The sequence below is a fragment of the Peromyscus californicus genome, unplaced genomic scaffold, assembly GCF_007827085.1.
Source record: "Peromyscus californicus insignis strain IS unplaced genomic scaffold, ASM782708v3 Scaffold_5__1_contigs__length_169319896, whole genome shotgun sequence".
Lineage (NCBI taxonomy): Eukaryota > Metazoa > Chordata > Mammalia > Rodentia > Cricetidae > Peromyscus > Peromyscus californicus.
Window position 1 is genome coordinate 7,529,985 of NW_026294573.1, and position 72,089 is coordinate 7,602,073.

The 72,089-nt window shown below is 40.7% G+C and overlaps 2 protein-coding genes and 1 pseudogene across 2 annotated transcripts in view; all 3 read right to left on the minus strand.

Moving 5' to 3' along the window:
* Positions 1–2,254, minus strand: part of LOC128097897 (arylacetamide deacetylase-like 4) — a 12,265-nt gene extending 10,011 nt beyond the window's left edge. Inside the window, exon 1 of the mRNA XM_052718765.1 lies at positions 2,087–2,254. Within this exon, the coding sequence (XP_052574725.1) occupies positions 2,087–2,254 (168 nt within the window). The remainder of the gene's footprint in view (positions 1–2,086) is intronic.
* A 12,455-nt stretch (positions 2,255–14,709) lies between these two features.
* LOC128096157 (arylacetamide deacetylase-like 4) lies at positions 14,710–34,533 on the minus strand (annotated as a pseudogene).
* A 33,319-nt stretch (positions 34,534–67,852) lies between these two features.
* LOC128097894 (arylacetamide deacetylase-like 4) overlaps positions 67,853–72,089 on the minus strand; it is an 8,354-nt gene continuing 4,117 nt past the window's right edge. The window contains exons 2-4 of the mRNA XM_052718756.1: positions 71,290–71,506; positions 70,530–70,593; positions 67,853–68,627 (exon numbers count right to left, since the gene is read on the minus strand). Of these exons, the coding sequence (XP_052574716.1) occupies positions 67,853–68,627; positions 70,530–70,593; positions 71,290–71,506 (1,056 nt within the window). The remainder of the gene's footprint in view (positions 68,628–70,529; positions 70,594–71,289; positions 71,507–72,089) is intronic.

A 72,089-nucleotide genomic window follows, 5' to 3' on the forward strand; every position in this document is an offset into this window, starting at 1 on the left:
GAGATCTCATGCCTTTGCTGCCAGTGTTTGAGAAGCACACACACCATTAATCCCAGCACTAGGAAGAAAGTGAAATGGCTGGGTGGAGAAAGGCATATAAGGCATGAGGAGACAGGAACTAGAATCCTTTTCAGTGGAGGACTCAGAGGCTTTCAGTCAGAAGATTTGTGGAGATAGGATCTCACCTTCGATTTGGCCTGAAGATTCAGTATTGGTGAGAAGTTTCTCCAGTGACTTGTTCCTTTGTCTCTCTGATCTTTCAGCATTTACCCCAATATCTGGCTCCAGGTTTCTTTTTATTATAAGACAATTTAATATTCAAGCAACAATTACCTGTAGCTCTTCATCTAAGGTTGAGGCCTTGTGAAATTTCCCTCATCCACATTGGCATGGCAACTAGTATTGTCACTATGCAGGTCTTTTTTAGGGAGTCATATCTCAGCCATAGCTGAGATTTCATGGGTGCAGCTTCCCCATTGTGTCTAGAAGACACTATCTTGCAACAAGCAACCTGTCCTCTGGCTCTTACAATATCATCAAAATTCAGAGAATTGGGGCCTATTGTTAAAGAGAAACACTAATGGTTAGAAAGATCCAGGTGTCTGGGGGTATTTGGAGGTCCAAGGTCCTCATTTGCGGTGCTGGGACTCTAGCCTGCTGTGGGATAATGCCCTTGTACATTGGTTTAATAAAATGCTGATTGGCCAGTAGCCAGGCAGGAAGTATAGGTGGGGCCAGCAGAAGAGGAGAATGCTGGGAAAAGGACAGCAGAGTCAGGAGTCACCAGCGAGACACAGAGGAAGCAAGATGTGAAGGCAGAACTGAGAAAAGGTACCAAGCCACATGGCTAAATATAGATAAGAATTATGGGTTAATTTAAGTGTAAGAGCTAGTCAGTAATAAGCCTAAGCTAATGGCCATACAGTTCATAATTAATATAAGCCTCTGTGTGTTTACTTGGGTCTGAGAGACTACGGGTCTGGTGGGTGAGAGATTTGTCCTGACCGCCAGCCAGGCAGGACACAGGAAAGCTTTAGCTATAGTAGCCTAGCCTGAAATTCTTAGTCTTGCTTATTTCTCCAATGCTCCATTTTTCCTCAAAAAAAAAAATCCCAACAGCACAGGAACATACATTTTTACCACTTACCAGAGCCTCTAAAGACATATGGCCTGAAATCTAATGCTTTCACCTACCTGATGAGAAAGATGCCATTGTCCCATGAGGATTCTGAGACACAGGTTAAACAAGAGGCCCTCCCAGCCCGTGAAAGCAGAGCAGAAATGCTCATCAGACAGTCTGGTGGAGTGCTTCTCACCCCTTTCCTCCCCACCTCTTCCCTCTTAACAGTCCCCTGGGCTAATAACCATTAACTGGCCACTATCAAGTAACCTCCCAATATAGGAGCATCAGGGCTTTTTCAAATTGCCTGATTCCCATATTCTTTTCATATGTGATACACTCATTGACAGGTGCTAACCCCTGACCCCAATCTCGAGCCCTAAACCTGGCACAGAGCTCAGCTGTCCAGGGCAGCCGGGCTGAAAGGCTGAGGGACTATCGCACGCATGATTTGGTCTGCAAACAATACCTGCCCTGTGCTCAGGACAGAGTTGAACAAGTTAATCTCAGGCCTCAGGATTTCTCACATTAATGCCAAAAGCACCTAGAGACAGGCACATGGGAAGAACAGAAGGAGGGAGTTGTGACTGACGGTTGTTGGTAGAACCTCTCAGACGATGAGCCCTTGGTGGGCAGCAGCTCCATATGAATTCATTTGCAACGCCCAGAAAAGAGCCCAGTAGACAAGTGTGGTGGCACAGCCTGTAATTCCAGCCCTTGGGAGGCAGAAGCAGTGGGCTCAAGGCCATGCTGGACTTATCTCAAAGGGAAAAGAAAAATGAGGAGGGAAAGAAAGGGGAAATGAGTGAGAAGAAATAAAGGAGGGGCGGGGAAGAAAGAGGAAACATAGGAGGTTCCTCAGATTCTGTCTAGTGGGAATCTAGGAAGAGGAGAGGGAAATGAAAAAAGAAAGAGTAAGATACAAACAGCATCCCCAATCCATGGTGCCCCCAAGAGCAAACTCACCAAGGCCATTATGAAGAGCATCAGACAATGCAAAAACCTGAACTTGATTGGATGCTGTAAGGAGGAAGGAACTTTTGCTGTGAGAATATGCTTAACCACAGCCCATATAAAGAGTCCCAGTAAGAACGTGGGCAGCCCCACTAGCAGCAGCAGCCACAGGACAGCCATGGTCCCGAGATCCTTAGGAGCTGCTGTCCTGATAAACTAACTTCAAAAGCTGTGAGAGAAACAGCTAACCTGGTCTTATACACTGCGTCTTCCAGGTCACTGCTTCAAGGATGCTTGTGAAGTGACCTGTAACCTGGATAGCCACATAAACAAGTCAAAGAGAACAGAGGAACTTATTTACTGAGGAACAAGAAAAACAGGAAATCACATCTGGTCCACCAAGGTAGATGTGAGAGGTAGATTTCCCATAGCATTGTGAGACTCTTATGTATCTCAGCAACAGAGGATACCAGGAAGAGGTCTGGTATGTCTTAATGTCCTAACCCTTCAACTGTATCACGTGAGAAGTGTCCTCTTCCACACCAGAGCCTATCTAGGATGGGCAACGCACATCTTATTCCCAACTCCTTGGTGTACTACCTTCCCACTATTCAATACTCCAACCTAGGATGCAGAGGTTTGCAGACAATTTTCTGGTTAAAAACCATCCACTTAGGATTGATGAGAAGGTTTAACAGGGAAAGGCACTTGAGGTGAAGGCTGACAACCTGAGTTCAGTCCCCTAGACTCATATGATGAAAAGAGAGACTCAAGTCCTGAAACTTGTCCTCTGACTTTCATACGTGCATTGCAGCATGCACACACATGCACGTGTAAATAAAAGTAATTTTAAAAAATTATCCAGGATGGTGAAGTGACTTCAGCAGGTAAGACGATAGTTACACAAGCCTATAAACCTGAGAGCAATCCCTGGTACCAAATAAAGAAGCCAAATACAGTGGCACGCATGTGAAAAACTGTCACTCCTATCATGAAATCAGAAGCAGAGAAAGTCATCCAGAAGCTCATGGGCCAACTCTCCTGGAGTACTCAGCATGGCAGAAACAAGAGAGACCCTGTCTCAACAAGACAACAAGACCCAATTCCTGAAAGTCATCTTCTGATGTCCACAAGCACACTGTGGCATCTACACGTCACACTCAGAGACACATCATAAACACACAATATAGTAACTGATTTTTAAAGAGAAAAACATAGAATCGGTCTATTTGATCCCTCAAGAAAAACACACCTAGCCATAGAAAATAAACAAATATCTTAGGGTGGTATGATGGAAAAATTATTCCAAGCAAATGGAACTAAGAAACAAGAAGGCTTCACTACCACTACACTATGACAAAATGTACTGGAACCCAAACTGGCCATAAGACATAATGGTCACTTCTTCCTGACTAAGAGAACAACTCATGAATAGGATATTACAATTCTAAACATACTCACTAAGCACAGCTACCCCCAACTTCATAAAACAAATATTACTAAATGTAAAGTTACATATTAACCCCAATATATAAACAGTGGGTAACTTCAATATTCCATCTCAACAATAGAAATGTCACCTTTCTCCCAAAAATTGGTATATATAATTTGACTGTGTGTGTTTTTATCAAGTTTTGTCATCAGAATAATACTAACTTCATAAAAAGAGTTCGGAAGTTGTAGTGTTTTGAATGAGAATGCACCCATCTGCAGGCTTGGGTATGTGAACACTTGGTCCCCAGTTGGTGGAACTCTTGAGGAGGTTTAGAAGGTACAGCCTTGTTGAAGGAGGTATGTCACTGGAAGCAAGCTTTGAGAGTTTAAAGACTTGCACCATTTCCAGTTTGCTCTTTCTACTTCCTGACTACAGTTCAAGATGTGGGCCCTCAGCATCCTGCCTCTGCCACCATGCCAGCTGCCTGCTGCCACTCCTCCCCACCATGACTGACCCTCTGGAACCATAAGTCTAGATAAATTCTTTCTTTAATAAGTTGCCTTGGTCATGTTGTTTCATCACAGCAACAGAGAAGTAACTAATAAGCTGTATTTTTTCCTTTCTTAGTTTATGAAGTAGTTTGAAAGGCGTTGATGTTAGTTCTCCTTTGACGGGTTGGTAGATTTGCACAGTGAATCCACCTGGGCCAGAACTGTTTCTATTGGGAAATATTTTTCTTTCTGCATCAGTCTCGATGCTTATCATAGATTTAAATTGTTTATCTTTTTTGTTTAATTTTGATAAATAATATGCCTATAGAATTCATCAATTTATCTTATCATTTCCAATTTAGTGGGATATGGTATTTTAAGGACAGCACTAATGATTTTCTGAATTTTTTAAAAATATCTGTCATGATGGCTCTCTTTTGGTTTTAAGCGTTATTGATTTCTGTTCTCTTTCCCTGGATTAGTTTGATAAGGGTTAATCAACCCTATTTATCTTTACAAAAGAAAATCCACATTTTGTTTTATTGATTTTTTTGTATTTTATTTGTTGCTATTTCATTAATTTCTCTTCTGGTCTTAATACTTTTATTTTTATCTACTAAATTTGGGGTTGCTCTACTCTGGTTTGTCGAGAGCCTTAAGGCAGAGCACAAAATTATCTATTTGGAATTTCTTTGACTTTTAATGTAGGCACTTAGTGCTATAATTTCCTTTTTTTGAATGCTTTGAACGTATTCCTTGGTTTGATATACTGTATTTTCATTTTTATTTATTTCCAGGAATTTTTTGATTTCCTTTTTGATTTTGTCATTTATTCATTCAATATTCAATGACATGCAATTTGATCTCATGAACATGTAAATGTTCTATAGTTCTTCTCAGTGTTGAGCTGTAATTTTACTCCATTATAATCAGATAGAACACAAAGAATTACTTCAATTTTCCCATATTTGTTAATACTTGCTTTGTGTTCTAGTATATGGTCTGATTTTTGAGAAAATTCCATGGGCTTCTGAAAAAAGGAGTATTATCATGTTGGATGGGATGTTCTACAGATAAATAAATAAATAAATCTGTGATGTCATTTATTTCAGATGTTTCTCTAATTTTTTTGGTCTGGATGATTAATTGGCTGGTGAGAGTAGGGTACTAGAGTCTCCCACTGTTACTGTGCTGGTATAATCTGTTACTTTTGCCTTTTAGTAATACTTATTTTATGAAATTAGGTGTGCCATGTTTTGTGTGTATATGTTTAGAACCAAATGTACTCTTGGTGAATTCATACTGATTAAGGAAAGATTTGGCTTAAAATCAGTTTTGTCAGCTATTAGAACAACTTCTGTCTGTCTTCTAGATTCATTTGCTTGTAGTACATTTTCCCATCCCTTTGTCATAAGATACTGTCTGTCCTATATGGTGAGGTACATTTGTTACAGACAAGAAATGTATAGATCAAGCCCTTTAACATAATCTACTATTCTGTGTCATTTAGTTAGAAAATTGAGACTATAAACATTTAGAACAAAATGTGTGCATTATTTCCTATCATTTTGTTGGTTGTACAATCTTTGATGTTTTCCTGTTCCTCCCTCTTGCTTAAATATTTTTCAATTGTGGTTTATTCTTCCCTGTGACCATATGAATGTATTTAAGTATCTTCTGTAGAGCTGGCTTGGTGGTTGTGAATACTTTAGTCTATTTTCATCAAGGAATTTTTCTTTTTTTCTTCAACTATGACTGATGGTTTTGAAGGGTATAGTAGTCATAGATAGACTGAGTCCTATAGCAAACAGGATCTACTATAATGGAACGTGAACATGTAATGACCTTTGTCACATTCATTAAGAAGTAATAAAGAAGATTGGCTCACACAAATAAATTACACAAAGGTGTGAACAAGAGTGAGTATCATAGAGTCACCTTATGACCTTCTCTACACAAGGGGTCATCCCTGGAGGTGATGGGAAGGACACCTCAGATGACTTGTCTGCCCATACAACTTTGTCAGAATGAACTACAAAAATGAGCTTCCTTTTTGCAGCTGTTGAAAGCTGGTTCCTTCCTTTCTTCTTCTCCTTCTCCACCTCTGATTTTCTTCTTTTACCACAGCACTGCAATCTGGTTATGCCATCCTTTCCTTGAGTCTCTTCCCAGCCTTCTTTCTGTTATGGCTGCCAATAGATTGCTCTTTACTTAAGAAAATGTGCATAAAAGAGGGTAGAGACTATGTTCAAAGAACAGAGAGCAAGCAAAAACACTACAACGTGCTCCTATCCACACCCCTTCTCCACAAAAATATTAACAAAACCTCTACAATGTATAAAACCTCATTGTAGGGATCAAGCCTCTGAGAAACAGAATGACAGTGACAGGAAGAGGAAAAACAAATCTGATTCATTGAAAAGATAGTAGATCCAAAATTACATGATGGGAATAAGACATCCCAAGGTGTCTCTCATGCACGAAAGGAAGCAATTGATATTGCATCCATACAGATGGTTTTACATCCTGAATTCCCACTTACTGTGTTTATCAATTTCTTTTCTGTAGTTGTGATGAAATATCACTACCAAAAGCTACTTAAAGGAGAAAAGCTTCATTGTGGATTACAGTTCCAGGGATCTAGAGTCTTTAATGATGGGGAAGCTATGGCAACAAGCGGCAGGAACAGGAAGCTGACTGATCACATTCTATCCACACATAGGAAGCAGAGAAGTGGAGTCATGCTATAAAAGGTAAAAACCTGCCCCCAGTGACATACTTTTTCCAGCAAGGTTCCACCTCCTCAAAGTTCCATAACCTCCTACAAACACCTCCACAAACGGGAAACAAGTGTTAAGAGGAACCTGCAGTGGACATTTCTCATTCAGACCTCCAAACCGTGTGACCTTGGTGAGGCACTTGACCTCTTGTATTTTGTCTCTCACTTCTGCAAAATGAGTGTGATCACAGAACCACAGGTATCATGGGGGGTAAATTTATCAAAATAATGAACCACTGAAAGTAGTGCTGTAACATCAATTTTAAAAGATCTTGTTAATAAAAAAAAAACCAAAGCCAAATATTGGGGTGAAAGCTGAAAGATCAGAGAAGCAGAACAAGCCAGCCACAAGCTCTTACCTCTAGGAAATTCTCAGTCTCAAGAGAGAGCTACTTCCTGTATACTCACGCCTATATACTTTTCTGTGCCCTGCCATCTTGCTTTCTTTCTCCGCCCAGCTACACCACTTCCTTTCTCTGCCCAGCTCTGTCTGTCTATACAGACCTCCAGACCTCTATGGTTAACTAGTGCTGAGATTAAAGGTGTGTGCCACTATGCCTGGCTCTGTTCCCAGTGTGGCCTTGAACTCACAGAGATCCAGATGAATCTCTGCCTCCCCAGTGCTAGGATTAAAGGCATGTGCTACCACTGCCTGACCTCTGTATTTAATATTGTGGCTGGATTTTTCCTTTAATCCCCAGGCAAGCTTTATTCATTAGAGCACAAATAAAATATCTCCACAAGTGTCCTGCACACAGCAAGAACTACATGGCCTGCAATCATAACAGAGAAAGTCAGTTCAAATGATAATGAATAACAGCTGGTGCCTTAATTACTTTTGCATTGATGTGACAAAACCTGATGCAACAGCTTAAGGAAGGAAACATTTATTTTGTCTCCTGGTTTCAGAAAGATTCCATTCTGTCATTGTATGGAAGGGATAGTGCAGTTCACAGTGGTGGGAATATGTAATGGAGAGTCTTGACATTATGGTAGGCCAAGAAGCAAAGAAAGTAGGCTACAACCTATGGTGAGTATAACCATCAAAGGCCTTCTCCTAGTGATCTACTTCTACCCATAAGCCAGTACTTCCTAAATTCTCCTTACCCTTGAAATATGGCCATGGTCTTTATCTGGTTTTGGCATCAAAGTAATAGTGTACTTGCAAAAAGAATTTAGGAGTATCCCTTCACTTCTATTTTGTGAGATAATTAGAGAAGGATTATTATTAGTTCTGTTTTTTAAAGATCTGGTAAAATTTAGCAGTGAGTCCATTTTGGCCTGGACATTTTTTTAATTTGGGGGGAGTTATTTTTATTATTATTATTACTTCAATCTCACTGTATGTTACAATTAGGTTTAAATCATTTATGTAATTTGTTTAACTTTAGTTTGTCATATGTATCAAAAAAAATCTATCCATTTACTGCTGTGGATATCGCTCTGTATAAATAAAATGCTGGTTGGCCAGTAGCCAGGCAGGAACTATAGGCGGGACAAACAGAGAAGAGAATTGTGGGAAGTAGAAGGCTGAGTCAGGAGATGCTGCCAGCCACCACCATGAGAAGTGAGATGTAAAGTACCAGTAAGCCACGAGCCATGTGGCAACTTACAGATTAATAGAAATGGGTTAATTTAAGATATAAGAACTAGATAGCAGGAAGCCTGCCACAGCCATACAGTTTATAAGTAATATAAGTCTCTGTGTGTTTACTTGGCTGTGGGACTGGTGGGTAAGAGAGATTTGTCCTGATCATGGGCCAGTCAGGACCAGGAAAACTTCAGCTCCAATTTACTATAAATTTAACAATATAATGAAATATAAGGGTTTTTTTTAACTTTTTTTAAGAAAATTTTTTCATTCATTTTACATAATAAAGATCCCCCTCTTCCCTCCTCCCACCCTCCCCCCAGCCTCCCTCTCCCACTCTCACCCACAAGAAGGCAAGGCCTCCCATGGGGAGGCACATTCAGTAGAGGCAAGCCCAGCCCCTTCCCCCTGCCTTAAGGCTTCATGAGGTGTCTTATCATAGGTAGTGGGCTCCACAAAGCCCTCTCATGCACCAGAGATGGATTCTAATCCTACCGCCAAGGGGCCTCCCAACAGATCAAGGTACACAACTGTTTTGCCATACAAAGGGCCTAGTCCAGTCCCATGTAGGCTCCACAGCCATCGATCCAACTTTCATGAGTTCCCTCTAGTTTGGTTTGGTCGTGCCTGCATGTTTCCCCATCATGTTTCTGATACACTTCCTTATAGAATCCCTCTTTATTTGACTAGACTCCTGGAGCTCTGTGTAGTGATTGGCTGTGGATCTCTGCATCTGCTTCCATCAGTCATTGGAGAAAAGTTCAATGATGACTGTTAGGGTATTCACCAGTCTGATCTCTGGGGCAAGCCAGTTCATTTCAGGCACCCTCTCCACTATTGCTAGGAGCCCAGGCTGAGGTCATCCTTGGGAAATCCTGGCAACTTCCCTAGCACCGGGTTTCTCTATGTCCATGATGTCTCTCTCTGTCATGGTATCTCTTTCATTGCTTTCCCTGTCCATCCCTGTTCCAACTCAACCATCCCATTCCTTTATGTTCTTATCCCCTATCCCCTACCCTCCATTGCCCAACCCTCATCCCCAGTTTACTCATGGAGATCTCATCTATTTTCCCTTCCCAGGGTGGTCCATGTGTCCCTCTTTGGGTCTTCCTTGTTAGGTAGCTTCTCTGGAGTTGTAGGTTGTTGCCTGATTAGCCTTTGCTTTATGTCTAGTATCCAGTTATGAGTGGGTACATACCATGTTTGTCCTTCTGAGTCTGGGTTACCTCACTCAGGATATTTCCTAGTTCCATCCATTTGCCTACAAATTTCATGATGTTGTTGTTTTTCTCTGCTGAGTAGTACTCCATTGTGTATATGTACCTGCTGTGGATATCGCGCTGTATGAATAAAATGCTGATTGGCCAGTAGCCAGGCAGGAAGTATAGGTGGGACAAGCAGAGAAGAGAATTCTGGGAACAGGAAGGCTGAGTCAGAGAGACGCTGCCAGCCACCACTGTGACAAGTGAGATATAAGGTACAGGTAAGCCATGAGCCACATGGCAACTTATAGACTAATACAAATGGGTTAAAAGAACTAGATAACAAGAAGCCTGCTGTGGCCATACAGTTTGTAAGCAATATAAGTCTCTGTGTGTTTACTCAATTGGGTCTAAGCGGCTGTGGGACTGATGGATGAGAGAGATTTGTCCTGACTGTGGGCCAGGCAGGACCAGAAAAACTCTAGCTACAAATGGCACCCAATGGTTTGGCAAGAGTTTCCACTTAAAACCTGAGAAAAAAAGATTCTAAAACGGAGCTTAAAACAGCTTCCTAATTGTCTCTCTAAAGTTAGCGGCAGCCTGTGGTTTAAGCTACTATGGCAGGTTCCTGGGTGTGTGCTTCACCTGCAGTATGGTGGGAATGAGGCGTCTGCAAGTGGCACATTACGCTGAGTGGTGGATTTAGCCTTATCTAGTACAAAAAAAAAAAAAAGAGGTTTCTGGGCTACACGCTGCTTTGATAGAAGCATAGAACCACTGTTTCTGAGAGTTGATGGTTCCCAGAACTTGCAGTAAACATACCACTGCCATGTTGGAAAGCTGAGGTGGGCAGAACCAGTAGCCACAGCTTTGTTCCAGTCTTAGAATGCTGCAGTTTAAAGCAATAGGTTCACAATAAGACAGATTCAGATGGAACAAGACTTTAAATGGTTCACGATGTGTGTAAAAATGTACATAGGCTTGAAAGAGAGAAAGGAATATATGCAGTTATATAAACAAATAGATAGTTTTTAAAAATGAAGTCTTTAAAGAGACAGTAAAGGTAGTATAAAAATAAGTCACATAAAGATGGATATTACACAGAGAATCTGGATTGTGTTGTCCTTGGGATTCTTTTTTTTTTTTTTTTTTTTTGTTTTTCAAGACAGGGTTTCTCTGTAGTTTTGCACCTTTCCTGGAACTCACTTTGTAGACCAGGCTGGCCTCGAACTCACAGAGATCCGCCTGCCTCTGCCTCCTGAGTGCTGGGATTAAAGACGTGCGCCACCACCGCCCGGCGTCCGTGGGATTCTTAACTGCAGAAAAATATTTGATTGTAAAAGCTGTTGAGTTAAGCCAATATGTATATTTTAAAAATACCTTGACTTCAAAATTTTGATCTAAGGATATGTTGCTTTGGAAAGGAGGCTCTGCTTTTGTTTCCACAGAAAGCCAGATTATGGATTTGTTCCAGATTAAGATACATCAGGTTTGACCAGCCAAGACCCCCTGAAAGGTCTCTGATGACACCATGGCCTAGATGGTCCAACATCCAGAATGGTTTCAAGGCAACTGGCTCAGACAATACACCCTCAAGGACTACTCCATAATCCTAAAATTTTCTTTGTGTCCCCATAAGATATAGCGCCTCCCTCAAGCAGAAAGTAGTAAGAGAAGCTACGCCCAAATTCTCAAATATACCAAGCTGGCTTTGGAGATGGAATTGGCTCACTCCTTCTCTAAACCCAAACATATTGCTAAAAAAAAAAAAGTTGAGAGATTCTTTTGTCCCATATCAGAAGAGTCCTCTGGTGTGGGACGGAGAAAAACCAATATTTTTAGTTAAAACAGGTTGATTATAAATACAATCTCTTTCTAAAGAAAAAAAGGGGATATGATATAGATATGATATGATGAAAGGGTAGATTAATGAACCTACTTTTAAAGAGCAACAACTTGTTTGAAATGTTTTACATTGCTATGGATTTTAGTTTATTGATACAAATTTAAAGTTACTTTTGTTATACTATATATATATATATATATATATACTCATTTGAGGTATTATGTTTATATATCTCATTTAGATTGTAATGGACAATCAAGAAACACAGATTAATAATCAGTCTTCTATGATAGTCAAACTTATAGTCATGTTAAATTTTCTAGGTATACATAGATATAATTCAATTAGGTAGATAATCTTCAAATACTTCAAAGACCTACAGAATATGGCATTTAAAATGTTTTAAAAATTTAGACTTTCTGGACAGTGAGACATGTCTGCTCCTGGCAGCACTAATTTACTTAAGAGAGGAGGATGGGCATCAAAGACACTCCATATGAAGTTTATCTTCACCTTGGCAAAAATAGCCATTTGGGCAAGAAACTGTTCTTGCCTGGACTGCTTGATCAACTGGACATGCAGGACCCACGGGAAGGTGACCACTGAACTTTGCTTGGCAAAATGGTCCTTCAGGTTCCTGCTTCACAGAGGAAACTGCCAGACATTCTACAGGACACAGAGAAAAGTGACTGAGAGACTCTAGGCCTGTGGGCTGAAGACAGATGCCTCAACTTTACAAAAGAACTTTGGATGACTGTACAGGCTGCCAGCTGTCTCTGTCCACTCTCACAAGACTCTCAAAAGTTGCTTCCATCCTTCTCCCATTTCTCAGGTAGTACTATATCCTTCTGAGGTCTTTGTTGAAGTTGAAGATTAGATAGTTATAATTTCCTTAGTTACGATAAAAGATAAGTTAGATATGAAACCTTAGACTCACAAATATAAGATAGATAGGATATCTTCTTTAATTTTGCCAAATACAAATAGACTAGATATCATAACTGTAATTCTTGCTTGATAACTGTTTTGTTATATGTAATTTTACTATGTGAAAGTTAAAACCGTCCTTTTTGAAAAAGAAAAGGGGAAGTGCTGTGGATATCGCTCTGTATAAATAAAATGCTGATTGGCCAGTAGCCAGGCAGGAAGTATAGGTGGGACAAGCAGAGAAGAGAATTCTGGGAACAGGAAGGCTGAGTCAAAGAGACGCTTCCAGCCGCCACTATGACAAGTGAGGTATAAGGTACCGGTAAGCCACAAGCCACATGGCAACTTATAGACTAATACAAATGGGTTAAAAGAACTAGATAACAAGAAGCCTGCTGTGGCCATACAGTTTGTAAGCAATATAAGTCTCTGTGTGTTTACTCAGTTGGGTCTAAGCGGCTGTGGGACTGGCGGGTGAGAGAGATTTGTCCTGACTGTGGGCCAGGCAGGACCAGGAAAACTCTAGCTACATGTACCACATTTTCTTTATCCATTCTTCAGCTGAGGGGCATCTAGGTAGCTTCCAGGTTCTGGCTATTACAAATAATGCTGCTATGAACATAGTTGAGCATGTGTCCTTGTGGTATGATTGAGCATTCCTTGGGTATAGGCCCAAGAGTGGTATAGCTGGGTCTTGAGGAAGAATGATTCCCAATTTTCTGAGAAAGCACCATACTGATTTCCACAGTGGCTGTACCAGTTTGCATTTCCACCAACAGTGGAAATTCTCCTTGCTACACATCCTCTCCAACATAAGCTGTCTGCAGTGCTTTTGGCCTTAGCCATTCTGACAGGTGTAAGATGGTATCTCAGAGTTGTTTTGATTTGCCTCTCCTTGATAATTAAGGTCAACATGCAGAAGATTGCAAATAGATCCATATCTATTGCCATGCATAAAACTCAAGTCCAAGTGAATCAAAGACCTCAATATAAAACCAGTTACACTGAACTTGATAGAAGAGAAAATAGGAAATAGTTTTGAACACATTGGCACAGGAGACCACTTCCTAAATATAACACCAGTAGCACACTGGTGAACAACAATTAATAAATGGGACCTTCTGAAACTTAGAAGCTTCTGTAAGGCAAAGGACACAGTAAATAAGACAAAATGACAGCTTACAGAATGGGAAAAGATTTTCATCAACCCCACATTTGACAGAGGGCTGATCTCCAAAATATGTAAAGAATTCATGAAACTAGACATCAAAATACTGAACAATCCAATTTAAAAATGGGCTATAGAGCTAAACAGAGAATTCTCAAAGGAAGAATTTCAAATGGCCGAAAGACATTTAAGGAATATAAGTTTTTAAGATACGTCCTTATGTTTTATGAATTTCAGTAATATCTGTTGTAACGTCTCTTTTCACATATAACTTTATTGATTTTGGTCTTCTGTCACCACTCTACATGCAGTGGGACCTGGGAAAATGGAGCCCATAAATGAGGTGGACTAAAGTCTCATGCAATATTCCACTTTATTCAGAGCATCAGACAGTTTATACTCTGAGGATTAAAGAAGGTTACATGAGTAAAGTTCTCATGAGTTCAAGCTATATACAATCACGAGGACAAGCCACATGTGGCAAAAACATGGTTTTCCTTAGAGGCATATAAAAGATAGTTTAAACATTTAATTAAATAACAACAGCAAGCAATAACGAGTAATCTGAAGTCAACTCATTCCTATTTGCTATATCTAGGAGGAGCATGCAAACACATTCCAAGAACAATTTCATGGTTTTGAAGAAACTGAGATCAAAAGATTCTTGTCTTGCTTTCTTGGAGTTTTCTCACAAGCACTCAGAATTCTCCTCACATGACTCTGTTCTCAAATCGTGTTCTACCAGTCTTCTTTTACTCCTTTGCTAAATTTGTCAATCTTTTTATCTTTAAAGGAAGTATCCCATTGATTCTGTGTATTGTTCTCTTGTTGTTTCTATTTTATTAATTTCTACCTTGTTCTCAATTATGTACTTTATAAACTGCCTTTGAGGTTGGATTGTTTTGTTTTCCTGGGCACTAAAGTGCATCATTAGTGTATTGACTTCAGATTCCTCTTAGGATTAAGGGGAATTAGAACAATGAACTTCCCGCTGAGGATTGGTTTCTTTAAAGCCTATAGGTTTCACTGTATTTTATTTTCTTTCAGTTCCCTCTCAATTTCTTCAAAAACCTCATCAGTATTGCATCACAGCATGTTGTTTAATCTCCAATGAGTTTTTATTTCCTATAATTTTCCTTGCTATTGATTCTAGCCCTCCAAGTTAGCTTTAACTCTCAACTTGACACAGCATAAAATCACCTGAAAAGAGAGTTACAACTGTCCTTATCAGGTTGGTCCGTGGGCATGACTCGAAAGATTGTGTTGATTACTAATTGATGCAGGAGGGCCCTAGTCACTTGCAGACACTACCATCCCTAGGCGGGTGATCCTGGGATGGTACAAAAAGCTAGATGTCTTAATTAGGATTTCTATTGCATTGGTGAAACACCATGACCAAAAGCAAGTTGGAAAGAAAGAGTTTATTTGGCTTATACTTTCAGATCATAGTACATAACTGGAAGAAGTCAGGATAGGAACTCAAGCAGGGCTGGAACCTGGAGGCAGGAGCTAATTCAGAGGCCATGGAGGGGTGCTGCTTACTGGCTTTCTCCCCATGGCTTGCTCAGCCTGCTTTCTTATAGAACCCAGGACTACCAGTTCAGGGATGGGCCCACCCACAATGGGCTGGGCCCTCCTCCATCAATCACTAATTAAGAAAATGCCCTACACTCAGGTCTTATAGAAGCATTTTTCTCAAGTAAGGTTCCCTCCTTTCAGATAACTCTAGCTTGTTGGAGTTTGAATGAAAATGGCCCCCATAGGCTCATAGGGAATGGCACTATTTGGAGGTATGGCCTTGTTGGAGTATATGTGGCCTACTCCATCTTGTTAGAAGAAGTATATCACTGGGGGTGGGCTTTGAAGTTTCAGAAACCAAGATAGGCCCAGTGTCACTCTCTCTTCCTGATGCCTGTAGATCCAGATGTAGATGTAGAACTCTCAGCTGCCTCTCCAGCACCATGGCTGCATGTGTGCCACTATGCTTCCTGTCATGGTGAGAACGGAGTAAATCTCTGAACTATAAACCAGCCCCAATTGTTTTCCTTTATAAGAGTTGCTGTGGTCCTGGTGTTTCTTCACAGCAATAAAACCCTAAGACTCTGATGTCAAATTGACATAAAACTATCCAGCACACTAGCTAAGCATGAACCAGAGAGTGAGACAGTAAGTACCATCCCTCAATGATACCTGCTTCAAGTTCCTACTTGAGTTCTTGCCCTGACTTTCCTCAATAAAGGGCAATGAACCAGAAATGTAAGCCAAATAAACTCTTTGCTTTTCAAGTTTCTTTGGGTCAGAATATTTTATTACAAAAACAGAATGAAACTAGAACACTACAGTCACTCAACTGTGGTCTAAAATACTCAGGGTTAAATGTATAATTGGGAATAGGGGCAGGGGAATGGGGGGAGAGCTGGAATAAGGGATGTGTTAACCAAAACTTAGGATGTATGGAAAAGTCTTATGAAAATATACTCATTTGTACATTAATTTTAAAATATAATATTCAAAAAGGAGTTTAATCATGAATAGATAATACTGCATGACTAGATAATACTGCTTCCAGAAGACATGAGCTAATGAAAAGCTAAATTTAATGAAAAACTAAATGACAAGCAGAGGACTCCTTCTTACAAGTTATTGGTCAAAAGCACCTAAAACAACGTAAACTATTGTCATTGCTCTCAGTTGCCCATCATAACAGTGGTAGTTTGAAAAGAAAACAGCCCTTAAAAGGACTGGCACTATAAGGAGGTGTGGCCTTGTTAGAGGAAGTGTGTCATTGTGGGGGTGGGATTTTAGATCTTTTTCTCAAGCTTCACTCAGTGTGACAGTCAGTTGACTTCCTGTTACATGCCAGAAGTAGCAGTCTCAGCCCCAAGCACCCACTATGTTCCCTGCCATGATGATAATTGACTGAACCTCTGAAACTATAAGTGTGTCCTCTCAATTAAATGTTTTCTTTATAATAGTTGCCATGGTCATGGTGTCTCTTCATAGCAATAAATATCCAAACTAAGACAATAACTAAATGTAAAGACATTATTGCTAAAGACCTTACCCAATTTGGTTGCAGGACATTGGGAAATTAATCATATAGTTATTTTTTGCTAAGAGTAGTTGTTTTCTCCTTGATACTTTCAACAAAATAACCATGTAAGTAAATCTCAATAACTGGTATGTATGTTTTATCTACAACTCAAAAAGTCACAACTGATTGAATTAGCATTATTAATAAGAAATCTCACATACTTGATTATATGTTCAGTTAGAATTCCTGCTTAAATTTGTATCTAAATATGCTTACTTTAATAATATTATTGAATATTTTATAGTATTCTCTTCCTGCATAACTCTATGTAGTTAGTTATTTCTTTTGAGTTTAATTTTAATTTAATATTAGTGGCTTTATTTTTATTTATTTATTTATTTATTTATTTATTTATTTATTTATTTTGGTTTTTTGAGACAGAGTTTCTCTGTAGCTTTGGAGCCTATCCTGGAACTCACTCTGTAGGCCAGACTGGCCTTAACTCACAAAGATCCGCCTGTCTCTGCCTCCTGAATGCTAGGATTAAAGGCATGCACCACCACTGCCCAGCTAGTGCCTTTCACTTTTAATTAGCTCTTATTATGTGAATTTTAATCTTCTCATTTAAATAGCCTATATGATTTCCCCACTTTGATATTTATTTCACCTAAGTAACAATGTAGATGGCATTGTGAGATGTGGCATTGAACAGCTGATATTGAGGGAAACATACCCTCTGGATTTTATTGAATGTGAAGCCAGAAGTTCTTTGCTTTTACCTTGTATTCAGCTCTTAGATCACAGATGGTTCCTTCCTCAATAAAAGTAATCAAAGGCCCTAACACAGCCCTTTCCTACCTCACACCACTCAGACACTATAATGACTGTCACACCCTTGATATAACTGAGTACCACATTTATGGCTTTCAGGGATCTTGGAAAAGAAAAAGCCTTCTTTTTTTAATTCATTTTACATACCAAACACAGATCCCATTCTCATCCTTCCTTCCTCTCCCTCCTTTCCCCCATTCCCTCCTCCAATAGAGTGAGTTCTCTTCTTATACAGCCACTTTGGAAATCAGTATGGCAGTTTCTCAGAAAATTGGGAATCAATCTACCTCAAGACCCAATGATACCACTCTTGGGCATATACCCAAGGGATACACAATCATACCACAAAGACACATGCTCAACTCTGTTCACAGCAGCATTATTTGTAATAGCCAGAACCTGGAAGCTACCTAGATGCCCCTCAACTGAAGAATGGATAAAGAAAATGTGGTACATATACACAACAGAAAAGGGCTTCTTATCAAACATTATGCATCCATGAAAGCTGTCCTCTACATGGTACTAGCTCACAGGGACACCCTGGCCTTCCAGCTACTTCCTATAAAAGCAAGGATTCATCACAGAAGATGTCAAACTCAAAGCTCTCTGGGAATGCTTCAGGAAGATGAGCAATGGTCTTGTCATCTGCTAGAAGAGGTGAAATTTCTGCATCTGAAACATGTTTGGTTTCCAGACAGGCAGCCTCATTGAAAGGTACGTGAAACTCAGGAGTGGGTGTTACCTCCTGAACCTTTGGTGCATATTGTCAGAACCAAGCCATTTCCTGAACCTCTTCTGGGTGTTTAAAGGTATACCAGTACCTTTCTTTCAGCATAGTATCTTCCCAGGAGAGGTTAATGGGCCTGTTTTTACACATAGGTGCAATTATTATGTCTCTGGTGAGGAATGGGATGTTTTGTTTCTGATGATCTGGCAGTAAGTGGAAATGGATGGCCTATACTAAAGAAGTAATCTGGAATTGAGCCCAGATCTGGTGAAGACTAGAGATGCTAACCAAGGTCTGGGTGACAATGGCCACCAGCCCAAACTCCAATAATTCTTCACAAAGCACCACCTGGGAGGGGTTTATCCCATAGCTTTCCAGAGAGCGGATGGAAGCATTGAGGCAATTCTTTTTTTTTTTTTTTGAGACAAGGTTTCTCTTTGTAGCTTTGGAGCCTTTCCTGGAACTTACTCTGTATCCCAGGCTGGCCTCGAACTCACAGACCCATCTGCCTCTGCCACCCGGGTGCTGGAACTAAAGGTGTGAGCCACCACTGCCCAGCTGAGGCAATTCTTAAAAACCACGGGGTAATGATGGTCAGAAAGCTTGTGGTACCTAAGAAGGCAAGGGTGAACACTAAACAGGGTTCACCGGAGACCATTTCAGTCATCATCCTCTACTCCCAGGGGAGGTGAGTCCTAGTTAAATCTTCAGAATGACCCTACAGAGTAAAAATGGCTATCTTCATTTTTCCTGTCTGCATTTGAGGCCAAGATTCTCCAGACAACCCACACACGTTTCCCCACAAACCCCACATAGAATCATGCAAGTTCAAATCTATTGCCTTTAGAAGAAAAGCAGCCATCAAAGACCCCAAAGTAGGCATTTGGAACTACTGCTGCTTCTACTGACACAGATTCAGGGGATGCCTCTCCTGATGTACTGGACATGTGCTGATGATTGTTAAAACTCCTGCCAGAAACCCTTCAAACTGATATTGAGTTCATGCTAAAGCCTTTTTTTAAATGTCCGTTCTGATGTTTATTTTCCTATAATTAAGGAAAAATGGGATAGTAGGGAAATCTCATGTCCTAACTGAGAGCTCTAAGACTTTTCCCTGTTGCCCTGGCTGCCTTGAGGAATTAACTAATGCTCACACATCCAGGTGGACTTCCCTTACGTCTGCCCCGGGCATGTCTTGAGGAAACTACGCAACAACTGCGGACACTTGCCACTAACTCACAACTCTAGCTCTTGCGGTTGTAACCCAGACAGCACTGTTTCACACAGCTTGCCTCCGACTTTCCCTGCCACTTTTCATCAAAGCCAGAGGAGAGGCCCTGACCTTGATAGCCCAAAGGAGGCACTGTCTGGACTGGAACAAGAAAGACCAAGCCATGATTCCTATAAATGTAATTTTTCATTTGCTTGAAAATCTGCTGAGACTAGAGCACATACACACTGAGTCATATCTAAGCAGGCTTTTTGGTTCACTTTGTGTGCTAGCACCAAGACATTTTCCTTGGTCTTTCAACACCAGATCCAATAAATTATTTCATTCTGGACACTGGAAAGATTTCTCAGTGGTTAAGAGCACTATTTTATTTTTTCCAGAGGACCCATGCTTGGTTTCCAGCACCCCATGTAGTACCTCACAAGCATTGGTAACTCTAATGCCTGGGGGTCAGTGCCCACTTCTTCCAATGCATGTTCATAGACATACACAAAGTCAAAACATCTATATGTATAATATAAAATGAAAAAAAATTTAAAGCATTTCACTTTCATACTGGGTTGCCTTGCCCAGCCTTAATACATGGGGAGGTGCTTAGTCTTACTGCAACTTGGTATACCATGATTTGTTGATATTCATGGGAGACCTGCCCTTTCCTAAACAGAAACAGAGGAGGAGTGGCTTGGGTGGGTGGGAACAGAGGGGGGTGGGAGGGGCTGGGAGGAGAGGAGAGAGGGGAAACTATGACTGGGATGTAAAATAAATAAATAATTTTTTAAAAATTATTTCACTCTAGTTTTTTTTTTTCTTGCCTGTTTTTAGAATAAGAATCTGAGGAGGTTACAGGAAGGTAGATGGCGTCAGTGATAGCAGGAGACCACTGGCAGCAGAGGCAGAGCAGAGCCTCAGAACCACGGATGGCCTAGACTGTGGTAAAAGCTGGGCCACAGGAGCAGCCAGAAGTGTTGCTAGCAACAGGAGCAGCTCTGTTGGAATTTTTAGTGGCCCTGGAAGCGGCAGAGGTGGGGCTGTAAGAACAGCAGCAGAGGAGCAACAAACATCTTCAGAACCTTCACCACAGTGACCACAACCTTCAGCTTGATCTTCAGCCAACTCTGAGTGCCTTGCCAGCTTCCTCCATCTCAATACCACCTAATAGCAGGACCAGCCTTGAATTCTGTATCTATCATCTCTTTCATCTCCATCAATGTTTTATGTGTACCTTAGAGAGTAGTATTATTAATTTAACTAATTTAACTTCACAAAGAAATATCAGCCTATATGTACATTTATTAATAGGGCTCATGTACTAGTTTATATTACTCAGTGTGAAAAAGATCCCAGAAAGAAATGGCACCTTCCTGACCTTTCTGAAAGGGTGATTTACCAAGTAGACTATCAATACCTGTGAATTTGGAATGTTGCAAGACCAGAGCCAAATTATCTTGGGTTATCTTTAACCATCTTAATAGCCATTTTTATCCTCCTTTGTACCTGACATAGTATCTTTGTGACTATTAGGTAAATCCTTTAGGATATGTAAGTAGATACCTAGCTCCCGCCAACCATCATATAGCAAAGGCCTATAGCAGTGGTTTCCTACTTTGCTTTAGCTGACCTACTTAATGTTCCCACATATGTATCTAAAAGTGGCTTGATTTATGGTCTTCTTTTGGTTTGTTCGTTGTTTGTTTGTTTGTTTTTATTACTATAAAAACTTCATCTGACTGTTACCACATTGAAAAAATGAAATCTTGGATGACCTAAATCTATGTTCCCCAATTGTGGTCACTCATATTTGGCTCCATGTTGCACAAATCTCCAAAGGTCTTCTAATAAAAACACAGAGCCAGATATTGGGGTAAATGCTGAGAGGTCAGAGAGACAAAGGAACAAGCCACTAGAAAAACTTCTCACCACTACTGAATCCTCAGGCCGAATCAAAGGTGAGATCCTATCTCTACAAATCCTCTGACTGAACACCTTTGAGTCCTCAGCCCAAAAATCTTCCTAAGCCAAAAGGGCTCTAGTTCCTGTCTCCTTATGCCTTACATGTCTTTCTACACCCAGTCATATCACTTCCTTCCTAGTGCTGGGATTAAAAGCATGTGACTTCCCAAATACTGGTAGCAAAGGCATGAGATTGCAAGTAACTCCCAAGTCCTGGGATTAAAGGTGTGTGCCACCACTGCCTGGCCACTATGTTTAATCTAGTGGCTGGCTCTGTCCTCTGATCCTCAGGCAATCTTTATTTGATACGCAATATATCACCACATTTCCCCTTTTTTTCTAAAATAATGAAAGAAGGTTATAACTAATATAAGAAAAACTATATGCAATAAGTATATACAATATATATGTCAAGAATTACATTAACAATGTACATTAATAATGGACATTAACAATGTCCAGTCCCTTAACATGATTTATGGGGACATGATTTGTTACAACAATGGAATACCTAGATTAACATTCCTCCAATCTCAGAAACAAACCATAAACCAACATATGTTTCTGGGAAAAAATATTAGAAGGTGTTGTAAAGAACGGTCACCGATCATCCAGATTGTACATGAATAGGGCACAATAGCTGCTGATCTTTCAAAGACACCAACAGCCCTATCTTTAAAATGGCTAACAGACAAGGTTGTATGGGTTCAGCAATGGCCTTTAACAACAGAGAAACTACAGGCCTTAGAACAGCTGGCACAAGAGCAGTTAAATTCTCAGCATATTTAAAGAATCAACCAGCCCTTGGAATTCTCCTGTATTTGTTATTAACAAGAAATCTGGTAAGTGGAGAACGGTAACAGATCTAAGGACTGTTAACAAGGTAATTCAGCCAATAGGCTTTCTACAATCTGGAATTCCTTTGCCTACTCTGTTACCTAAAGGATGGCCTCTTATAGTTATTGATTTAAAAGACTGTTTCTTTTCAATACCCTTACAAGAAAAAGACAGAGAAAAATTTGCCTTCATGGTACCTACTTATAATAATTCTTAGCCTGTTAAGAGATCTCAATGGAAGGTTCTCCCACAAGGAATGTTAAATAGCCCAACCCTGTGCCAATATTTTATATGACAGCCATTGGAAGTAATACATAAACAATTTCCTCAATCTATAGTTTACCATTATATGGATAACATTTTACTAGCTTTTTCAAATGTAAATACTTTAGAAAGAATGTTTAAAGAAGTAAAGAAAATTTTGCCTTTTGGGGGATTACAAATTGCTCCTGAAAAGATACAAAGAGGAGATTCTATTAATTATTTAGGATGTAAAATAGATCTACAAAAAATTAGACCCCAAAAGGTGCAAATTAGGAGAGATTGATTGCAGACACTTAATGATTTTCAAAGATTACTAGGAGGCATTTCCTATCTATGGCCCACTATTGGGATAAGAAATGATGAACTGAGTAATTTGTTCAGAACTTTAGATGGTGACAAAGACTTAAATAGTCCAAGAGAATTATCAGCTGAAGCTGAGAGAGAATTGGCATTGGTGTTTAAGTGGTATAACTCTCACCTGCCATGTTGCCACTGAAGCCTGTCATGACCAGGGGACACGTCTCTGTACCAGGGCTGGTAATGAGAGACATGAACTAGGAAGCTGTTCTTAGATTCACTTTAGAGTCTCTTTCTAAGTTTTCTCAGGTTTTAGGTGGAACTCTTGCCCCATTTTGGGTGCCCATTTGTATGCTTGGCCAGTAGTCAGGCAGAAAGTATAGGCAGGGCAAGCAGACTAGGAGAAGACTGGGAAGAGGAAGGGTGGAGGGAGGAGATGACAGGTCACTGCCAAAGAAGCAACAAGATATCAGAAGACCAGTAATGCCATGGCCAAGTGACAACATATAGATTAATAGAAATGAGCTGAGTTAAGTTATGAGAGCTAGCTAGCAAGAAGCCTGAACCACAGACCAAACAGTTTGTAAGTAATAGAAGCCTCTATGTGTTTACTTGGGATGAAGCTGCTGCAGGACTGAGCAAGACACAGGAAAACTTCTGACTACAGCCACTTTCAAGAGAATGTTGTGGTTTTATGTTGACACTATGTTCTTTTGTGTCAAAGTGTGTCCTTTAGGCTCATTTCAGGTATGGTCAAGCAATTCTCCATAACAGTGAAGTGCCACTAACCTCATATTCTCTCTACTGTGGCTCATCTGTGCATTCCACAGCAATGAGCAAATTTCCATACTCCTGCTGTTTTGATGATGGTGTGCCCATGTCCATGGCTATAAGTGCAAGAAACTCTAAGGTTAAGGACTTCTTCTGTGGCCTCTAATTGAAAAAAATCCCACTTCCATATTAGTTGATCAAATTGTTTAGGCCACTGACCCCATTGACAGCAATAAACAAACCTGACTCTTAAGTCAGAACACTGAACAGACTGTGACAATGATCCACAAGAGAAAATGCCAGACCCAATGTGCACATGAAGAGAACCTAGCACTTCCCAAAACAGCCTCACCAATAGCAGCTCCCACAGTAGACATGAGTTGACATCATTTCTTTGAGGCACAGAGAAATGAAAAGGTTATAGAGTAGTGAGAGCATGAAGAGACATAGATGAGCCATTGATCACTCCTAGCTTAATGAGTCATTCTAGAGCAATAAAATGAAAGAAGAAAATAAGAGGGATACAAATGGGAAAGGAAGATGATATAATTCTCTATATAAGGAACTCCAAAGATTCTCCCAGGAAACTCTTGGAACTTGTGAACACTTTCAATAAACATGTGAGAGTACAGCATTACTGACAAAAATCTGTAGCCTTCCCATTTTCTTTTTATTTTTCTTTCTTTTTAAAATTTTTGAGATTATAAGTTATTTGCAACATTTCTTCTTTCCCTTTCCTCCCTCCAAATCCTCCCATATATCCCTACTCTTCTTCAAATTCATGGTCTCTTCTTTTTTGCTAATTGTTATTGAATGCATATATGCATATATATGAATGTATTATACATAGGAATATATATTTCTAATATAATCTATTCAGTCTATATAGTGCCACCTGTTGTATGTTCTAAGGACTGATCATTTGGTACTGGATAACCAATTGGTATGCTCTTCCCTGGAGAAGGCCACCTCTCCCATTCCCATCTTTCCTCAACTGCCTATAGTTCTTTGTTTTGTTTTTTTTTGTTTTGTTTTTTTTTTTTTTTTGGTTTTTCGAGACAGGGTTTCTCTGTGTAGCTTTGCGCCTTTCCTGGAACTCGCTTTGGAGACCAGGCTGGCCTCGAACTCACAGAGATCCGCCTGGCTCTGCCTCCCGAGTGCTGGGATTAAAGGCGTGCGCCACCACCGCCCGGCATAGTTCTTTGTATAGAGGTGACGCCTCATAGCCTTTTTTCTATGCAATTTGGTGTATCCATTGGTGTCATCCTTGTTTGGCTCACATTTGGGCAGTCATGTTGGTAATACTCTATGAATGTAGCTTCTGATATTGCTTGGAGACACAATCTCACAGCAAACTCCCTGATCCTTTGGTTCTTACAGTCTTTCCTCTTCTACAAGAATCCATTGGTGTCATCCTTGTTTGGCTCACATTTGGGCAGTCATGTTGGTAATACTCTATGAATGTAGCTTCTGATATTGCTTGGAGACACAATCTCACAGCAAACTCCCTGATCCTTTGGTTCTTACAGTCTTTCCTCTTCTACAATGGTTCCAGAGTCTTAGGTACAGGCATGTTTTGTAGATGCATCCCTTAGAACTGGAGCCTTCTTATTTTTAATAACAAACATGCTCCAGAAGAAACAAGGAAAGCAATCTCATTTAAAATTGCCTCATAAGCTTCTTCATTGAGGGGTGGTAGCTACAGTTATCTGTGAGTATAAGAATAATCATTAGAATGCAGTAATCATGCTGGTCTAAAAAGTGGCAGCAGTAGATTCTTTTCCAAGGTTCATGACTGATGTGGGATGTCCTTCTGTATGCTGTGATATGTGTTGCTCTCATTGGTTGATAATAAAACTGGTCAATGGCAAGGCAGAATAAGATTAGGTGGTACAATCAAACTGAAGATGGAGATGAAGAAGAGCAGAGTCAGGGCAGACACCAGCCAGTCACTGAGGAAGCAAGACATGTAGAAAATAAGGTAACAAGCCACAAACCACATGGCAAAGCATAGATAAGAAATATAGGTTAATTTAAATGTAAGAACTAGCTAGTAAAAAGCCTTAGCCATTGGCCAAGCATTTATAATTAATATAAGCCTTTGAGTGATAATTTGGGAAGTGACTGTGGAATGAGGCAGAGCAGAGAAAAGCCTCCCATTTGCAATATGGCATTCTAATGTGGGGCTGAAATTTCCACATAAAACCTGACAAAGTTTACAAAAGGGTTCTAGAAATGTAAGAATGGGGTCAAGGTGGCAAGGCTAGCTATTTGGGCAAGAAGCTGCTCTTGCCTGGACTGCTTGACAGTGTGCTGTATAAACTGGACATGCAGGACCCACAGGAAGGTGACCACTAAACTTTGCCAAAATAAGGTTCCTGCTTCACAGAAGAAACTGCCAGACATTCTGCAGGATACAGAGAAAAGTGATTGATGACCTTTGCCAATATAGGCAGGACAGTCCTTCAAATTTCCTGCTTCACTAAAAAGTCTGCCAGATACCCTAGGCCTATAGGCTGAAGATGGGTGCCCTAACATTATAGAAGAACTTTGGGTGACTTTCCAGGCAGCCAGATGTCTCTATCATTTCTAGAGTTTTAGAAGCTGCTTACAATGCACTTCCTATTTATTCAAGTAATATGATATCCTTCTGGGGTCTTTGATGGAATTGAAGACTAGATAGTTATAATTATAGTTTTCCTTAGTTATGATAAAAGGTAAATTAGATATGAAACTTTAGACTCACCAAGATAAGACAGATCATTGAATGTTTTCTCTAATTTTGTCAAATATAGACTAAATATTGTAACTATAATTCTTGCTTGATAACTGTTTTGTTATATGCAATTTACTATGTTAAAGTTAAAACCTTCCTTTTTGAATAAACAGAAAAGGGGGAAATGCTGAGGGATGTCATTCTGCATGATATGAATATGTGTTGCTCTCATTAGTTGATAGTAAAGCTGTTTGGTCAATGGCAAGGCAGAATAAGGTTAGGCGGGACAATCAAACTGAAGAAGGGCAGAGTCAGGGCAGACATCAGCCAGTCATCGAGGAAACAAAACGTAGAAAATGCGGTAAAAAGCCACAAACCATGTGGCAGAGCACAGATAAGAAATATGGGTTAATTTAAATGTGAGAACTAGCTAGTAAAAAGCCTGAGCCATTCCCCAAGCATTTATAATTAATATAAGCCTGTGGGTGATAATTTGGGAAGTGACTGTGGAACAGGGCAGGACAGAGAAAAGCCTCTGTTTACACATGACCTCACCAGTCCCAGAAAGCTGGCTAGGTTGCCAGTACTGGACATGATTTCCCTCCTGTTGAACATGCCTTAAATCCAATTAGACAGCTATTGCTTTCCACTGACATGAGAGTGCCACCTACTTTATGCCTATCTCACCATGCTGGTAATTGCCATGGGTCACAGATGTTGCAGCCTGGTAGGACTGTTTAATTGCTTCCCTGCCTTGGGAGCTTGCATAAGTATTTTCTGGAACCATGGAAGACAGACTGCAGAAAAGAGGCTTTCAGGTCAGATCAAGCTCAAACCTTCTGAATCCCATGTCCTAAGTGTGTGGTGTCTTCAGCAATAGTGGCCCACCTTCAACTCCCAAAAGGCAATCAAAGACTACACTGATAATCCTTATTGTTTTGAGAGTCATTCAGACTTCCTTAACCAACTATTCAAGAGGAGATTATTGCTGGCTTAAGTTTCTTCAAGATATAGATGATAGATGATAGATAGATAGATAGATAGATAGATAGATAGATAGATAGATAGATAGATACATAGATAGATACATAGATACATAGATAGATACATAGATACATAGAGATAGACAGATCACATATAGTTGTATACAGTGTATAATTATATGTAGTTATATATAGTTTATAATATATCTTATACAGTGTATAACTTTAGATAAATATACAATAATATATTTGAGGCTTTATCAAACAGCCCAGGTGTCATTTGTCCCTCCTTTTCCTTCTGCATTGAACTCTTTTCCTCCTCTCCAGTTGGAAACGTTTTCCTATTCTTCTGCTTCCCACTTCATATCACCAGAATCTTGCTGTTCCCCTCCTCGCCCACCACTCATAGTCCCTTTACTCTTTTCTGGTTTCATGGTTACTCCATGTTGTATACTCACATGTGAGGATTTGGAGCTAGGAACTGCAGTTGAGAGGAAATGTGTGGACTTTGTCTTTCTGAGTCTCGGATATCTCACTCAATGTAATCTTTTCTAGGTGTATCCATTTTCCAGAAATTTTCATGCACAGATCAACAAAGGATCATAGGGACCACAGTGTCTACATTACATCTCTTGCACCTGTGGCTCAAGGAACTTATCTGGAGGTTGGTGGATGATTTTGGAATTTGACCTGGGAAAATCATTGAGTTCTCAGAGCTTAATCCCAAAAGTGTGTGAAGAAAGAGGAACTTATTCACTGCTGGGAGGAGTGTACACTGGTGTAGCCATCATGGAAATCAAAATGAAGATTTATTAATAAGCTAGAAACAGAATTTCTAAATGACCCAACTATATCCCTCCTGGGCATCTACCCAAAAGACTCCATATGCCTCTACAGAGGTACCTGCACATCCAAACTAATAACTACACTATTCATAGCATCACAGAAATGGCATTAGGCAAAATGTCCATCAATAGATGAATGGATTATGAAAGTGTTGTGATGATTGTGTTCCCCAAAATATTGTGCAACCTAATAAACTTATCTGGGGTCAGAGAACAGAACAGCCACTAGATATAGAGGCCAGAAAATGATGGTGCACACCCCTGTAATCCTAGCATTCCAGAGGCAGAGATCCTTCTGGATCTCTGTGAGTTCAAGGCCACACTGGAAACAGCCAGGCATGGTAACAAGAGCCTTTAATCCCAGAAAGTGATGGTATTTAAGGAAGCAGAAAGGTATTTAAGGTGTGAGGACGAGGAACTAGAGCCTGGTTAAGCTTTTAGGCTTTTGAGCAGCAGTTCAACTGAGATTCATTTGGATGAGGGCTCAGAAACTTCCAGTCTGAGGAAACAGGATCAGCTGAGGAACTGGCAAGGTGAGGTAGCTGTGGCTTGTTCTGCTTCTCTGATCTTCCAGCATTCACCCCAAAACCTGGCTCCAGGTTTGATTTTATTAATAAGACCTGTTAAGATTCCTGCTACATAGAGGCACAACAAACAAATGCTGATGCTTATAGAATTAAGTGTTTCAAAGGTTTATGTGTTTCTAGAATGTAGTCTTTTATTTTAATTAACTTCACAAAAATATGACCGTGTTTATAAAGTTTTGGCTAGGGCTTTCCCATGAGTCTCCACTACCTGGGATTCCTCATATCGTTGTGAGTCCGTCATGTTTATTTAATGTAAGGTGAAGTAACTCTTCATATGGGCAGAGTGCTCTTTAATTTCATACACTATCCAAAACCAGTCATTCATGCACTCCATAGTGATGGGCATCTATGCAGGCATCAGATATTTTGCAGGAAGTGTATAGGGTGTGAGTGCAAGAAACCTGTGAGGGAAGGGTCCCTGTCTCTGGTCTGCATTAAAAATAAATATCCATCCAAGAAACGCACTCACCTGTGAATAAGTCACCAATAGTTGCAGGCCACTCACCCCACCATCAGCACCACTGAGTCTGTCTCACTGGCCAGGAGGTTGCCCAGGCCATGGTAAAAGTCTGCAAGAGAAGACCCAGTGTTAAAGCAGTTGTGACAAGAACCAAGCACTTTCCACCACAGCCCCTGAGACAGCAGCTACCATCCTGCACCCAGAGATGACATCTTTCTGAAGTTCAGAGAAGTTCAGTGGCTACAGGACATGAAGGGCAGCAAGAGAAAGAAGAGACAAGATTGCAGGGTGCTTCCAGGGGTGAGGGAGAGGCTGCAGTGCAGCAGTGAGAAGCTCTGAATTGTATTTTGGGGTTCTTCAGGTGGGAAGAGAAAACTGAAGCTAAAGATGACGACTGGAGCCAAGACACTGTGTTCTGGGTTTAGAAGTGAAGGGGAGGAAGTGAACAGATTTTCTCACCATGTGTCAGCCAAGCTGAGCAAAGTGCAGGAATCTGAAAGTGTTGTGAAAAGGCAGAAATGGCCAGTACTATGAGTGCAGAGGAAAGGTAGGAGTCACAGCTAGTTCCAGGACAGTCCTTCTCTGACATGCTGCCCCCATGTAGACTTAGACCAACATAGAAACCATTGCTGTGTAAGTTACAACCCACTGACTGGGGTGAGCCCTGAGCTCTGCACCCATCCTCTCTTTAAGAGGCTCCAACTTCTACCTTCATTACTCCCTCCTGACAAGTCCTCATGAGAACACGTGCCAGATTCTACCTTTGATGAAGACCTTACTTCCCACCTCGAATGGAAGCTCCTTACCTAGGCTTCCAATCATAGCACCTCCTCCATGATAGAAGATGATGCCTCGGTGGGGTTTGGAAGACAATTCCTTGGGCTTGAACAGTCTCACAGGGACTGTTCCAAAATGCATGTCAGTCACCAACACATTAGGATCCTTCTTTATCGTCATTAGGCCTTGGAGAAACTGTAAAAACCTGGGCATGGCACAAATTCTCAGTTTCTCTAGTATGTTCCCCTGTAGTAGACAAAGGATGGAAAGTGAGGCATAAGAGAGTGTGGTGGGTGAGTAGCTGCTGAAGCCACTTAGCATTTTCAGGTTTATTCACCAGTTCTCACCTGCTTGCTATATGTGCAAAGAGGTCATGGGGACATAACTCACTGTGCATTCTTTTCATATAGGGGAGCCTGTTTGAACTTTACTTCCCAAAATGTCCTGAATGAATGATGATGTTGCTGTGATTGAAGTGTTGGCCTCCCTCCATCAAAACTCACATTCAATTTCCATTGTCAGTATTAAGAGGTGGGCATTTTAAATGGCAATGATGTGGCATCATCTTGTGTTGCTTAAGTTCTTTATAGGTGATGGGGATAAGTATCTTCATAATAGGCTCCTAAGAATAAGGTCATCTGGTTTTCCTGTCTTATGACCATAGGCATACTTGCCTTTTCTAATGAGAGGTGACATGAGATGACCCATTGCTGAAACCATTGCTCTAGGGCTTTCCAAACTCCAAGAATGATTACAACCATTCCTCCTTGCTCTGGGCTACACCAAACTGCTTGGAGTTGTTACAGCAATCCCACAGAGGTGAAAAGAAGGACAGATACCCCATGAAGGTGCCTCAGGATGAGGTAGCAAGATAATTGAGACAATTGATAGAATATTGTTATACTATTAGACATTGCTGAGGCAGATTTTTTGGTCTTTCTTTGGCCCCTGGATCTTAAGGCCAATTAGTGTTCACTTGAATCCATCAACAGTGTAGATGGAGAATCATACCCCACTGGTACCTTCATAGTCCCACTATTTGTCATGGGCTGCTGACCCTGGAGCATGCTTAATTATACTATTCATCCTCTATAAAAAACATTCCATTGCATAGATGACAGATTCCTAAAGTCTTAGTGTTCTAACAATTCAGAATTCACCTAAATGGAATACAGGTGCACCTCAATAACAGAGGACGGAGGATGAGGGATTGATCCAACAGGGTACAAGGATCAAGCATAGCTATAAAATTCTTGGGAGTACTATGGTCCAGTAAGACCACATTATGATACCTGACAAAGTAACTGAGAAAATCTTGTAACACCCAGTGTCTGCAAATGTAAAATAGATAAAGGTATACTTGGACTCCTGGGAAGTTGGCAGATTTTCACATCCAACCTTGCCCAAGTTGCCTGCTCACAGTAAAACTTGGTAAAGAGAGTGACCATATGGAACTGAGACAAAAAGGCTCAAAGGACTTTTAATGAGACTATGATAAACTATTAATCTGAAGGTTTAGATCATTGTAGGACCACATAAACAGCTGTTGGCAACAGATATGGATGGGGCATTTAAATAAGTCAAGTTGACCCAAGAGAGACTACTAAGTACACTATATAGAACCTGCATATTTCAGGGAGGAATGCAAATATGCATGTATGGACACCAAAACAGGCTTTTTGCAAGCATTTCCATGTAAACAAATGACTATCAAAGCCACTCTAAAGCATCACACAACTCAGTGGTAAATGTGGGCACTCACGGAGACTTGATGGTGACAAGAGTAGCCATTGCACACACTGATGTGCCAAGTGTGACTGAATACAAGCAGGTTCAATGACACATCCACCACCATACAGACCGACTGGGCCTGGGTTACTTTTTTAATAGATTATTAAAACAATAGTTAAAGAACTTAAGTACAGAGGCAGCCTGCAGGGGTGAAAACGGCACCCCCAGAGGCCATAACTTTGTTAAATGGAAACCCCAGGTGCCAGACATGGGTTGCCTCCCTACAAGTTGTTGGCCAGGGAGGCAGGGAGGCACCTGAGGCCCCATAAAACATAAAGGCTCTGGCCACTGTGGTTGGATACCTGCCAGGACTAGATGGTAAAACTATTGCTAAAGACATCATGTGATCTGGCTGCAAAACAGGAAGAAATAAAGCTGGGACAGAGGTGGAAGTTTTCTTCTTACTGACTGTCTTTCATAGTGCCAGAATGTGCTATGTGGGCTGCTGGAGGAAAACTGTCACAGAAAGACATGCTCAGCTATGGTCCCTGCATGCTATAGTACCAAATGCCAGAAAAGGTGTGCCTGTGTGTGAAATAGGGACATGGCTATTGTGGGACAATCAACAGCTTTTCCACTGCACATAAGACCCACTACACGTGAGAGAGTTCATATCTGGTACTGTAAACCAAGACAAAACCCAGTGGCTAGGGAGGTCACAGCTTCCAGAGGGCAAGTCCCTGATACTGTTTTTAATGTATATGATGTGCAGCAGTTTCTTCTATATGGAAACTTTCCCTCCAAAAGGGAGCAGGCAGCTCATGACACTCAAGGGGCAAACTTCACATGGCTGGAAACATTTCATAGTCCTACAGGCAGTAACCAACTGTTGGACAATGAACTCTGAGCAGAGGTGCAGAACTGATACTCTCAGGCCTGGAAAGCTGCAGAAGGCTCAAAATGACGTGAATATCCAAGCTCGGAGGTCATATTCTTGTGAAGACACCCTCCACCTCCTCCATCTTACATTGGTGGCTACTTCTTCCTTAGAAGACATCACTACACTGTCCAGACACTGTGAGAAGTCATTGAATACTACATTGCAAATGTAGAATTATTTAGATGTCTCCCTTCCATCAGGAAGAGGTCGATGGGGAGAAGAACCCCATGCATGTCATTCCACTCCTGTTCTCCACCTCTACAATAAATAATAAATGATTATTCAAGAATTTTTAACAACGCAATGTCATGTATGACAATTTCAAAGTATAAATAAGCATTCTTTTGTTTTATTGTTGAGGCCACAAAGCAAGGCTAAGCTTCCCATTTTGTGACCATGGAATGTTTCCAAGCTATTTTTGTTTCTATATAAACCTGACTCTCCTTTCTTTGTTTTGGGCCATGAGAACATCAACCACTTGGATTTCTTCATGCTTGCCATCCTTATAGGCAGCATGCCAGCGGTCTCTGGGCTACAGAGATCAGGCAGAGTCTCCCACATAGAACACACCATGAAGAGGAAACACTATACTCAACTCCACATCTTCTGTGAGCACATGTAGCCTGCCATCATCAGCAGGTGCTTAGATTAGGGACTGTTTTTAAAGTAAAATAGTAAGGTTGCAAGGATCCACATGTTTCTCTGCCTTTGGTGACCCAAGGCTCTCATTTGGAGTGCCAGGAGCCCAAATTAGCATGTGACCCTTAATGTTCCTTATTTCTCTAAAGTGGTCCATTGTTCCTGGTGGAAAATCTCCACAGGGCAGGAGTATATGTTTTCACAACTTTTCAGACCCTATGACGCCTCCTTATCAAAGCGCCATCTAATGCTTTCAGCAGCATGGTCCTCCAGAAGCCATTACTTCATTTCAGAAGAGGATGCTGAGGCACAGGGAAGTTAGCCAAGGTCTCTTGAGCCAGTGAGAACACAGCAGCAATGCTTACTGGACAACCTGACTGTGTGCTTGTTACCTTTCTCCTCCACACCTCCTCCTCAGGTGACTTTTGACATAATCACTGCGAAATATCTGTCAACTGCCAGGATTCCAATCAGAATTTCAAAATAAGGACTCATTCTATTTACCTACTTCTCACATGGGGCCAGACTATCCTTCACACATCTGCTGTATCTATCAGCATGCGCTGATCTCTGTCCCCAATTTCCAGCCCAGAAGACCAGCACAGGGCACCACTGTCCATGCAACTATGCTAAAGGGCTGGGTGGATCCATCACATGGATGTCATCAAAGAGGGCCTGAATTGTTCTCAGGACAAAGCCTAGTAAATTAATCTCTGCCCTCAGGTCTCAAGTTGATATAAGTAATCACTCAGAGACAAGGACATGGAACAAAGGGTGATTGGGCTATGGCTGAATGTGGTTTTGGATCTATGAGGCTTTAGAGGGTAGAACCTGGGTCTGAAATTATTTTCACAGCCTTCAGAAAATAGCTTCATACATACATAGTGATGCATCCTGTAATAAGATCCTTCAAAAGATGGGAGTAGGGGATGGCCACTTTAAGGTGGCTAGACTATAGATAAGGTCAGGCTAGAATATAGTGTGAGATCTTTTCTCAACAAGAAAGAAAATAAAAGCAGAAAATGAAAGAGGAGAGAAAAGGGAGAGAGGAAGAAAATCCAAGAAGAGAAAATGGGAAAGAAAAGAGATGGGGAAGGTGAGAGGTGGGTAACAAGAGACTTCCCCAACTCAGTCCTATGAGAACCTAGAGAAAGGAGAAAGGGGAATGAAAGGAGAAGAGTCAGGTTCAAAGAGCACCCCCAATCCATGGCAGGGCCCGAGAGAACACTCATCAAAGCTATCAGGTACTGGATAATGCAATGCATAAACCATAACTTGGCCGGCTGCTTCAGGGTGGAAGGAATTCCTGCACTGGGAAAGTGCCGAATAACAACCCATACAAAGAGTCCCAGTAAGAATGTAGGTAACCCTGCTAGCAGCAGCAGCCATAGGACAGCCATGACCCAGATGCTCCAGAGCCCCCAGGAGCTGTTGTCCTGGAGAACGTCCTTCAGAACTTCTGTGAAGAGCACCAGATCCTGTTTTATAGATTGCTGCCACCACCCTCTCCTTCCAGTGTATGTCTGGCACAGTAACCTGACCTGTTTCTCAGAAGTCCACAAAAGCAAACGAGAGCCAGAGAAATCTATGCAAAAAAAATTGTCTTTTTGTAGACCCAGTTCAATTGAAAATTAAAGCTGGGTTTAGGGTTGGAGCATGGCTCTCTCCTTCTCTAAACCCAAGAATGCTTGTCAAAGTAAAATCCAAAATCTCTGTCTCATATCAGAAGAGCCACCTGATATGGGACAGAAAAAAACCCAAAATTTAGGGACTATTTTATTGCAACTAATCTCATAATCCTTTGGTTTCATTTTGATTCTTTGCCGTTTTTCTTAAAGTATATATATTATCCCAAAATTTATAAGACATATATATTTTTTAACTTTTTGTCATGATATTAATGGTCATATAGAGTACTAACTAATTCTAGAAAAAGGCTTCACCTAGTTTCCTGTACATGATTTGGGGTCTGAGTCTCTATCAGGTAAATAGGAATTAAGTTTTCACACTCTGGATGTACATAGCAAATATTGATTCTTTAACCTCTTTGAGATCTGCTGCATATGACATAAAATGTTTAAGTTTTCTGCAGTGAGCCACAACCAAAGCAGTGACTTTTGAAGTGTCCAAAATGAGGATGGGGCCCCACAATGACGATTCCAGCAGGACTATGATAATGCCACTAAACTAACAAACACCACCCAAAGATTGACTTGGAATACAAACTGCTCAGGACAATTTCAAGTTGGTTAGTTAACATGGTCCAGTCTCACAGACCACTCTAGACAGGACTTGAGCTAAACCCTGAATTTTCCCATTATGCAGAGACTGGACAACAAATGGTACAGCTAGCTATCCCAGGACTTGAAGTTTTTGAGCATCCCCTAAAGATGCCAATGACCCCAGACAGCAGGAAGTAATTTTAAGAACATAACACCCTCATTCCCAAGCGATGCAGTGGGTATTTTTGGTTGCTCAATGTGTTGTGGATATTTGTCATTGTTTAGGGGAGTGGTTACAAGTTGTTATTGGTAATGGTCAGGAAAAAAGTTGAACAAAGGCGATTAGATTCAGGGTTCTTGTTTTGAAAAGAAAAAGGGGAGAAATAGAAATGGTAGGATAAAAGGGTAGATTATTGAATCTACTCTGAAAAGGAAAAGGGGTGATACAGATATGATAGGGAAAAAAGGATAGATTATTCAATCAATATTTAAACCAAAAAAGCAACTACTACTTTTAAATATATTACATTGGCTTGGAGTTTTATGTATTGATACATATTTGAGGTTATTTTGTTATACTATATATACATTAGGGAAATGATGGGATAAAAAGGTAGATTACTGAATCTACTTTTAAAACAAAAAAGCAACTACTAGTTTTAAATATTTCACATTGGCACAGATTTTTGAATATTGATTTAAATTTAAGGTTATTTTTGTTCAAACATACTGTACATACATTTCTTCTCTTGTTCAAGGTATTATACTTATACAGCTCATTTAACAATGTAATGTAAATTTCTAGTCCTTGAAATTTATTATTACAAACTATTTCGGCTAATAAAAAAATTCAGGTTAGTAGTTAGTCACTTATTACAATCAAACCTGTAGTCATATTAGGTATGTTTTCTAGGTCAAACAGAGATATTTTAGATAGACAGTCTTCAAACACTTCAGAGATCTACAGAATGTGGCATTTAAGATGTTTTAATGACATAGGTTTTTTTTTATGACAATGAGACATGTCTGCTCCTGGGAGCACCAATCTACTTCAGAGAAGATATTGGGCATCAAAGAAACTCCGCATGGAGTTTACTTTCTTTGTGGCAAAAGTTAGCCACTGGGCAAGAAAGTGCCCTTGCCTGGACTGCTGACAGTATGCTGTCCAAATTGGACAAGCAGGACAGAAAAGAAAATGACTGCCAAACTTTGCCAAGACAAGGTAGGCAGCCCTTCGGAATATCCTGCTTCACAGAAAAATCTGTCATATATTCTAGACCTGTAGGCCAAAGATGAATACCCCAACATTACAGAGGAAACTTGGGTGACTGTCCAGGAAGCTAGCTGCTTCTATCATTTCTCATACTTTTTGGATTTCACTTGCTTGCACTTCCTGCTTGCTTGGGTAATGTTATTTCCTTCTCAGGTTTCTGATGGAGTTGAAGACTAGATAGTTACAGTTATAGTTTTCCTTGTTAACAAATTCAAAAAAGAAATTCACTAAAGGGGTGTAAAGTGTATAAGTTTGAAAGATATAAAAGGAGAGTTTTGAGTTGGCAATGCAAGTTAGGAAAGAGATTAAGTTAGGTACAACACTTTGGACTCACTAAGAGAGGATAGATAATGGAATATTTTCTCTGAATTTGTCAAATGTTAATGAACTAGACATTGTTAATGTAATTATTGCCTTATATATTTGTATATAGTTATTATACTTATTGTATATAGCTTTTCTATGTTAGTTATATACGTCTTTTTTATTTTAGAAAAAAGGGGGAAATGTTGTGATATTTTGTTTGTGTTCTGACAAATAAAGCTTGCCTTATGATCAGAGAGTGGAGCTAGCCACTAGTTAACCATCAAAGTCTGGAAAACACAGGAGACAGGAAGTGATAAGCCTGAGTGGAGAGAGGAAGTGAAAGGGCAGGACAGAGACAGGAGCTTGGCATTCTTGTGCTGGTGTTATTGGGCTGATGAGTCTGAGAAGTGAGAGGTGACTGTGACTGCTCCTTTGTTTCTCTGGTCTTTCAGTTTTTACAGTGATATCTGACTCCAGGTTTTTATTATTAAGACTAATTAGGATTGTGTTTCACACAGCAATGGGAAAAACAACAAGTAAGAGCCTGCCTCAAGACAGAAGGTGAGAACCAACTTTGGACAGATGCCTTTTGATCCCCACATGCACATTGTGACACATGCTTACTCACACTTACATATATGCATTGTAAATACATACAATGACTAACTTTTAAAAGATAAACAAGTTCCCTTGCTGTCTTTGGGAAACACACCTCACCATGAAAAATAGACAAATATCTCCAATGAGGGAAATGGAAAATTAATTCAGAGTAAAAGGAACTAGGAAACAAAACTGCAGTGCCTAATCTAACAAAATAGACTAAATAAATCTATTCATAAGAGATAAAGAAGGTCACTCCTTACTGATTAAAGCAACAATTCATCAATAGAACATCACAAATCTAATTTTGCATGCACTCAACCCAGGTGCCCCTAGTTTCATAGAAACAATATTAGTATCTGTAAAGCCTCAGATTAAACCAAATTCAGTAATAGTGGGTGATTTCAATGGTCCACACTGGCCAATAGGTAGGTCATATATACCAAAAATAAATACAGAAGCATCAGAGTCAAATGACATCATATATCAAATGAATACAACTGACATCTACAAAACATTCCACTCAAGCACTGCAGAATATATGATCTTCTCTGCACCCACAGTGCATTCTCTGACATAGAACTTGCATATACTAGAACACAAAGCAAATTTCAACAAGACCAGAAAATGAAGTGACTTTTTATATTCTATCTGACCAGAACTGAATAAAGCTAGAAACCAACAGTAAGAACAACTGCAGAAAGCACACAGATTCATGGAGACTAAACAATTCATCACAGAATAATGAAGAAGTTATTAAAGAAACTGGTAATTTCTTTAATAGGAAATCAAACCTTCCTAAAAATGAGTGAAAACAAAAATCACAAAATACAGAAAGAATTCAAATCACTCTGAATTAAGCTAAAAATTGGGAAATGAAACTTCATGAAGTTAAAAAATTATTTTATACAGAAAAGGAAGCAGTCTATTGAAGAAACAACCTAAAGAATAGAAGAGAATCTTGGAAAACATTTGACTGATAATTCATATTCAGAATATGCAAATAACTCAAAAAACTACACAAGAAACCAATAAAAAGAAATGTGCTATCTGTCCTCAGAACTCCTAAAACCCACACTTCAGGTGCCTAAGTCCTAACCCAAAGCCACACCTTCCCATCCACTGCTCACCACTGCTACCAGACCACTGACACCACCTCCAGGGAATACCCTCTGCTCAGATGCAGGCCACACCAGTCAGAACATCAAGGGAAGGACACATGACTCAGAAGAATAGTATCAGAACAAGCAGGTCAAAAGAACAGGTGCAGGCCACACCAGTAACAATAGATAGAAAGACCCAGTCAGAGACTCACTGCTAGACCAGAGGCCATGCCAGCCACCAGAACTCCAGGCCCCAACTCAAGCAGAGACTCCCTGCTGGGCCAGAAACCACACCCACATGAGCCTTCAGAACTCCAGATAGGTGGCCCGTGCATGGATGAACTCCACTCTCTCAGTGATACCAACACATGCTATCCACAATCCTCCAACTCTGGAAGAGACCATCTACTGGAACAAAGACTATGCTAGCCACTTCTGAGAAGTCCAGCCCCTAACTCAGACAGAGACTCCCTGCTGGGTCATAGGTCATTCCTACTATCAGAATCTGGACACAAAGATTATAAAACCAAAGAGGAAACAGAAATCAAGGTACAAAATGCCATCTAACAAAGGCAAACTCAGAAGTCACACTTAGAACTATTTTCATCCTGAACCCAGATACCTAGATGCCAGTGTAAGAACATAACAACAGCCAAGGCAATATGGCACCACTAGAGCCCAGCTACCCTACTACAGCAACCCCTGAATATTCCAACACAGATGAAGTACAAGAAAATGATCTTAAAACCAACTTTATAAAGATGATGAGGACCTTAAACAGGAAATGAATAAATCCCTCAAAGAAATCCAGGAAAACACAAACAATTGGAGGAAATGAATGAATCTCTTAAACAAAGAAAACAAAACAAAAACAGTTGAAGGAAATGAATAATAACACTACTCAAGACCTGAAAATGGAAATAGAATCATTAAAGGAAACACAAACTGAGGGAATTCTGAAAATGAAAAGTCTAGGTAAGTGAACAGGAACTACGGACATAGGCATCACCAACACAATACAAGAGATGAATCTCAGGAGTTGAAGATACCATAGGAGAAATGGATACATCTGTCAAAGAAATTGTTAAATCTAAAAAATTCCTGACACAAAACAACCAGGGAATCTGGGACACTACAAAAGAACCAAACCTAAGAATAATAGGAATAGAAGGGGAAGAATCCCAGCTTAAAGGCCCAGAAAATAGTTTTTAATAAAATCATAGAAGAAAAATTTCCTAACCTAAAGAATGACAGACTTATAAAGATACAAAAGGCTGAAAGAACACCAAATAGATTGGACAAGAAAAGGAAGTCCCTTCCCCACATAATAATCTAAATACTTAATATACATTTAATACAGAACAAAGAAAGAAAATTATAAATTGTAAGTGGAATAGGCCAGGTAACATATAAATGGAGACCTATTAGAATTATACCCAACTTCTCAACACAGACACTAAAAGCCAGAAGGGCATGAACAGATGTCTTGCAGACTCTAAGAGACTACAGATGCCAACCCAGACTACTATACCCAGAAAAACTTGCAATCAACAAAAATGGAGAAAACAAAATAATCCATGACAAAGTCAAATTTAAATAGTATCTATCCACAAATCTAGCCATACAGTAGGTACTAGATGGAAAAATATACCCCAAGGACAATAACTACACCCATCAAAACACAGGAAATAAATGATCTCACATAAGCAAAATCAAAAGAAGGGAAACACACACACACTCAAAACCCACAATAATAAAATAACAGTAATTAACAATCATTATCATTGATATCATTCAATTAAAATGGATTCAATTCATGAATAAAAAGACAGAGGGAGGCTAACAGAATAGATGCAAAAACAAGAACCAGTCTTTTGCTGCATACAAGAAATACACCTCAGCATCAAAGATCTGCATTACCTCAGACAAATTGGTTAGAAAAAGACTGTCCAAACAAATGGACCCATGAAGCAAGCTGGGATAGCTATTCTAATATCTAACAAAATAGACTTCCAACCAAAATTAATCAAAAGAGATGGAGAAGGACACTTCATACTCAATAAAGAAAAAAAATCCACAAAAATGACATTTCAATACAAAACACCCTACCACAGATGCAAGGGCAACCATGTTTGTAAAAGAAACATTACTAAAGCTTAAACGCATTGACCCTGACACATTGATATTGGGAGGCTTCAATAGCTCACTCTCACCAATGAACAAGTTAAGTCATCTCAGACAAAAACTAAACAGAGAAATATTGGAGCTAACAGACATTATGAACCAGATGGACCTAACAGATACCTGTAGAACATTTCATACAAACACAAGTATGAAGTACCGACCTTCTTCTCCACTTCACAGAACTTTCTATGAAATTGATCACTTTCTTGGTCACAGAGGAAGTTTCAACAGACACAAGAAAATTGAAATATCCTCCTGTATTCTATCAGACCACCACAGATTAAAGTGAGATTTCAACAACAATAGGAAGCCTACAAACTCCTGGCATCTAAACAACTCTCTACTGAATGACTACTGGGTCAAGGTAGAAATAAAGATGTTAAAGACTTCCTAAAATTCAATGAAAGTGAATGCACAACATACCCAAACTTAGGGGACACAATGAAAGTACTGCAGAGGTTACTTCATAGCACTAAATGCCTACATAAAGAAATTGGAGAGATCTCAAAATAGCTTAATAGTACACCTGAAAGCTCTAGAACAAAAAGAAGTAAACATATCCAAGAGGAGTAGATGGCAGAAAATAATCAAACTGAGAGAGGAAATCAATAAAATAGAAACAAGGAGAACAATACAAAGAATCCATGAAACAAAGAGTTGGTTCTTTGAGGAAGTCAACAAGATAGACAAACATTTATCCAAACTAACTAATAGAAAGAGAGAGAATACCCAAATTACAAAATCAGAAGCAAAAAGACAGACATAACTGTAGACACTTGAGGAAACCCAAAGAATCATTATGTCATACTTTAAAAACTTGTTTTGCAGGATATTTTATCATATATGTGTGAAGATGTGTCACTGTGATTGGTTTAATAAAAAGCTGAGTGGTCAATAGCTAGGCAGGAGAAATTAGGCATGACTTTTAGGCAGAGAGAGAAACTAGGGATGAATCTAGACATGCAGGAGATGTCAACCAGACATGGAAGCAGTCAGATATACAGAATAGAGAAGAGGTAAAAAGCCACATGGCAGAACATAGTTTAATAGAAGAAGGTTAAGGTAAGTTATAAGAGCTAATTGTGATTAAGCCCAAGCTAAAGGCCAAGCTTTCATAATTGATAATAAGTCTCTGTCTCATTATTTGGGAGCTGGCAGTCCCAAAAGAAAGTCCAACAGAGGTTCCCCTTCTCCAAGAACACCCAGCAGACCCTGCAATCTACACACACTACCCCCACACCCATCCACCTGAGACCCCTGACACTTCCTGAGAATTGGAGACCAGCCCCAGCTCCCATTCAGCCTGGAGCTCCCATCCAGACCAGAGATGAGTGACTGGGTCATACCCAGGAAGGCCTGGCCCTAGGTTGCATCCCTGGGCCCCAGCCGTTCTGCGAAAGACCCACCAACCCAGTAGCTGGCCAGTGGGCAGGGCTCCCATGGGAAGGATCCCCTTCTCTAAGACCCCCCAGCAGAACCTGCAATCTACACACCCATCCCCCGAAACCCCCGCCACTTCCTGAGACTTAGAGATCAGCCCCCAGCTCCCATTTGGCCCAGAGCTCCCATTTGGCCCAGAGAGCTCCCATCTGGCCCAGAGAGCTCTTATCAGGCCCAGAGAGCTCCCATACAGCCCAGAGAGCTCCCATCTGGCCCAGAGAAAGAGAGAGCTCTCATTGGACAAAGAGCCATCATTGGACCAAGAGTAAACTCAGGAGACAGGGAACCCTGTCTGCCAACCCTGATTAGACCAAGAGTGGCTTTCTCAGAAGTAGAATCCGCCACCTCTCATTGGACCAAGAGAGGCATCCTGAAACGCTGAATATGTCAGCTCTGACTGGACCAAGAGCCCTGATAAGACCAAGAATGAATCCATGAGGAGATGGAAAGACATCAAGGCAAAAGTACATACAACAACATAAAGAGCAATACAGCATCACCAGAATCTAGCCCTCCTCCAAAAGCAAGACCTGAACATCACAAACTGGAAGAAGCAGAAGAAAGAAACATTAAGAATAGCATCATGAAGATGCTAGAGGCTGTTCAAGAAAAAAATCAAAAATGAAATTGAGGAAAAGATAAACAAAAAAGTGGAGGAAATCAATAAAGAAAATGAAAAGTCAAATTAAAAATAGGAAAAACGCTATAAAAAACTAGAAGAAAAGACAAATTGTAGTGGGTAGCCATTCCAGCTTTGATCTGGAAGTTCCAACCCCCATTGAGACTTTGGCAACCGTCACGCCTACAAGGTGGGGCCAAGGGAGGCACCTGGAGACCTGAGATCTGGATGGGCGGTGCTCTGACTCGGTTCTGGGACCTTGGACGGTGAAGGTGGGACAAGCAGAGCTCCAGAGAACACCGCTGGACTGTGATACACCTTCCCCAGACCCCGCGACCTACCTATCCCTTAACTTGTAAGTTATGCCATTAAATAAATCTCCTTTTAACTACGTGGAGTGGCCTTAATAATTTCACCAATATCTGGCACTCGCGTGGGGCAAATTCCAAAGGCCTGGGTGGCTCCCACCCTCAGCCTCCTCCCCGGCTGGCGGGTACCTAAACCCACCTGCAAAGTTCCATATAACCAGGGAACGCCTACATGGTTCCATTCCCGAAAAAGGGAGCAGCTAGTCTGGTCTCAGTTCCCTAGCTTAGCCCCGATACCAGAAAAAAGAGGCACTCCCCAGCTTCCTGAGTGCCGGCTCCGGCTCCAGCTCCCACCATCTTGACTACAGTGAGCTGCAGTCAGCCAAGATCACCAGCAGGCCCTGCTTTGGAGCTGTACCAATGCCACCTGCTGGCTGAAAAGTGCTACTACACCCCCCAAAACCAGGAAAGGTAAGTAAAAGTACCTGATAATTTTACACCTTAAAATTGACTAACAAATTTTGAGTAATTCTTGTAATATGGTTGACAACATTACCTCACAAGAATTTGAAAACCTTTTTGCCTGTATGATGAATGACATCTTCCTGGAAATATACGACCTTCCTAAGGCATATCTGGCCTGTACCATTTTGGCATTCATCGTAATAATTCACACAGTGTTCAAACACTGGTTTAATAACAAGAACAAAGATGAATCATTATTGGGACTGATACAGGATTTAAAAAATAGAAATTAAGACTTACAGAAAAAGATTCTCTGGAATCTGCTAACAAGGATTTACAGGCTTTAAAAGATAGCAATGAAATCTTACAGAAAAAGATTCTCTCTCTGGAATCTGCTAGCCAGGATTTACAGGCTTAAAAAGATAGCAATGAAATCTTACAGAAAAAGATTCTCTCTCTGGAATCTGCTAACCAGGATTTACAGGCTTAAAAAGATAGCAATGAAATCTTACAGAAAAAGATTCTTTCTCTGGAATCTGCTAACCAGGATTTACAAAACAGGCTTGTACCAAAAATTGATCTTATTGATAATAAATGTGAATATTTAATGGACAGAACACTAACTCTCCAGACACTATATAAGGAAGAAAGATTATCATTAATTGATAAGATAAGGTCCATGGAATCATGTGTTTCTGAGGAACATAAAAACTTCTATGATTCCATGAGAAATCTGGAGTCCCTTGCCAGAGAGGAGGTTCACTCCCTAGAACAGACCCTATGTGCTCGTTTGCAAGCCTTAGGAGAAACTCTCAGTAAACATGACAAGGGACCTAATAAGCAGAAGGGCAAGACCATAGAGGTTGTAACATCTCCAAATGGCTCTCATACAATGGCTTATCCTGTTATCATCCATGAGAAGCCAGCAGATGACACACACCCCAAGCCATATAATACATATACATTACAACCAATTTCAACAAGGGACTTTAAAAATATAAAGGAAGCAGTAGTTATGTATGGGATACACTCCACATACGTAAGACAGATGTTACATTCGTGGTCTACCTCACATAGAATCATCCCAGATGACTGGCATGAGTTAATTTCAACTGTTCTAGAATATAGCCATCAGCTACAGTGGAAAAGCTGATTGAGAGAAGAGGCAAAAAATTTAGAACAACAAGGTAAAATCAGAGGTTTTGTGATCTCCCAAGATCAAATACTTGGTGAGGGATGTTTCGCTGACAGGAATGTACAAGCCACTTATGATGAGCATACAATATCCCTATGCCGTACAGCAGCTCTAAATGCTTGGGAAAAAATTCCAGAACCTGGAAAACCAACTGAGGTATACACAAAGATATTTCAGGGACCACACGAACCCTTCAGCGATTTTTTACAAAGACTGAACACAGCTATAACAAAAGCTGTATCAGATAAAGAATTAAGAAAAGTATTAACTGAGTCCTTGGCATTCGACAATGCTAATGCAGAATGCAGAAGAATACTTACACCATTAAAGATCAGATCAGCTCCTTTGGAAGAATGGATTCAGTATACTAATGGTGTTGAGTCTCGTAACTACAGTAATGAGGCTTGGATAGGAGAGACAAATCCCAGAGGTGAAAGAAGGCCCCATGTTACCAAATGTTTTAAATGTGGTACACCAGGTCATATAAGTAAAAACTGTATGTGGGGTACTCCTAGAAGTAATACTCCTTTTAGGAATAGCCTAAACAGGAGACCCCAACCACCTCCCAGATTATGTAGAAGGTGTGGCAAAGGCCGACATTGGACCAGTGAGTGCAGATCAAAAATAGATGTACGAGGCAACCCTTTACTGGCAGGAAACGCCTCAGGGGGGCCTCTTGCAGGCCCTCAAATCAAATGTAGTACGAACATTCCCAGCCACTGTGGAAGAAATTCCTCTCCAGGACAACTGAATAAACTAATGCCTAATGTAAAAACCAATACTGCAATGGATGATGAAACAGCTCTGATAGGTGGATCACAGTTTACAAAGAACAGTATAAAACAAATATTTTGGCAGACTTCCGTAAATGAACAAAGACCAAAGCTTAGAATTCGAATTAATGGACTGGTTCTGGAGGGCCTGGTAGACACAGGTGCAGATGTGACTATAATTACACCAAAATCATGGCATCCGAATTGGCCTCTTCAAGAGGTAGATGTCCAACTTTTAGAGATTGGCACCCTATCTCAGATAAAACAGAGTTCGAGATGGGTTGAATGCATAGGGCCAGAAGGACAGAGAGGAAGGCTGAAACCATATGTAGCAAATGTAGCAATAAATCTTTGGGGCCGAGATCTGTTACAACAGTGGAATACCCAGATTAAAATTCCTACACTTTCAGAAAAGGAATACAGACCAATGCATGTTTCTAGGAATAATATCATGACATGCTATAAAAATCAGTCACCAACCATTCAGGCTGTTCACAAACAGAGCACGACTGCTGTTGAACTCTCAGAAGTACCAACTGCCTTACCTTTAAAATGGCTAACTAATAAACCTGTCTGGGTGGGACAATGGCCTTTGACAAAAGAGAAGCTACAAGCTTTAGAACAGCTGGTTCAAGAGCAGTTAAATGCTCAACACATTGAAGACTCTACCAGCCCTTGGAATTCTCCTGTATTTGTTATTAAAAAAAAAGTCTGGTAATTGGAGAATGCTGACAGATCTGAGAGCTATTAATAAAGTAATTCAGCCAATGGGCTCCCTACAGACTGGGATGCCCTTGCCCTCTCTGCTACCTAAAGAATAGCCTATAATAGTTATTGACTTAAAAGACTGTTTCTTTACCATACCCTTACAAGAAAATGATAGAGAAAAATTTGCCTTCACAGTACCTAATTATAACAATTCTCAGCCAGTCAAGAGATATCAATGGAAAGTCCTCCCACAGGGAGTGTTAAACAGCCCTACTTTCTGCCAATACTTTGTGCAGAAACCATTGGAGATAATTCGTGTAAAGTTTCCACAATCTATAATTTATCACTATATGGATGATATCCTATTAGCTGATCCAAAATTAGATACATTAGAAAGCATGTTTGAAGAAGTAAAAAAAGTTTTGCCTCGCTTGGGACTGCAAATTGCTTCTGAAAAAATACAAAGAGGAGATTCTATTAATTACTTAGGATATAAGATAGAGCTACAAAAAATTAGACCCCAAAAGGTACAACTAAGGAGAGATCGATTGAAGACTCTTAATGATTTTCAAAAGTTATTAGGAAGCATTTCCAACTTACTGGGTATCATGGGAATACCCAAAGATGGACTACAAAATTTGCCTAATACTCTAGAGAGGGACAAAGAATTAAATAGTCCAAGAGAATTATCAGCCGAAGCTGAGAAGGAATTGGCTCGAGTAGAAAAGACAATTTGAGAAGCACATGTGGATCATGTGGATCCAGAACTTAAATGCATTCTTGTCATATTCCCCTCCAGACATTCCCCAACAGGTATTTTGATACAGAGGGAAGATATTATATTGGAATGGATATTCCTACCACGTAAACCAAATAAGAAATTAAAGACTTATATAGAAAAGATCTCTGATTTGATTCAAAAAGGTAAACTAAGACTTCACCAGTTGACAGGAATGGACCCAGCAGAAATTGTAGTACCTTTAACTAATGAGGAAATTTCATCACTATGGAAAGATAATGAATACTGGCAGAGAGCCTGCAGTAACTTTTTGGGAGAGATTAACAACCACTATCCCAAAAGCAAGAGAATAGAATTCATAAAGAAGACTGAATGGGTCCTTCCTCACATTGTACGACAAAAGCCAATTTCTGGAGTCCTCACATCCTATACTGTTGCAAATAAATCAGGGAAAGCAGGATATAAATCAGGAGACTTAAGTAAAGTGGTACAAAGTCCATACAGCTCTGTACAAAAGGCAGAACTGTATGCCATTCTTATGGTACTGATGGACTTCACAGAACCCCTCAATATAGTCACTGACTCTCAATATGTAGAGAGAGTTGTTTTACATATTGAAACTGCTGAATTTAATCCTGATAATACAGAATTAACTTCATTATTCATACAATTGCAGGAAATCATCAGAAAAAGGGAACATCCTATATATATAACACATATCAGATCCCATACAGGTCTGCCAGGACCTCTAGCACAAGGTAATGATGAGATTGATCAGTTACTAATAGGTAATGTGCTAGAAACTTCAGAATTTCATAAGAAATACCATGTAAATAGCAAAGGTTTGAAGAAGGATTTCTCCATCACTTGGCAACAGGCTAAGGATATTGTGAAAAAAATGTCCTACTTGTTTCATCTATAACCAAATTCCATTACCTGCAGGGAGCAATCCAAAAGGTATACAAAGAAATGAAATTTGGCAGATGGATGTGTTTCATTTTGCAGAATTTGGAAGATTAAAGTATGTACATCATACCATTGACACCTATTCAGGATTTCAATGGGCAACTCCTATGAGTTCTGAAAAGGCTGATTCTGTGATTACACACCTATTAGAAGTTATGGCCATCATGGAAATACCTGTAGAAATTAAGACAGACAATGCCCCAGTATATGTCTCCAATAAAATGAGACAATTCTTTGCTTATTACAATATAAAGCATGTTACAGGTATACCACACAATCCCACAGGCCAAGCAGTCATAGAAAGATCCAATCGAACTTTAAAGGATATGCTAAATAAACAGCAACAGGTAACAATGACTCCTAGAAATAGATTGCATAGTGCTTTATTAACCTTGAATTTTCTCAATGCTGATGAGAAAGGAACAACAGCTGTGGAGAGACATTGGACGACAGACAAAACTCCTGAGCTAAACCAACCGGTTTATTTCAAGGATGTACTGACCTCAGAATGGAAACCTGGATATGTTCTACGTTGGGGAAGGGGTTTTGCCTTTGTTTCTGCAGGAGAAGAAAAGCTATGGATACCAACAAAATTAATAAAAATTCGATTCGAACAGGAAAAACCCCTTGATGAGGAGAAGTAAAAGATCATCCACCAATGTGACATCTCTACAAGTTGTAAGAAAAATTTAACAATCAAAGGTTGGGGTAGGGTTCTGTTTTTGTCTTTCCAGGATAATGGAAATACCCATCATCCACAAATCATAAGGCCTTGGATATCTGGATGTTTACAGCAGAAAGAAAGAATCTATTGGTACCAATCTACACATGGTAAAATCTCACTGTCTAACATCTATCTCTCTATCAATCTAGAAAAGTTGTGGTTCCAATTCAATTATAAGCCAAGCTGGCTTTGGAGATGGAATTGGCTCACTCCTTCTCTAAACCCAAGCATATTGCTAAAAGAAAAGTTTGAGAGATTCTTCAGTCCCATATCAGAAGAGCCCTCTGGTGTGGGACAGAAGGAAACCAATAAAAAGGGACCATTGTCTTCTAGATTCTAATTCTCTCCATGCTTACTCTTGATTTCTCAGAATCCTTTCTTACATGCTATATCCTCTTTAAATCCAAACCTTCCATTTTGATAACAAATAAGTTTTTCTAATAGCAATCTCAGAAGTCTCCAGAAGGAAGATGGGGCCCCAACAACAACTCTACCCAATCCAGAATGATGCCATGGTAATCATCATCATACTACACTTCTTACCAGAATTTCAGACAATCTTACCCATTACTCTAAGACTTGCTGCAGAACCTACAGTTAGTCTAACTGAGATTTAACTATCTGAGCTTTCTCACAGTACCCAACAGAGATAACATCACCCCCTAAACAGCAGGAAGCAATGCTAAGAAAACGACGCCCCTTCTCCCTTAGGTTTCATAATTCTCAGGGTTATGGATGATGGTTATAGGGTTGGGGGTGAAAGAAAATATTAAACTCAGTATTCTAAAGAGAGAGAGAGAGAGAGAGAGAGAGAAAAGAAGAAATAGAATGGATAGGTATAAGATATTATGGTAGATTATTGTATATACTAGTAAACAAATTTAGTAAAATAGCAGCCTTAAATAATTTGCACTGTAATTTGCACTGTTATGAATTCTTATATGTTGATACAAATATAAACTATTTTTATATTCCTGTTTAAGATAATTTGTATATTGATACAAATACAGAACTATATTTGGTATAATGTACATATATTTCTACTCTTATTTGAAATATTTGTATATTGATACAAATGTAAATTTATATCTGTCATACTTTATGTATGTTCTACTTTTGTTTAGGATATTCGGTATATTGATATATATTTAAGATTATTGTCATATTGCATATCGCACTATATACTCCTACCTCTGTTATAAACATCTTGTATATTGTTACAATTTTGAAGTCATCGTTCTTTACCATACATTTGATTATAGACTGTTTACCTTGTTTGCGTGAAGCCTTAGTCCTTAGGTTATTTCGGTAGATAGGACTTATAGATTTATAGTCACTTATACTTGTCATCTCTATAGTTATGTTAGTTAGGTTATCCAGATTTACAGATACATAGATCAGATGGACAGGTAATCTTCAAACACTTCATAGACCTAGAGAATATGGCATTTAAGTAACTTAGAATTCTGTTGACGTGAGACACAATTGTTCCTGGCTGCACCAATTTGATCCCGAGAGAATGTTGGGCTTCTAAGACATTTCCATTTGGAAGTTTGTCTTCTTGGCACAAAATGGCCTACTGGGCAAAGAACTGCCCTTGCCTCGACAGCTGACAGTATGAATGCAATGCTGTCCTTTCTGGACAAATGGTACACAAGGAAAGTGACCACTGTACTCTGCCAAGACAGGGTAAGATGGTCTTTCAGAATTCCTGCTTCTGAAAATGGTCTGTCAGATACTTTAGGCCTAAAGCCAATTTGAATACACCAACAATGCTGAGAAACATTAGGTGACTGTCCAGGCTGCCAGCTGTCTCAGTCTACTCTTGCAAGATTCCCGAAAGTTGCTTGCATCCATCTACCATTTCTCAGGTACCATTATATTCCTTCTCAGGTCTTTGATGGGATTGAAGACTAGCAGTTATAGTTACAACTTAGTCGATAGAACATATTAAGTATTAGATTCAGGTTCTTTAAGATAGGACACCTTGCCAGGTGGTGGTGGCGCACGCCTTTAATCCCAGTACTTGGGAGGCAGAGCCAGGAGGATCTCTGTGAGTTTGAGGCCAGCCTGGGCTACCAAGTGAGTTCCAGGAAAGGTGCAAAGCTACACAGAGAAACCCTGTCTTGAAAAACCAAAAAAAAAAAAAGATAGGACACCTTTTGGAATGATCTTTGTAACATGCCATTTACCTATGCTCTATACTTCTTTGGATTTTAGTATGTGTTTCTTGCTTGATATTGTTTGCATTGGTTGTAGTTCCATCTTATCTAGGTCATTATCCCTCATTATTCCTGGACAATATTTGATAACCATTCCTTTGTATATAGTCTTGTATTAGGTTAGAACCTTCTTATTTAGACAAAAAGGGAGAGATGTAGTGGGTAGCCATTCCAGCTTTGATCTGGAAGTTCCAACCCCCATTGAGACTTTGGCAACCATCATGCCTACAAGGCGGGGCCAAGGGAGACACCTGGAGACCTGAGATCTGGATGGGCGGTGCTCTGACTCGGTTCCGGGACCTTGGATGGTGAAGGTGGGACAAGCAGAGCTCCAGAGAACACCGCTGGACTGTGATACACCTTCCCCAGACTCTGCGACCTACCTGTCCCTTAACTTGTAAGTTACACCATTAAATAAATCTCCTTTTAACTACATGGAGTGGCCTTAATAATTTCACCAATGACAAATAAAGCAGAAGAAAACAATAAATCCCTTAAAGAAAACCATGAAAAAGCAATGAAACAGCTGAAGGAAACAGTCAAAGACCTGAAGAGGGAAATAGAAACAATGAAGAAGACACAAACAGAGGGAATGCTGGAAATAGAAAATCTGAGTAAACAAACAAGAAGCACAGATACAAGCATAACCAACAGAACACAAGAGATGGAAGAGAGGATCTCTGGTGTAGAGGATACAATAGAGGAAATGGATTTGTCAGTCAAAGAAAATACCAATGCCAAAAAAATTTTAACACAAAATGTCCAAGAAATCTGGGACACCATGAAAAGACCAAACCTAAGAATAATAGGGATAGAGGAAGGAGAAGAACCAACTCAAAGGCACAGAAAATATATTCAACAAGATCATAGAAGAAAATTTTCCCAACTTAAAGAAGGAAATGCCTATAAAGATACAAGAAGCCTATAGAACACCAAACAGACTAGACCCCAAAAACAGTCCCCTTGCCACATAATAATTAAACAACTAAATGTACAGAATAAAGAAAGAATATTAAGAGCAGCAAAGGAAAAAGGCCAAGTGACTTATGAAGGCAAACCCATCAGAAAAACACCCAAGTTCTCAATGGAGACTTTGAAAGCCAGAAGGACCTGGACAGATGTAATGCAGACACTAAGAGACCATGGGTGCCAGCCTAGACTAATATACCCAGCAAAACTTTAATCATCATAGACAGAGTGAACAAGACATTCCAAGACAAAGCCAGATTTAAACAATACTTATTGACAAACCCAGCCCTACAGAAAGCACTAGAAGGAAAATTCCAATCTAAGGAAGTCAGATACACCCACGAAAACAGAGGCAATAGATAACACCACAGCAGTAAACCCCAAAGAAGAGAAGTACACACACACACACAACCACCAAAAAAATAACAGGAATGAACAATCACTGGTCATTAACATCCCTTAATATCAATGGACTTAATTCACTTATAAAAAGACACAGGCTAACAGAATGGATACAAAAGCAGGGCCCATCTTTCTGCTGCATACAAGAAACACACCTCAAATTCAAAGATAGACACTACCTAAAAATAAAAGGCTGGGAAAAGTCTTTCCAATCAAATGGTCTTAAGAAGCAAGTGGTGCAGCCATCCTAATATCCAGCAAAATAGACTTCAAACTAAAATCAATCAAAAGAGATCAAGAAGGGTATTACATACTAATCATAGGAAAGATCCACCAAGATGAAGTTTCAATTCTGAATATTTATGCCCCAAACACAAGGGCACCCACATATGTAAAAGAAACATTACTAAAGCTTAAATCACATATAAAACCCCACACATTAATAGTGGGAGACTTCAACACCCCACTCTCACCACTGGACAGATCTGCCAAATCAAAACTTAACAGAGAAATAAAGGACTTAACTGATGTTATGACTCAAATGGACTTAATCGATATCTACAGAACATTCCATCCTAACAAAAAAAATATACCTTCTTCTCAGCACCCGATGGAACCTTCCCTAAAATCGACCACATACTTGGCCACAAAGCAAATCTCAACAGATACAAAACAATTGGAATAACCTCCTGTGTTCTATCAGACCACCATGGTTTAAAGTTAGATTTCAACAACAACAGAAACTCCAGAAACCCTACAATCTCATGGAAAATGAATAATGCTCAACTGAATCACCAATGGGTTAATGAAGAAATAAAGAAAGAAATTAAAGACTTCCTAGAGATCAATGAAAATGAATATACCACATACCCAAACTTATGGGACACTATGAAAGCAGTGCCAAAAGGGAAATTCATAGCACTAAATACCCACATAAAGAAGTTGGAGAAACCTCACACTAGTGACTTAACAGCACACCTGAAAGCTCTAGAACAAGAAGAAGCAAAGTCACCCAGGAAGAATAGATGCCAGGAAATAATCAAATTGAGAGCTGAAATCAATAAAATAGAAACAAAGAGAACAATACAAAGAATTAATGAAACAAAGAGTCAAGACCAGATAAACTATTTAAATAGTCCAATAACCCCTAAGGAAATAGAATCAGTCATTAAAAGTCTCCCAACCAAAAAAAGCCCAGGACCAGATGGTTTCAGTGCAGAATTCTACCAGATCTTCAAAGAAGAGTTAATACCAATACTCTTTAAATTGTTTCACACAATAGAAACAGAAGGAACATTACCAAACTCCTTCTATGAGGCTACAATTACTCTGATTCCTAAGCCAAATAAAGATCCTACAAAGAAAGAGAACTACAGACCGATCTCCCTCATGAACATGGATGCAAAAATACTCAATAAAATACTGGCAAACAGACTCCAAGAACATATCAAAACAATTATCCACCATGATCAAGTAGGCTTCATCCCAGGGTTGTAAGTAAGGGTGGTTCAACATAGAAAGTCTGTCAATGTAATACACCATATAAACAAACTGAAAGAAAAAAACCACATGATCATCTCACTAGATGCTGAAAAGGCATTTGACAAAATCCAACACACCTTCATGATAAAGGTCTTGGACTGATCAGGAATACAGGGAACATACCTAAACATAATAAAGGCAATTTACAGTAAGACAACAGCCAACATCAAATTAAATGGAGAGAAACTCAAAGTGATTCCACTAAAATCAGGAACAAGGCAAAGCTGTCCACTCTCCCCATACTTATTCAATATAGTACTTGAAGTTCTAACCAGAGCAATAAGACAACATAAGAAAATCAAGGGGATACAAATTGGAAAGGAAGAAGTCAAGCTTTCGCTATTTGCAGATGACATGATAGTATACATGAGTGACCCCAAAAATTTGACCAAGGAACTCATACAGCTTATCAACACCTTCAGCAATGTAGCAGGATACAAGATTAACTCAAAAAATCAGTAGCCCTCCTATATACAATTGACAAACAGGCTGAGAAGGAAATCAGAGATACATCACCCTTTACAATAGTGACAAATGATATGATATACCTTGGGGTAACTCTAACTAAGCAAGTGAAGGACCTGTATGACAAGAACTTTAAGTCCCTGAAAAAACAAATCGAAGAAGATGTCAGAAAATGGAAAGATCTCCCATGCTCATGGATAGGCAGGATTAACATAGTAAAAATGGCAATCTTACCAAAAGCAATCTACAGATTCAATGCAATCACCATCAAAATACCAACACAATTCTTCATGGACCTGGAAATAACAATACTCAACTTCATTTGGAAAAACAAAAAACCAGGATAGCTAAAAGAATCCTGTACAATAAAACAACCTCTGGAGGCATCATGATCCCTGACTTCAAGCTCTACTATAGTGCTACAGGAATAAAAACAGCTTGGCACTGGCATAAAAACCAACATGTGGACCAATGGAATTGAGTTGAAGACCCTGATATTAATCTGCACACCTATGAACATATAATTTTTGACAAAGAAGCCAAGACTGTACAATGGAAAAAAGAAAGCATCTTCAACAAATGGTGCTGGCATAACTGGATGTCAACATGTAGAAGACTGCAAATAGATCCATATCTGTCACCGTGCACATAACTTAAGTCCAAGTGGATCAAAGACCTCAACATAAATCCAGTTACTCTGAACCTGATAGAAGAGAAAGTAGGAAGTAGTCTTGAATGCGTTGGCACCGGAGATCACTTCCTAAATATAACACCAGTAGCGCAGACACTGAGAGAAACAATTAATAAATAGGACCTCTTGAAACTGAGAAGCTTTTGTAGAGCAAAGGACATGGTCAACAAAGACAAAGCAACAGCCTAGAGAATGGGAAAAGATCTTCACCAACCCCACATCTGACAGAGGGCTGATATCCAGAATATATAAAGAACTCAATAAATTAAACATCAAAATGCCCAACAGTCCAATTAAGAAATGGGCTATAGAGCTAAACAGAGAATTCTCAACAGAGGAAGCTCAAATGGCCGAAAGACATTTAAGGAATTGCTCAACATCCCTAATCATCAGGGAAATGCAAATCAAAATGACTCTGAGATACCATCTTTCATCCGTCAGAATGGCTAAGATCAAAAACACTGAAGACACCTTATGCTGGAGAAGATGTGGAGCAAAGGAAACTGTCCTCCACTGCTAGTGGGAATGCAAGCTTGTACAACCACTTTGGAAAGCAATATGGTGCTTTCTTAGAAAATTGGGAATCAATCTCCCTCAAGACCCAGCTATACCATTCTTGGGCATATTCCCAAGGAATGCTCAATCATACCACAAGGGCACATGCTCAGCTATGTTCATAGCAGCATTTTTTGTAATAGCCAGAACCTGGAAACAACCTAGATGCCCTTCAACTGAAGAACGGATAAATAAAATGTGGTATATATACACAATGGAGTACCACTCAGCAGAGAAAAACAATGACATCATGAGGTTTGCTGGCAAATGGATGGATCTAGAAAAAATCATCCTGAGTGAGGTGACCCAGAGTAAAGAGGACCTTAAGAAAGACACAGGGGTCACCCAGCAACAGAGAAATGGATGAGATCTACATGAGCAAACTGGACGTGAGGTGGGGTAATGAAGGGCAAGTGTCGGGGGAAAGAGAGCTTAGGGGAGCGGGAGATCCCAGCTGGATCAAGAACAGAGAGGGAGAACAAGGAAAGAGAGACCATGATAAATGAAGACCCCATGGGAATAGGAAGAAGCAAAGTGCTAGAGAGGTCCCCAGAAATCCACAAAGATACCTCCACAATAGACTACTGGCAATGGTCGAGAGAAAGCCCAAACTGACCTACTCTGGTGATCGGATGGCCAAACAACCTAACTGTCATGGTAGAACTCTCATCCAATGACTGATGGAAGCAGATGCAGACTTCCACAGCCAGGCCCCAGGCCAGGTGGAGCTCCGGGAGTCCAATAGGCAAGAAAGAGGAGAGATTGCATAAGCGAGAGATGTTGAGACCATGATTGGAAAAAGCACAGGGACAAATAGCCAAACTAGTGGAAACACATGAACTATGAACCAATAGCTGAGAAGCCCCCATGGAACTGGATCAGGCCCTCATGATAACTAAGACAGTCAATTAGCTTGAACTGTTTGGGAGGCCCCCAAGGCAGTGGGACCAGGACCTGTCTTTAGTGCATGAGCTGGCCTTTTGGAGCCTGGGGCCTATGCTGGGACACTTACCTCAGCCTGGCTGAAGGGAGGAGGGGACTGGACCTGCCTTGACTGAATCTACCAGGCTGAGCTGAATCCCCAGGGAACTCCTTGCCCTGGAGGAGATTGGAATGGGGGGTGGTTTGGGGGGAAGGTGGGGGGGGCAGGAGGAGGGAAGACAGGGGAATCCGTGGCTGATATGTAAAATTAAATTAAATTATAAAATTAAAATAATAATAATAATAATAATAAAAGAGAAAGTCCAACAACAAACCTGTACTTCAAAAATTGGAAAATCTAAAAGAAATGTGTAACATGAATCCTAGTTGGTCTTATTAATAAACACCTGGAGTCAGATATCAGAGTGAAACCTGAAAGATCAGAGAATCAGAGCAGTCAACCACTAGAGTTCTTACCTCTATGAAATCCTCAGCCTGAAAAGAGACTGAGTTCCTGTCTCCTCCTGCCTTATATTCCTTTTCTCCGCCCAATTGTTTCATCCTCCCTGATGTTGGGATTAAAGGGGTGTGTGCCTCCCAAGTACTGGGAGCAAAGGCATGAGATCCCAAGTGCAGGAATTAAATGTGTGTGCCACCACTGCCTTGCTCTGTTTCTTGTTTGACTGAATCAATCTTGTGTAGGAGAGGGTGGCCTTGAACTCAAAGAGATCTGTCTGCCTCTGCCTCCCAGAATGCTGGGATTAAAGGTATGTGCCACCACTTCCTGGCCCCTATGACTAACTAGTGGCTTAGTTCCACACTCTGATCTTCAGGCAAGCTTTATTTGTTAGATCACAAATAAAGTATCACCATAGAAATGGACCATTTTCTCCATAGATGCTACTTACCAACCTTAAATAAAGATCAGATAAACAATCTAAATAGACCTATAACCCCTAAGGAAATAGAAGCAGTCATTAAAAGTCTCCGAACCAAAAAAAGCCCAGTGCTGTGGAATGATCCTCCCATACACTGTGTGAATATATGTCACTATGATTGGTTTAATAAACAAGCTGACTGGCCAATAGCTGAACAGGAAAAAGTTAGGTGGGAAAACCAAACTGAGAATGATGGGATCAGGAAGGACAGAGTCAGAAAAGTCTATAGCTGAAAGTTTTCCTGTGTCCTGCAGCCGCTTGGTCCCATGTAAACACATAGAGGCTTATAATAATTACAAACTGTTTTGTCTGTGCTTCAGGCTTCTTGCTAGCTAGCTCTTTCATCTTAAATTAATCAATTTCTATTACTCTATGTATTGCCACATGGCCATGGCCATTACTGGTCTGCTTGCATGTTGCTCCTTGAGAGATGATCTGGCATCTGCCCGGACACCACCCTTCTTTGTCTCCATCTTCAGTTTGAATTTACTGCCTAACCTTATTCTGCCTCACCATTGGCCAAACAGCTTTATTTATCAACCAATGAGAGCAACACATATTCATAGCATACAGAAAGGCCATCTCATAGCAGGAGTCACCAGCCAGATGCAGAGGGAGATGAACTTGCCATGCTAATAAAGATACTGCCACACAGCAGAGCATAAATAAAAATATGGGTTAACTTAAAATGTAAGAGCTAGTTGGTAGTAAGACTGAGCTGTTGGCCAACCATTTGTAATTAATATTAAGCCTCTGAGTGGTTATTTGAGTGTGGTTGCTAGATAGGAAATCTCCACCAACAAATGGTGCCCCACTTTCAGGATCAGGTACACCCACATAAAGCCTGAGAAAGTCTTTCAAAACAGTTCTAAATGCACAGAAATGGAGCCAGATATGACTTCCTAATTTTGTGTCTCTCATGCCTGCTGCAGAACAAAGTGCATCTCCTGGCAACTTTCAACATGCCATGAGCTAAGCCACATGGAGGATTCCAACAGTCTCTCAGGGGCTGCAGTACAGAGAGGCATTTTCCAGCTTCTTGCTGTGTAGTGGGTTTAGAGTTTTTGCTCTTGTAAACAGAAAAGGTTACAGATACACAGAAAAGACAGATTCCAAAAACCTAACATGAAAAAAACCTAACAGAAAAAAACCTAAATGGGTTTCAGTATGTTTAAAATGTACCTAGGCTTGGGAGAGAAAAGAAAAAGCATAGATAAAGTCCTTAAAAGGGAATAGAGTAAATAAAAATCTATAAGCCATGTAAAAATTGGAAATACAGAGAGTTTGGATCTTGTATGTTCTCGTGTTGTCTTTGGATTTTTGGCTGCTAAGAGACACTGGATTATGAAAACTGCTAGATTCAACCAACCTATACATTTTAAAAATATCTTGACTTCAAAATTTAAGTCAAAACATGTGTTACTTTGGGGAGAAGTTATACTTTTATTTCCACAGGAAATGAGAGGCTATGGATTTATTCTGGGTTAAAAAAATCAGTTTTGATTCAGAAAGACCTCTGAAATCCTGATGGAAGACATAAAGAAATAAAACTAAAAGAACTACAAGACATGAAATGTATATTTTGCCTGCTCAAACATAGAACAAAATATCATCTTTGGTTGACTTCTGTGCAAAACACAGTCTATATTTATACTGATGCAAATGTGTATGTTATCTTTAAAATTTTATGTATTTTCAGAACAAGGAGACCAAACACCTATGAAAATGGATGGCCCAAGTGATCCAACATTTCAAAATGCCTCTGTTACAGTCTCCTCAGAATTCTGCATCTAGAATAGCTTCAAGGCTTCTGGCTGAGATGATACAGCCTCACAGAATACTCCAGTAAGGACTTGACCATAATCCTAAATTTTCTCAAGATCCCCCAAAGTTTATAGTACCCACAAATAACAGGAGGAAGTCTATGGAACTATGCCCACATTACCAAAAGATGGGTTATGGATATTTATTATCATTTAAGAGGGGTTGTCTACAAATTATTATTGCTAGTGATCAGGAAAAAAGTTGAACAAAGGAGATTAGATTCAAGGATCTCTTTTTGAAAGGAAAAATGGGGGATATAGAAATAATAAGATAAAAGGGTAGATTATTGAATTTACTTTTAAACCAAAATAGCAAATACTAGTCACAAAATATTTTTATTGCTATGAATTTAGTTTATTGATACAAATATAAAATTAATTTTGTTATACTGTATGTATGCTTCTACTCTTGTTTAAGGTATTATGTTTATGAAACTCATTTTAAAATTGAGAAATGCAAATTAATAGTCATCTATAATAGTCAAACTTGCAGTCATATTAGGTATGTTTTCAAGGTCATAAACAGATATATTTAGATAGATAGTCTTCAGACACTCCAAAGACCTACAGAATATGGCATTTATCATGTATAATAACCTAAGACTTTTCATGAGAGTGAGGCACATCTGCTCCTGGCAGCACCAATCTAAATAGAGAAAATGATGGGCATTGAAGAAACTCCATATAGAGTTTGATTTCTTTATGGTGAAAGCTAGCCATGTGGGCAAAAAAACTGCCCTGAACCTGATAGAAAAGAAAGTGGGGGATAGTCCTGAACACATTGACAGAGGAGACAACTTCCTGAACAGAACACCAACAGCACAAGCACTAAGATCAACAATTAATGAGTGTGACCTAATGAAACTGAAAATCTTCTGGAAGAGAAAGGACAATGTCATTAGGACAAAATGGCAGCCTAAAAAAAGGAGAAGGTTTTCACAAATTCCACATCCTACAGAGGGCTAATATCCAAGATATATAAAGAACTCAAGATACTAGACATCAACAAACCAAATAATCCAATTCAAAAATGTGGTACAGATCTAAACAGAATTCTCAACAAAGTATTCTCAAATTGGCAAGAAACACTTAAAGAAATCTTCAAAACCCTTAGACATCAGGGAAATACAGATCAAAACAACTTTGAGATAGTTGATTAGCTTGAACTATTTAGGAGACCCCAAGGTAGTAGGACCGGGACCTGTCCTTAGTGCATGAGCTGGCTTTTTGGAACCTAGGGCCTATGCTGGGACACTTTGCTCAGCCTAGGTGAAGGGAGGAGGGGACTGGACCTGCCTCAACTGAATCTACCAGGCTGAGCTGAATCCCCAGGGGAGTCCTTGCCTTGGAGGAGGTAGGAATGGGGGGTGGATTGGGGGGAGAGCGGGGGTGGGGGGTAGGAGGAGAGAGGAGGGAGGAGGGGGGAATCCATGACTGATATGTAAAATTAAATTAATTATAAAATTTTTAAAAAAAGAGAGAGAGAAAACAACTTTGAGATTCCATCTTACACCTGTCAGAATGGTTGAGATCAAAAACACAAGCTAAAGGGCATTTCCTCTGTTGTTGATGGGAGTGTGAACATGTACAGCCACTCTGGAAATCAATATGGTGGTTCCTCAGAAAACCGGGAATTGATCTTCCTCAAGTACCAGCTATACCACTCCTGGGCATATACCCAAAGGATGTTCCATCCCGCCAAAAGGACACTTGCTCAAATATGTTCATAGCTGCTTCATAAATAATAGCCAGAAACTGGAAACAACCTAGGTGTCCCTCAACCAAAGAATGGATAAAGAAGATGTTGTACATTTGCACAATGGAGTATTTCTCAGCTCAAAAAAATGACAACATAAAATTTGCAGGCAAATGGATGAAACAAGAAAAAAAATCATCCAGAGTGGTGTTACTCAGACCTAAAAAGACAAAAAGGGTATGTAATCAGTTATGGGTGGATATTAGCTGTAAAGTAAAGCATAACCCTACTACAATCCACAGACCCAGAGAGGTTTATTAGCAAGAAGAGCTCAAGGGGCACACTCAGATCTACCTGGGGAGGGGACTAGAATAGATTTTGCAGGTGGGCTGGGAATGGATGGGGATGGAAACAGGAGTAATCAGGTGTAGGGGGAGGGATGGAGAGAGAGAGAGTCCTGGGAGAGGCACTTGGAACTGGGAGGCATTGCAGGCACCAGGTAGCAAACTAGTGCAATGGAAACTCCCTGAAATCACTGGGGTGACCCTAGCAAAAACTCCTTAAATTGGAGATGAACCAGCCATCTGATGTAATCTGGCAAGGCTCTCAGGGGAGGGATTGGGACACCAATCAAGCCACAAAACTTTTGACCTACAATTTGCCCTGGCTGCAAGAAGTGCTGGGGTAAAGGTGGCAGAGAACATGTGGGAGTGGCCAACCACTGGCTGGTCCAACTCCAGACTTATACCACAAGAGGGAGCCCATGCCTGACACTGCCTGGAGGGCCTGGAACCAGAAGCTGAATAGCCAAGAGACCTAGAATAAAACAAACATGACTGGTATAAAGAGATAAAAGAAGGAAGGGATGGAGGGACAGAAGGAGAGAAGAAGGGAAGGAGGGAGGGAGGGAGGGAGAGAGGGAGGGAAGGAGGGAGGGAGGGGTCAAGGGGATGGAGGGAGGGGTGGAGGGAGGGAGGCAAGGAAGGAAGGAAGGGAAAAAGGAAGAAAGAAAGAAAGAAAGAAAGAAAGAAAGAAAGAAAGAAAGAAAGAAAGAAAGAAAGAAAGAAAGAAAGAAAGAGAGAGACAATGAAATTATTCCTAATGATGTTCTGCTGCACTGGTAGACTGGAGCCTAGCGTAACTGTCATCTGAGAGGCTTCATCTGGCAATGGATAGGAGCAGATGCAGAGACCCATGGCCAAACATTAGGCAGAGCTCAGGGAATCCCACAGAAGAGGGTAAGGAAGGATTGTAGGAGTCATAGGGGTAAAAAATACAGTTCACAGAATCAACTGACCAGGGCTCATAGGGGATCACAGACACTGAAGTGACAACCTGGGAGCCTGTATGGGTCTGACCTAGGTCCTCTAGATATGTGTTAAGGTTGTGTACCTTGGTGTTCTTGTGTGACTCCTAACAGGGGAAATGGGGGTATCACTGACACTTCTGCCTGCTTTGGGGACCCTTTTCCTCCTACTGGGTTGCCTCATCCAGCCTCAACAGGAGGGTATGTGCCTAGTCTCATTATAACTTGTTATGCCATGTGTGCTTGATATCCCTGGGAGGCCTACACTTTACAGAAAAGAAACAGAGGAGGAGTGGATGTGGGGGAGATGGGAGCTGAGGGGAGGAACTGAGAGGAAAGGAAAGAGGGGAAATTGTGGTTGAGAAGTAATATATGAGAGAAGAATAGATGAATAAATAATTTTTTTAAAAAGGAATGGGCTAAGGAACAGAACAGAGAATTCTGAAATGAAAAACACAAAGGGATAGTGTATTATGTTTTGAGTTAAACATTTTTTGAGTTAAAAACAAAATATCATTTAAAAAATTTATTTAAGGATTTTGTATCTATTAATTTTGTCTGCCTGTTAATTTGTGCAAAACATCATGAATGCCTGGCGGTAAAGAGGACATGGGGTCCCCTGGGACTGGAATTACATGCATGCCTGGTGGTAAAGGGGACATGTGGTCCCCTGGGACTGGAATTACAAATAATTTTGAGCCTCCATGTGGGTGTAGGGAATACAATCTGGGTCCTCTAGAAGAGCAGCCAGTGCTCTTAACAACTGAGCCAATTCTCCATCTGCATGAAATGCAATCTTATATCACCCGAGTTAGAACGGAAGTCATCAAGGAAATAATGAATGCTGATGAGGATGTAGAGAAAGGTGGGATGTTACTGTTGGTGAGAGGGGAAAGTGGTACAGCAGATTTCTCCAAAAACTGGACAGAACTACTATACACCCTTCTGTGCACATACACCCAAAAGATATTATAGTCTCCCACAGATACACGAAACCCCACATCCATTGCTGTTCCATTCTCAATAGATAGAAAATGGAATCAGCCTAGATATGCATCAACTGATGAACGGATAATGAGATTGAAGTGTGCATACACAACAGAATTTTATTCAGACATAGAGAAAAATGAAATTGTACGATTTTCAGGAAAGTGCACGGGACTGAAGAATATTCGAATTAAGGGATGTAACCCAGACTCAGAAAGAAAAACACTGCTTCTTCTCTCTCATATGCAGATCATGACTTACTGAAAAAAGGGGGCTCTTGAGACGGCAAAATCAGAGTGCCTCTAAGGGAAAAGTAGGACAATACATGTGACCTGAAAAGCAGTGAAAGGAATACTGTAAATGGAAAGAAAGGTTTAAGTGGGCAAAGAGGTGGAGAGATGGAAGAGAAAAGGGGTGAGGAAAATCAACCAAAACTAATGATGTGTGGAAAAGTCGTTATGATGTGTCATTCTTGAGAAGGTAATGTAAATTATTTTGTATGAGAAAAACAGTTTGAATGGGGCATGCTGCATGGGAGAATAAAGGTGCTCCCAGGTGACATGAAGATACAAGTGCTGGGATGGACCGCCTGTCTACAAGCTGTTCATTAGGCTGCAGCCCTGAGGTCTGTGAAACAACATAGGCAATCTCCACTGCTGGTAAGCTCCTCCCTAATGGCTGACTGACCCTCAATGTGCTAGGAGAAGGAAAAGAGAGGGGGGTTAAGGGGGTATTGGGAGCAGCAAAGACATCCTATATTCATGAATCGAATGGCTGACCATCATCTTAACCTACAGATTCTTCTACAAGGCAGTACTTCCTCAGTCAACCCTGAGCATACAAACTCTACAGAGACTGTCCCTTCACTGCACCCATTTCCTGCATGACAGAAGACTGCTATGGAATACCAGGGGGAAGAGGGACTGCATGACAGAAGACTGCTATGGAATACCAGGGGGAAGAGGGACTGCATGGCAGAAGACTGCTATGGAATACCAGGGGGAAGAGGGACTGCATGGCAGAAGACTGCTGTAGGACACCAGGGATAAGAGGGACTGCATGGCAGCTGTGCAGCCTCTTTCCTTTGTTGGAATTATCTGTGCAAAAGAACTACACAAAAGAACACATTCTCCCCAAGAGCCTCCAGAAGGAATCCAGTCATCTACAACCATCCTGGACCTCTGACATGCAAGGAAAACCATGTGTTGTTTTAAGCCAGTACATTTAATTTTATGAAAGAAAGTAGAATTTCCCCCACATATGCAGAACTCACAGGGATCTCCATACCCAGAGTGCAATAGATGAGCCTCACCTGGGAAAAAGAGCCTTAATCCATGGTCATGATGTCTCCCCCACTGCAGATGTATAAGCCACTATGTTTGTGACAACATGTTTCAACAGCCAGAGAAATCAAACAGAGTCCTACACAAGCTCAGCTGCTCTCTGAAGGAAGGCTGACATACATAACCTTTCAGGGAATCTCAGTCAGCACAGGAGACACAAGCCATAAGGAGGCATCCTTCTCCACAGAACAAGAGGGCCACAGACAGAAGCTAGATAAGATGGATACATGATGGGGGATAGCAAGGCCCATCCTCAGTGCAAGAGATTCTTAGTGGCTTGTTCTGTTTCTCTGATCTTTCAGCATTCACCCCAATACATGGCTCTGGGTTTGTTTTTACTAAGACCTCCTAAGATTCATGCTACAGATGTAACTCTCTTTCTTATTTTATAGGGGCTCATGTCTAAGAGTGTGCCTTGAATCTCAGTTGAAATTTTTAATTTGGTGACTTTTGAATACTTTAGAGACTATTAAGACTCTGAGGACTCATAAAGTTACATGAATACATATTTTTCATTGTGTGATGCTCATGAGACTTTGGGATTCAGAAGTAGAATGTTATGGTTTATACATGCAGGACATGTCAACACTTTCCAAATCAAACTACTGACAAATCACCCACAAATAAAGATGTTTTCTTGTCCTCCCATGATCCCAATACAATTGTTTGTGGCAAATCTAGCCCTCATCCCAAGGATCCAGAACACTAACAGGAATACATTACACCTCCCTCAGAGGAGAGAGAGCTGATTCCAGAGAAGATATGGTTGCATAGAAGAATGTTGGCAACTCATCACTTTTATGGTCTAGACAACAGTGGGGTGAGGACCATTGTAACACTGGGAATAACACATGACCTTAACATCTTCTTCACCTAGGGACACATTTGCCATATACCAAGAGGCTTCCAATGTTACCAACATAGCTGTGGCTAAGGGAAGCCATCTCGTGGTGGGCAGGTATCTGAGAGAGGAATTCTAAGAAATGTGATTCCAGGGAAGAGTCATGACACTCAGAGCTCACCTGTCCCTCTCAAGACCTTCACAGAGCCCCTTCCCCACCTCTGTTTCTTGAACACTCTCACAGAAATCAGGCTAAGAGTGGCTACTTTCAAAGAATTTCATTTTAAATCATTTCTCAGGATGAATAGAAGCAACATTAATGGAGCTGTGACCAGTGACCTTGACCTCAGGAGCAAAAATATGACTCTATATATGAATATATATATATATATATATATATATTATTAAGAGATTTTTCTATTCATTTCACCTACTAACCACAGATTTACCTGTCCTCCCTCCTCCCTCCCCCCAAAGCCTTCCCCCCTAACTCACCCTCCATTCCCACCTCCTCTGAGGCAAGGTCTCCAATGAGGAGTTAGAGGAGCCTGGTACACTCAGTTGAGGCAGGTCCAAGCTTCTCCTCCCTGCACCAAGGCTGCACAAAGTGTCTCACCATAGGCACTAGGCTCCAAAAAGCCAGCTCATGCACTAGGGACAGGTCCCAATCCCACTGTCTTGGGGCCCCTAAACAGTTCAAGTTAAACAACTGTCTTGCTTATCCAGAGGAACTAGTCCAGTACCATGGGAGCTCCTCAGCTATTGGTCCACAATTCATGTGTTTCCACTAGTTTGGCTAGTTGTCTCTGTACTTTTTCCAGATGTGGTCTTAATATTTCTTGCTCATAGAATCCCTCCTCTTTCTCATCGAATGCGCTCATGGAGCTCCACCTGGGACCTGGCCATGGACCTCTGCATCTGCTTCCATAAGTCACTGGATGAGGGTTCTATGATGACAGTTAGGGTATTCAGCCATCTGATAACCAGAGTAGGCCAGCTCAGGCACCCTGTCAACTATTGCCAGTAGTCTATGTTGGAGTCATCCTTGTGGATTCCTGGGAACCTCTCGCACTCTGCTTCTCCCTATTCCCATGGTGTCTTCATTTATCATGATATCTCTTTCCTTGTTCTCCCACTCTGTTCGGGTTCCAGCTTGAACCTCCCACTCCCCTAAGCTCTCATCCCCCATCTCTTGCCCTTCATTACCCCCCAAACTCCCAGTTTGCTCATGTAGATCTTATGCATTTCTCCATCGCCAAGCAATCCTTACTAGTTAGCCTCTATGGAGCTATGGGTTGCAGTCCAGAATATATAAAGAACTCAAGAAACTAGACATCAAAATATCTAACAGTCCAATTAGAAAATGGGCTACAGTGCTAAACAGAGAATTCTCAACAGAAGAAGCTCAAATGGCCAAAAGGCATTTAAGGATTTGCTCAACATCCTTAGTCATCAGTGAAATGAAAATCAAAATGACTCTGAGATACCATCTTATACCTGTCAGAATGGCTAAGATCAAAAACACTGAAGACAGCTTATGTTGGAGAAGATGTGGAGCAAGGGGAACACTCCTGCACAGTAGGTGGAAATGCAAATTTGTACAGCCACTTTGGAAATCAGTATGGCACTTTCTCAGAAAATTGGGAATCATTCTTCCTCAAGACCCAGCTACCACTCTTCGGTATATACCCAAGGAATGCTCAATCGTACCACAAGGACACATGCTCAACTGTGATCATAACAGCATTATTTGCAATAGACAGAACAAGGAAACAGCCTAGATGCCCCTCAGCTGAAGAATGGATAAAGAAAATGTGGTACATATACACAATGGAGTACTACTCAGCAGAGAAAAACAATGCTATCATGAAGTTTGCAGGCAAATGGATGAAACTAGAAAATATCATCCTGAGTGAGATAACCCAGACTCAGAAGGACAAACAATGTACATATTCAATCATAAGTGAACACTGGATGTAAAGTAAAGAAAAATATGACTTTTATTAGCAGGGATGAGGTCCAAGAAATCCTTTGTCATAGTGAGTAAGCATTCACCAGTGACAACATGACTGCATGGCATTTATTCCACAGAGCCAGATAAATCTTCAAAAATTTCAAAGACTGTTTTTATGACTACAATATGTATTTTACTTAATGAAAGAATAGAGACTGTGACTGAATCAAACACATGATATTAATTGTGTAGGAAGGGAATACAAATTAGACTTTGTTGAGCAGGAAGCCAAGAGTTCTTTGCTTTCAACATCCTCATTTCTTCCTGGATCGTGAATGGCTTCAGCATCTCCATTCCACCAAAACATATAACTAAGCAAAAACCCCAGCTGAGGCATAGATCTTTCTTGTCCCACTCCACAGAAAGCTCAAATTTACTATCAAATGCCCTTTATGTAACTGACAACAGCATTTACAACTTTCATAGAGCAAGGAAAAGAAAAACACTTCTTATCACACAACATTAAGCATCCATGAAAGCCATCCTCCACATGGTACCAGCTCACAGGGACCCCCTGGTCTTCCAAACGCTTCTTGTAGAGCAAGACATCATCCCGGAGGATGTCATTCTCACAACTCACCAGAAATGTCTTAGGGAGCTGAGAAATGATCTTGTCATCTGCTAGGACAGGGGAAATTTCTGCACTCCAAACATGTTTGGTTTCTAGATAGGCAGCCTCATTAAAAGGTGCAAGAAACTCCAGTTGTGGATCTTGGCTCCAGAACCTTCTGGGGATGTTGTCAGAGCTGAGCCATTTCCTATATTTCTTCCACTTCTCCAGTGGTATAACAGCACCTGTCAACATGGCATCTTTCCAAGAGAGGTCAATAGTCAGGTATTTTAACATACACATAAACATCATGTCTCTGGTAAGGAATGGCACATTTTTGCTCTGCTGATGTGATGGTAACTGAAAATTGATCAAATTCACAATTGGTTGAATCAGGACTTGAGCTTGGATCTGGGGTAGACTGGCAATGCTGGGTAAGATCTGCATGACATTGGCCACAGCCCAACCTCCAATACTCTCTCCACAGAGAACCACCCGGGATGGGTCCACCCCGAAGGATTCCAGGTTCTTCAGGAAGTAGATGGAAGCATTCAGGCAATCATTGGCAAGGGCAGGGTGATGGTAGTCAGGAAGCTTGCGGTATCTAAGGAGGAAAGAGCAAACACAGCAAGCTTCTTTACAAAGAGGTCACTGGAGGCCATTTCAATCATCGTCATCTACTCTCCAAAGGACCAAACCTGACTCCATCCTCAGAGTGATCCTAACAAGTAAACATGGCAACCCACACTTTTCCTTCATGCACTTGAGGAACCATGAGGATCAGGGTTCCCAGGATGCTCCATTTCCACCAACACTGTGCTTCCCATAGATGAGCACACCCTACATGGAATACAGAAAGTTCAAACATGTTGTCTGAGAATATGGGACAACCTGCAAAGATCCAGGAAAGACTACAGGAACTCTTCTGGTCCCACCTCTTCCTGGATTCATCTTTTCCTGATGTTCAGGGTACATAGTGAGCATTGCTAAAACCACCCCAAAACACACTTAAAGTCATACCAGTGTTAGTAATAAGACATTCATTCTAAAGTTTATTTTCCTGTGGTTAAACAAAAGATTCAGGAGATTAGGAAATTGGACTCCTTAGTTGGGAGCTCTTAGACTCTTGCATAAGGCTGCTTTCAGAAAATGACTGTTAGTCAAGCAGCCAGCTAGACTTACAACAACACTGGTTACTTTGAACACCATACAAACACTGAGGAAACTACACAATAATTGTGGTCACTTGCCTGTAAAACACAACCCAAGTTCTTGAAGTTGCAGCGCCAGCCAAAAGTGTTTCGAACAATTTGAATTACACTTTCCTTCCAATATGAACCCAGAGAATGGGAATTTCCCAGGTCATCTACCTAGCAGAGGGACTCTGGCCTAGTACAGAAGGGACAATAGAATGATGCCTTAGTGGGTAGCCATTCCAGCTTTGATCTGGAAGTTCCAACCCCCATTGAGACTTCAGCAACTGTCATGCCTACTAGGCGGGGCCAAGGGAGGCACCTGGAGACCCGAGATCTGGATGGGCCAGCGCTCTCTCTCTGTTCTGGGACCCTGGACGGTGGAGGTGGGCCAAGCAGAGCTCCAGAGAACACCGCTGGACTACGATACACCTTCCCCAGATCCCGCGACCTACCTATCCCTTAATTTGTAAGTTACGCCATTAAATAAATCTCCTTTTAACTACATGGAGTGGCCTTAATAATTTCACCAATATGATGCTTCTCATAAACACGATTGTATATGAAGGTCTGCTGACACTGGAGCAACTCTCTTTTCTGATTAGATTAGCAAGCTGTTGTGCTCATTTTGGGAGCCAGCTGGGAGGCATCTCCTTATGTTGGCTGCCTCCTAGGTTTCCAACATTAGACCTAACAAACAGCTCTGACTAGAGGGTGTTTTCTGGCTGCTTTTGTAGAGCAGACCGAGCAGGCCACCAGAAAGAAGTAGTGGTGGCAGTGACAGCAGAGAGTGCAGAACCACAGAAGAGCTGAGCCATGACAGCGGTAGAGCCACAAGGGCCACTGATGGTTTGACAGCGATGATGACCGGCCCTTGGAAGAAGCCGGAAGCCTTGAGAACAGTGGTAGCAGCGTCACAGGAACTACCCAGTGTCCAGGACAGGAGCAGAGGTGAGGCCTCAGCAATGGCAGTGACGGGGAGCAGAGAAGCAGTGTTGACAAAAGAACTCAAGTCCAACAGCAGACAGACAGTAGGGGAGACAGAGGCAGCAGTGGCCACAAGAGAAACAAAAGCAGGGGAAACAGCAACCGTAGCTTTAAAGGGCAGAGGGTGTTAGACACTCCATGTCAGGAACTGTGAATGAGCTATTGTCAAGGCCTGGGGAATTCTAAACTCCTAGGCATTCATAAGGAAGTGTACATAAAGAAAAAAACATCCCAAAATCAGGGCCTGTCTATGATCTAATGTCACCCAGATGGTTCCAATAAATACCCCAGCATATATGAGTCACCAAATGTCTCCTGCCACTCACCCCACCATCAGCACCACTGAGTCTGTCTCACTGGCCAGGAGGTTGCCCAGGCCATGGTAAAAGTCTGCAAGAGAAGACCCAGTGTTAAAGCAGTTGTGACAAGAACCAAGCACTTTCCACCACAGCCCCTCAGACAGCAGCTACCATCCTGCACCCAGAGATGACATCTTTCTGAAGCTCAGAGAAGTTCAGTGGCTACAGGACATGAAGGGCAGCAAGAGAAAGAAGAGACAAGATTGCAGGGGGCTTCCACGGGGTGGGAGAGGCTGCAGTGCAGCAGTGAGAAGCTCTGAAGTATATTTTGGGGTTCTTCAGGTGGGAAGAGAAAACTGAAGCTAAAGATGACGACTGGAGCCAAGACACTGTGTTCTGGGTTTAGCAGTGAAGGGGAGGAAGTGAACGGATTTTCTCACCATGTGTCAGCCAAGCTGAGCAAAGTGCAGGAATCTGAGAGTGTCGTGAAAAGGCAGAAATGGCCAGTACTATGAGTGCAGAGGAAAGGTAGGGGTCACATCTAGTTCCAGGACAGTCCTTCTATGACATGCTGCCCCAATGTAGACTTAGACCAACATAGAAACCATTGCTGTGTAAGTTACAACCCACTGACTGGGGTGAGCCCTGAGCTCTGCACCCATCCTCTCTTTAAGAGGCTCCAACTTCTACCTTCATTACTCCCTCCTGACAAGTCCTCATGAGAACACGTGCCAGATTCTACCTTTGATGAAGACCTTACTTCCCACCTCGAATGGAAGCTCCTTACCTAGGCTTCCAATCATAGCACCTCCTCCATGATAGAAGATGATGCCTCGGTGGGGTTTGGAAGACAATTCCTTGGGCTTGAACAGCCTCACAGGGACTGTTCCAAAATGCATGTCAGTCACCAACACATTAGGATCCTTCTTTATCGTCATTAGGCCTTGGAGAAACTGTAAAAACCTGGGCATGGCACAAATTCTCAGTTTCTCTAGTATGTTCCCCTGTAGTAGACAAAGGATGGAAAGTGAGGCATAAGAGAGTGTGGTGGGTGAGTAGCCGCTGAAGCCACTAAGCATTTTTCAGGTTTATTCACCAATTCTCACCTGCTTGCTATATGTGCAAAGAGGTCATGGGGACATAACTCACTGTGCATTCTTTTCATATAGGGGAGCCTGTTTGAACTTTACTTCCCAAAATGTCCTGAATGAATGATGATGTTGCTGTGATTGAAGTGTTGGCCTCCCTCCATCAAAACTCACATTCAATTTCCATTGTCAGTATTAAGAGGTGGGCATTTTAAATGGCAATGATGTGGCATCATCTTGTGTTGCTTAAGTCCTTTATAGGTGACGGGGATAATTATCTTCATAATAGTCTCCTAAGAATAAGGTCATCTGGTTTTCCTGTCTTATGACCATAGGCATACTTGCCTTTTCTAATGAGAGGTGACATGAGATGACCCATTGCTGAAACCATTGCTCTAGGGCTTTCCAAACTCCAAGAATGATTACAACCATTCCTCCTTGCTCTGGGCTACACCAAACTGCTTGGAGTTGTTACAGCAATCCCACAGAGGTGAAAAGA